At 39.0% G+C, this 60,948-nt stretch overlaps 2 protein-coding genes across 11 annotated transcripts in view; one reads left to right on the plus strand and one right to left on the minus strand.

Moving 5' to 3' along the window:
- fut10 (fucosyltransferase 10) overlaps positions 1 to 618 on the plus strand; it is a 9,675-nt gene extending 9,057 nt beyond the window's left edge. Inside the window, exon 4 of one of the 2 annotated variants that reach the window (XM_058411305.1) lies at positions 1 to 618. This exon is cut by the window's left edge and continues 855 nt beyond it. The gene's annotated coding sequence lies outside the window, so the exon portion shown is untranslated. The other variant, XM_058411304.1, reaches the window with a different exon arrangement.
- A 14,594-nt stretch (positions 619 to 15,212) lies between these two features.
- nrg1 (neuregulin 1) lies at positions 15,213 to 56,231 on the minus strand. 9 transcript variants are annotated; one of them, XM_058411589.1, is made up of 11 exons: positions 56,030 to 56,231; positions 51,653 to 51,818; positions 50,751 to 50,872; positions 25,721 to 25,859; positions 23,294 to 23,352; positions 21,024 to 21,047; positions 19,439 to 19,541; positions 19,180 to 19,312; positions 18,807 to 18,937; positions 18,119 to 18,307; positions 15,213 to 17,998 (listed from the first exon to the last, which is right to left on the minus strand). In XM_058411589.1, exons 1-11 carry the CDS (start codon positions 56,106 to 56,108, stop codon positions 17,335 to 17,337), a joined length of 1,809 nt encoding a protein of 602 aa, XP_058267572.1. In that variant the 5' UTR covers positions 56,109 to 56,231; the 3' UTR covers positions 15,213 to 17,334. The 9 variants fall into 9 exon arrangements, with proteins under 9 accessions (XP_058267572.1, XP_058267573.1, XP_058267566.1 ...); XM_058411590.1 differs by lacking the exon at positions 21,024 to 21,047; XM_058411583.1 differs by lacking the exons at positions 50,751 to 50,872; positions 51,653 to 51,818; positions 56,030 to 56,231 and adding an exon at positions 40,332 to 41,841 and having other exon boundaries at positions 19,439 to 19,538.
- Between the last annotated feature and the right edge of the window lie 4,717 nt (positions 56,232 to 60,948).

The following is a 60,948-nucleotide window of genomic DNA, read 5'->3' on the forward strand; positions in this document are numbered from 1 at the left end:
GTATCAAACAATTACGCTGCTTTAGGAAATATGAGCAGTGCACAGAATAAATTTACAAATTTAGCATGGGCTGAAAGGCCACCTGAGGTGAAACCGATAGAAATCAATAGCATCAGTGTGCTGCAGAAAGCTCACGTCTCCACAAATAGAGCTTGCACAGCGTCTATAGTTAGTGCGCTATATTTGTGCCTTAAAAAGTTTTATCGGCTCTAGTAATTTTAGCCCTTAAGGGGGGGTATTAAGGCCTGTGGTACTCCATAAACTCTTGTACCTATGCATCTTATATATATATATATATATACACACACACACTTTGCATGTCAAAGGGACTACATTTAAATATAGTGCATGTTTTTGACCCCCCAGAAAGGCTGACCGAAATCAACTGCACTGACCTGAACATTGTGTTTATGATCCAGACTTAGGCCAGGAACTAAATCTCCAGCATGTTATAGATATAAAAAGAAATATTTTCATGTACTTGATGCCAAGAGCAGTATTACACTTTGCGATTGTTTGTTGAACAAAGTGCTGAATCTGAGATAAATATTATATCTGTAACCAAAAATGTAAGTGCCTTTCTGTATCGCTAATAAAAAAAAAAAAAAAAACACAGATTAAAACCTGTGCCAATCAAAGACAAATGTTCATATCTCTTTTTTTTTCCCAGTCATATCTCATTGTGTGTTTTGATTGGCATGGACTGGTGTTTCCTTTAAAAAAAAAAAAAAGATAAATCCTGTTAAATGAAGATCAGATGCTTTGCTATAACAGAGCTGTGGAAAATTTGTTGCTCATGCTGATGGCTATTTACTCGGTTAACTATTGTTCATACAACACACCTACAGTGCTGGAAATATCCCAGGAAATATGTGTGTATCGTGCTCCAGACATTATTTTCAGTTTTTTCCCCTCCTTTTTCTTTTAAGAAACTATTGCACAAATTCAGATTTTATTGTGTATTAGTGATGTGGCCACTAGATGGCGACACTGATTTTTTTATTTTATTTTTATTTTTTTTTCTGACATGCCCAGTTCCATAGTATAAACCAGTCAAGCATAACATTATGACCACCTGCCCATGTTGTGTTGGTCCCCCTTTTGCTGCCAAAACAGCCCTGACCCGTCCTGCACTGTGTATTCTGACCCCTTTCTATCAGAACCAGCATTAACTTCTTCACAATTTGAGCAACAGTATCTCGTCTGTTGGATCGGATCACACGGGCCAGCCTTCTCTCCCCACGTGCATCAATGAGCCTTGACCGCCCATGACCTTGTCACTGGTTCACCACTGTTCCTTCCTTGGACCACTTTTGATAGATACTGACCACTGCAGACCGGGAACACCCCACAAGAGCTGCAGTTCTGGAGATGCTCTGATCCAGTGGTCTAGCCATCACAATTTGGTCCTTCATCAAACTCGCTCAAATCCTTACACTTGTCCATTTTTCCTGCTTCTAACATCAACTTTGAGGACAAAATGTTGACTTGCTGCCTAATATATCCCACCCACTAACAGGTGCCATGATGAGGAGATCATCAGTCTTATTCACTTCACCTGTCACAATGTTATACCTGACCAGTCTAAATTCATCTCAGGTTGTTTGGTGTTCTCTTACTGCTGAAACACATGCTATAAATAGTAAGTGTGTGTAAGGTATGGTGCACTGCGATGAACCAGCTTCCCAGTCAGGATGAATTCCCTCCTCACTCCCAGTGTTCCTGTGACCTGGATAAGAATAAACTGACTACAGAAGATGTATTATTTTTCTAATTTATTTTTGTCTTTGAAATTGATTAAGTCAAGAAAATATTTTTTAATCTTGTCAGTACTATAGTTTTCTCAGGGTTTGTTAAATCCACCAGAGCGTGATCTGTGTTGGAGTTTGCGGCAGTAATTTACAGTTTCAACACCTTGCAGTTTTTTATGAATTCAGTTGAGGTAAGCAGGTTTCACCCAGCAGTCACCCACTGCAGCAGTGCTCAAGCTCCATTACACACACACACATACACACACACACACACTGCGGTGCGTCTGAGCCTCCATGATCTCTGAGGTATGGCTGATCATTACAGCCTGTTTTGTTTTTTTGTTGTTGTCAAAAAAGTTTAATAGAAAATAAATAAATAAAACAAACAAAAACCCCACATGCAGTGACACTGTGAGGTTATGGCAGTCGCTGTAAGCTTTGCATCATTTTGACTCATCATAAATGATGCTCTTAACAACAGAATTGTTTCACTTTGACACCAAGCTATCACCTCTAAGCAGTTTTACTGCATGATGACTGTAATAAAGCCGTTTGTTTGGTTTGACTGGAGACAGTTTATTCAGGTACATGTTTCACTTTCTCTTGAGACTAAAAGTGTTGGTTTTGGTTTTCATCATGGTATCACTGGAAAAACCACTGATGAATGAGTTCATTGTGTTTCTTGTATGTTACATTCCTTCTGTGATATGGAAAGTGTCACAATATCTAGTGACAGAGAAATACCACTGTCAGAGTTATCATCCAAACAAATCTGGAACCTGGGCAGCAGTTTGCCTGTCCGGACTGAGTTTATTATTAATAATAGTTAAATATAAAGCAACTTTTACTTTATATGCAAGGTTAAACAATGTTTTATATGTTTTATGGTGAAGTGACACAACAGTAGCACACTCCAGATCTGGCTGCAGTGTGGTCAGCAGTCAAAGATATTTTCCCTATGAAATGAAGACTATAACTAATCTCCCAATTCCCAGGAATTTGAGTATTCACTTTTTTGCATGACTTCATATACATACATTTAACTTGCAAACTAGCATGTCATACTTTATGTGAGCTTGTAGGTTTCCAGGCAACAAAAATCATCTGCACTGGAAGTGATGAATATATTTGTGTCCATATATACACCGATCACTGACCGGTGAAGTGAATAAGACTGAGTATCTCCTCATCATGGCACCTGTTAGTGGGTGGGATATATTAGGCAGCAAGTCAACATTTTGTCCTCAATGTTGATGTTAGAAGCAGGAAAAATGGACAAGTGTAAGGATTTGAGCTTTGAGTTTGATGAAGGACCAAATTGTGATGGCTAGACCACTGGATCAGAGCATCTCCAAAACTGCAGCTCTTGTGGGGTGTTCCTGGTCTGCAGTGGTCAGTACCTATCAAAAGTGGTCCAAGGAAGGAACAGTGGTGAACCAGTGACAGGGTCATGGGCGGTCAAGGCTCATTGATGCACGTGGGGAGAGAAGGCTGACCCGTGTGATCCGATCCAACAGACGAGCTACTGTTGCTCAGATTGCTGAAGAAGTTAATGCTGGTTCTGATAGAAAGGTGTCAGAATACACAGTGCATCACAGTTTGTTGCATACAGGGCTGCACAGAACAGTCCGAGTGACCATGCTGACCCCTGTGCACCGCTAAAAGTAATAATAGGCATGTGAGCATCAGAACTGGACCACGGAGCAATGGAAAAAGAATGGTCTGATGAATCACGTTTTCTTGACGTCCTGTGGCTGGCCGGGTGCATGTGCATCACTTACCTGAGGAACACATGGCACCAGAATGCACTAAGGGAAGTGTGTGTGTGTGTGTGTGTGTGTGTATGTGGCACAGTTAATCATCTGGTCTGAATACTTGATTTGCACAGGTTTTACGCAGGGTGCCCTCCCTGACTCAACCCCCACCAAGAGTTAACTCCCCGCTGGTTGGGTTTCTTCCCTGTCTGGGAATCGAACCCAGTCTGCAGTGATTCAGTGTGGTTGTGATTTCCTCTCAGTGTGTGTGCATATTCAGAGAATTCCTCCGAAACTCACGAAAGACTGAAATCCTGACAGCCCATCCCCAAACACACAAAACCTACGCAATTACTGAGGGTTTCCCCCCTTTCAGAAAATTGTGTCTGACACATAACAATGTTATTATCAACAAAGTGAAGCGTGAATCATCACACAGTTTCAGGCTGATGTCAGAAATGATTATGACAGGTAAGTATCTGGTAAACAACTTGTAACGGATGTAATGTAGCCTACAGCACAAGCACTTAGGTAATGCATCTCAGTAATAAAACAATAAATCAATCTGTTTTCTCACTTGGTGTTTATAATGACAGGAGGTAGTGGTCCCGGGCAGAGAGAACATCAGTAATAGCTCAGAGTGCCAGTAACACCAACACAATGTGCGCTGAAACACTGAAAAAACTGCACGATTAAACCCCAGGGATGAGATAAGACATGTTTTACAGCTTAATGCTGTGGTATTGTTAGATTTGATCAGTTCTGGGAGATTATACTGTATCATAGCAGCTTTCAGCAGATCTACAGCAACGCGATGACTTTATAACAATCCACATGATCTTTAAAGTTACTATAATGAAAGAGACATGGAAAAAAATTCTTGAAGCAGGAAAAGAACCTAGCTAGCTTAAAAAAAAGAGAGAAATCCCTCCTTATTTAGTTATTGTATTTGTTTTTGTAATGTAATCAGTCAATCACGTGGCAGCAGCACAGTGTATTAAATCATGCCGATAGAGGTCAAGGGCTTCAGTTAATGTTCACTTCAAACATCAGAACGGGGAAAAACGTGACCTGAGTGTCTTTTGAAATGATTTCTGGTGCCATACAGTCTGGTCTGAGTATTTCAGAAACTGCTGATCTCCTAGGATTTTCACTGCACAGATCAGCGTGAAGAACAAAAAACAAACATCCGGGCTGTTCTGATGAGGTCAGAGGAGAAAGGTCAGATTGGTATGAATTATTTGGAAGGCTAAGATAACAAATAATCACTCTTTACAACCGTGACAAGCAGAAAAGCATCTCATGATGTAGAAGAGGACATCAGCTTCCAATCCTGCCAGCAAACATCATGAGGCTACAGTGGACACAGGCTCGCAAAACTGGACAGATGAAGATGATAAATGCCCAAATGGTTTTCAATGTTCAACATGTGAGTGTATTTACTTGAAAATGTATTTGAAAATCTGTTTGGAAGTTACACATAAGACCTGCTTTATGTGAGAGAGAGAGAGAGAGAGAGAGAGAGCATCTATTTTATCCACTAGGCAATTATAACAAGAGACTCTAGTGCCACCACTTTAGGCTAGTGAGGCTTATGAATTTTTCAGGACCCATACTGAAGTCATGAAGTGATTTGAATCATTTCCAAATAACATTTCTATTATTTTTTTTTCCAAATGTGGTGTCAATTTAGTTCTCAAGACTCAGTGTGATTTAAATGACAGAATTCAACATGAACAGTATAGATCAGTATATCAGTATATGTTACAGACTGTAATGCTGTTTAGATCACGTTACTCACTACAGTCTTTATCATCTTTTAGCGTAGAATCCTGAACGGAAACACGTGATCAGTAATTCATGTGCAGGATGTGCGAATATGAAATTATCACAATAAATATCTCCAATAAAATCTCCTAAATTATTATGTGCTCCTTGGAGCAATTTTAATTACAGCTCAGTTCTTTTGTTCATAATTAACCCCTTGTTAAGGCTTCGTTTGAGATGCTCCAAAGAGGGTGGAAGAGTAAAAGAGAGCAATGAAGTGTGAAATAGTGCAATTACCACAATTAGCAGCTGTAACTGGGAAATGTTTTATCGCTTTGCTTGTGATAAGGACAACAAGTGCATATAGGAAATATACACAAAAAACTGTTCTCTAGCTGAAAAGCAGTAATACATCATGATATGTTTTGAACAAATCCCCAGGACTAGATGACAAGATTTAGTGGGTAAAAAATTCTAAATTCCTTTAGACATCAAAACTAGTACTTCTAAAAAAAAATAGGCTTAGGCATTTTTCTGGTATTGAAGACAATTCAGTTGAGAGAACAATATAAATAAACCAGTTATAGTGGATTAATTTAAACATTTTCAATGACAACGACATTATGTCTATATAAAAGAGTCACTGAGGCTGTAATTGCTTTAGCATAAACCTTGTATGGTGTAAGAAGTAAAAATAAGTGAAACTAAACATATGCTTTTTGTCCAATCTTGTAGCAAACAAAGCCATTGAGATATACTGGTTATGTACATACACTATATTGCCAAACGTTTTGGGACGTCTGCCTTTACATGCACATGAATGTAATATGGAGTTGTCCCGCCCTTTGCAGCTATAACAGCTTCAACTCTTCTGGGAAGGCTTTCCACAAGGTTTAGGAGTGTGTTTATGGGAATTTTTGACCGTTCCTCTAGAAGCACATTTGTGAGGTCAGGCACTGATGTTGGACGAGAAGGTCTGGCTCACAGTCTCCACTCTAATTCATCACAAAGGTGTTCTATGGGGTTGAGGTCAGGACTCTGTGCAGGCCAGTCCAGTTCCTCCACACCAAACTCACTCATCCATGTCTTTATGGACCTTGCTTTGGTCACTGGTGTGCAGTCATGTTGGAACAGGAAGGGGTCATCCCCAAACTGTTCTCACAAAGAGCATGAAATTGTCCAAAATGTCTTGGTATGAAGCTGAAGCATTAAGAGTTCCTTTCACTGGAACTAAGGGGCCGAGCCCAACACCTGAAAAACAACACCTGAACTCAATGATCTGGAGGGGTGTCCCAAAACTTTTGGCAATATAGTGTATACTGTACTCACTGAACCACTTTAGTTTAATGTCAATGTACTAAAATTCACCTTTTGTTATATTAACAGTGTTAAATTGTGTCATTCTCAGTAAAATTTTGAGACTGAAATAAATGAATGCAGTTCTGATGATGATGAATATGCTGTAGGCCCAAAACTAATTAACAAACTAGCTTCAGTACATCACTTCTATACATTTACCCTTAATGAAAAGTATTGCATTACATTTATGAATACACATTACATAAAACATTAAGTAATTAATTTGAATACATTTCATCCATTTAATTCTTAATAATGAAAAGTTATCTTTTAACATTTGCCAACAGTGAATCTAAGAAATCATGCATTAAAAATTTCTTTATAATCAGGTTTAGACGAATAGTCACGAAATGTGCTCAACTAGCATCCATGCTAATAGTTTTAGGACATTAAGGATATTCTAATCATTATTAATGATTAATAATTTGTACAATAATCTATATCTTGGGAAACAGGATTAAAATTTATAAGTCGTATTAATCAAATGTCCTAATCTACATTATATCACAAATGACCTTGCTTCTTTCTACAGTATGATCGTCAGGAAATCTGAATGATGCCACATCCTGTGAAAGATGTAAATAAATATGTGGAATATGCCAAATGTTATAGAGGTGTCATGAATAAAATAAAAATAAAATTTGAATTTGAAGGTGAATGTGTTCAGGATTGAGTGAATGCTGTGGGACACAACTAGAATGAATATGTTTTTCATATAATAAACGAATCATAGAGGAATGTTTATGATCGACTAAAGGAGGTTTCAAGCCTGAGCCAGAGATTTTTTTAAAAAATTTTTATTTATTTATTTAAAGGCAATGAAAAAAGTAAAGGCTAACATAAAACACAGGAAAAAACAACATCCGTTTGGCCCTAAATAAGGGAGTAAAGTCAGTCCTGAACTATTCATAGAGAGACGTTAGTTTAAAAGCAGCGCAAAACTTTCTGACGCACAGTGACGTGTTTCACCATCGCCAGCCAATCAGAAGCAAGATAAAATATAAACAGGAAATATTACATCAGTGATCGAGACATAGAGCCACGATAATAATAGTTTATTTCCCTCACTTTAATGTTTATTTGAGGAGAGATGTGTCTCTCGAGTCATTTTTTACAAAATCCAAATAGATTGCGCTCTATAATAATAATAAATGATTCATATCCTGTGTTTATGATTTTGTTCTGTTTGGACTCTCGTGCAGCAGCGTTATCTCAGTCAGATGAAGAAAGATAGCAAAGCGACTAAAAGGTTTTCAGTACATTGTGATGCACCTAGCCAGTTAACTCTATTTTGCTCTTTATCATCATTTTGCTTTGATCACAGTCACATCCAGTAGCATGAAAATAAACACAGTGAAATAAACACAATGTTAACAAACACAATATGTTAACAGGTGTTAACACACATACCAGGACAAATCTCTCCTAGATCTCTGGTCTATCACTAGATGTACACACAGCTCTTACTGATGTATGAGGTCTTGATTAAAATGTTTAAATGAGCTATTCAGAACTTTGCAGGACAAAACACCTTCAGCTCTAGTCACAAACTGATCATAACTCCATACCGTGTGTCCACACGAGAGGAAGTAACGGAATTCCTGGTTACAAGGGTTTATTCAGGTGTTATTCAGCCCCCAGGTGGTGTGGGAGGGTGAACCAGTACCACAACTTGATCCTTAACACTAGCTAAAATCTAGCTGGCTCGGATAAGACCGTGGATTTTTCTGCACGCCATCCTATAAAATTGGTAATATTGTTTTTGGTCTGTTTCAAAAAAGACATTTACTGGAAAAGCATGTTAGTTATTATGTTTTTTGATCCAAATGCCTTACAGAACATGAATTTGAATAAGAATAAGTTTTTCGTCCACAAGATATCCTTAATGTCTCCGAACACATTTATTGCTAAATATAAGTTTATTTTCAAAATATCTTCTACATGATTACTCTTTCTTTGTAATCACAAAGCTTTGGGACACCCTACAGTTTTAAGTTAATAGTGAATAAAGTAGCCTTTGGTTCATATAGAACGTATTCAAAGACTATAATAAATGTTGATGAAACTAATGCTGCCAGTTCGGCTTATCGGACCATAACGTGTTTAGAAATCAAGAGCTGATCTTTTCAAATGAAGCCAAAGATAACATTAACAACAAAAAGGCGATTGGGCAACTAGTGACACATATGACTCAGAATAAGTTTGAGTTTCCATGTGCTGGAGATCGGATTACAATGATTCCACAATTCATAATAGTCAAAAATCAGGCAAGGGGTGAAAACATGATCAATCTACAAACAGTAAATTCACGAGAGTTGGTGAGACAGTAACGGCATAAAAACGTCTTTTACATAGTGTCAGTGTCTGCGAACCCTCAGACTTTCCAGTGGTGACTTATTTGTGCACCACCTTATTCAAACAAATGACACCATATGGTCAAATGTAGTGTGCTACTCCCTCTGCATGTTTAAGGCTTCAAGAGGCCATGCTTGATGTCAGATCATATATCTTCTGGTGCTACCCAGGCTTCCGGTGGAGTTTCCCCTGCAACACTACAACAGCTGGAGCAATAAGAGTGATGAGCAGTTTCATTGGGCTCCTGAGGACTGCTGGCTCACTCCAATTAAGAGGTCAGGACACCAGCAAAGCCTTGGCCACCATCCGAGTGTCCGAGCTTGGTAGTTTTAATAGAGGAGTATTCAGATGGGAATTGTTTCTGTAGAAATAGAGAAGGTTTCTCACTCCTACAAAAACGGCAAAGGATTGCCATAGAGGTTAGCTGGAAATATTAGATCTGAAAAGGACATGTAGAAACAAGCTGTTTCGTGTTCACCGTTTCAACATAGAAATAACTGTAGAAATATTATACACGCCATATTCAGGAGTGTTCTGGATTCTACCAAGGAAATTTTAGCTGAAACAGAGGTGTGGAAAGTACTAAGACAATGTGCACACATTTTAATAAACACTATTTTCTAGTGCTCAATAGACTCTATTAGGGAGGAGTATAAAAGTGCTTCGTAGTTTCCACTGAAAAATACAAGTGCATGTAGAACAGCGTGTCTTTAAGCTACAACCCTTAGGAGAGGAGCTTCTGTGGAAGTTTTACAGTTCTTTGTGCTTGATGATGTGAAGACTTAATGCCAGAACAGATACCAGTCTTCCTTCTTCAAGCATGTCTTTCTTTTGGTTAAGGCAGTGATTTTCAACCACTGTGCAGAGGCGCAAAAATATGCCATGAGAGATCATCTGGTGTGCTGTGGGAAATTATCCAATTATACTTGTTTGGTCCAAAATAAATATTATTTAGTTACTACAAATAATTTTCCATTGTTGAACGCCTGTGCATGCGATGTAGTGATGTCAGTAGGTAGCGCAACAATGACCTTGTTCATTCATGACAATAGAAACAAGAACGCAGACTATTTTGTACGTCTGTGTGAACACCCTGTGAAACGGACAACTTTAATAAAAAGCCACAATGGTGAATGAGAGAGCCCAGGTTTCACACTGAGAGAGTATAAACAAATTGAGAGATTCAATTTTTTACATTATATACACTGTGTTTGGCTACAGGTGGCCATCCCCCCTCCCCCCTTTTAATCTGTGATTTATATGCTTTATTTATGTGCTTCTTATATATCTTGTAGTTTCTGTTCTTACCATTGCACTAGTAACTTTATACTCTATACTTTATACTAGTAAGTGTATACTGACTATTTGTAAGATGTACAGTGTGCAATCTACAACCTGTCTTTGTGTTACTGTCTCTATTGCTGCTGGATATCTGGAATTTTGTTCGGGATCAATAAAGTATCTATCTATCTATCTATCTATCTATCTATCTATCTATCTATCTATCTATCTATCTATCTATCTATCTATCTATCTATCTATCTATCTATCTATCTATCTATCTATCTATCTATCTATCTATCTATCTATCTATCTATCTATCTATCTATCTATCTATCTATCTATCTATCTATCTATCTATCTATCTATCTAATCTATCTATCTATCTATCTATCTAACCCGTACCATTTTTGGTTGGTGGTGTGTAAACAATATGTACCATGCCTCACAAAAGGTTGAAACGCACTGGTTAAGGAATGGTGGGTCAAGACAAGCCAGACTTCTTCAGATTCTACCACCCAAAAAAAAAAAACAACATCGAAAGATTATTTTATTTCTAGCAGACACATTATATTTTTAAAAAAATATTCCAGAGTTTATAAATGATCTCAACTCCAAGTTACACTAAGTAGCATTATATTCTATAATTAACATTAATTGTTAAAACGTCCCTGTATTGTTTTTAATTTTGTCTAGCACTCTAATTAATTAGTGAAGAAAACAAACTGGTTTCTCTCATTTTTTAAGTTTCAGTCAGATCTTTTAGGTCAGATGTTGTCTGGATGTTTTGTAAATGGATTAGAATCTGGGCAGATGAGGAGAGGACTTCACTATCACAGGCAGGACTCACAATCTGAGTGCAGTAAAAATATAACCTGTCAGGTCTTTAACTCAGATACATACTGGTTTTGCACAATACCTGCTTTTTAAAAAAATTGTTTTACCTCTACACTGAACACAACCCAACATTTATATACGACACTTGCAGTTTGTCAGTTTCAGGTTGTTATCTCAATTGTTTGTTTATGTGATTTATGCTTTAGGCTTCAGCTGTCTGCATGTACACTGATCAGCCATAACATTATGACCACTGAGAGGTGCCGTGAATAAGACTGAGTATCTCCTCATCATGGCACCTGTTAGTGGGTGGGATATATTAGGCAGCAAATGAACATTCTGTCCACAAAGTTGATGTTAGAAGCAGGAAAAATGGACAATCGTAAGGATTTGTGCAAGCTCTTGTGGGGTGTTCCGGGTCTGCAGTGGTCAGTATCTATCAAAAGAGCATCACGGAGCAATAGAAGAAGGTGTCCTGGTCTGATGAATCACGTTTTCTTCTACATCACATGGATGGCTGGGTGTGTGTGCGTCTCTTACCTGGGGAACACATGGCACTAGGATGCACTATGGGAAGAAGGCAAGTCGGTGGAGGCAGTGTCCTGCTTTGGTCAATGTTCTGCTGGGAAACCTTGGGTCCTGCCATCCAGGTGGATGTTACTTTGACATGTACCACCTACCTAAGCACTGCTACAGACCATCTACACCCTTTAATAGAAACGGTATTCCCTGATGGCTGTGGCCTCTTTCAGCAGGATAATGTGCCATGACACAAAGCAGAAATGGTCCAGGAATGGTTTAATGACCACAACAACCAGTTTGAGGTGTGGACCTGACCTCCAAATTCCCTCTTTGGGATGTTCTGGACAAACAAGTCCGATCCATGGAGGCCCCACCTCACAACTTACAGGACTTAAAGGATCTGCTGCTAACATCTTGGTGCCAGATCCCACAGCACACCTTGAGGGATCTAGTGGAGTCCATGCCTTGATGGGTCTTGATCATGCCTGTTTTGGCAGCAAAAGGGGGACCAACACAATATTAGGCAGGTGGTCATAATGTTATGGCTGATTGGTGTATGTGCTTTAAGGAACCATTGGCTTTAAACAAGGTTTGGCTGGATTTCTGTGTTTCCTATTCTCACTATATATATATACATACATAAATAACATCCAAATAATTTATAATGAACTTTTTTAGCATGCAAACACTCGTCACAGGGCTTTATTATTGAACATTGCCTACAGTACATGATCTCTCTCAAATGGCAGGCAAACAGCTGCTGGTCCTCAGATCTCAGTTTAGTTCTTCGTTCTTACTTCACTGTTGGTCCATGTCTAATAGAGTGTATCACAGGATCAGGAAAGGTCAGTTACAGAGCAGAGGAAAGGAAAATGTGTGTACCACAGAAGATTGTGCCAACTTGAGCTTTGAACCGGAGCATAGTGAACAAAACAGTAATTTATATTTCCTTTCCCTGGCATTGTACAATTTCATGTTCTGGTTCTTCCACTGTGGAGTATGAAAAATGATTTTCCCCTGGAGAAAGGTTCAAACAGTTTCTCAGGCTCTGAACAGTTTTCAAGAACAGCGAACTTAATGTCCTTTCTGTATTTAGGCTCCGTATTTTGGTTTATTGATCAGTTCCTCCATTTTCCACCAACAGCTTTTCTCCTTTTAATCAGATCCCAAATGCACAAAAATTGCTGACATATCCGGACCACCATCAAAGTGAAGACATTTTTATGGGTGAATCTTTCCAACAAGCTTGCAATGGAAACCTTTCAGCACCAGAGAGACAAAGTAATGGCGTAATACATTATATATGCAGCTTTTTGAGTCTTGAAAGCTCAGATATCAGTAAAAAAATGAATGTAGGCTTGAGTTTTGTATTTCTGCACACTTCAGCTCATCTTCATTTCCCTTTCTTCCCTTTTTCATACTGTGTTTGCTTCATATTTTTTTAGTAATCATATTCTCAGAGTGATTTTTCCATTACCTGCACTGGATGACGTGAACCAGAGTAATTTTATGCATGCCATGAGGTTAAGCATTGTGCAAGACCTTTAACACGGTTGCTATATAAACTGTTGTGTTGTTATGTAATATAACTCACATGAATGTGTTTATAAAATTGTGAACAAATCTCTCAAGGTGGCCAGATGAGGTCCATATATCTGTGGAGAAATTCACAAATCAGACATTAATAAGTGACCCTGTAACTAAAACCAGATACTGTTTGTTCTTACAGAGACAAGCCATAACACAGAACACGACCTTAAGGACAATGTGCAAGACTTCTGTTTCACTAAACTTAAAACCGAAAGCAAGCGTGAAGATTTATAGATATCTTGATTACATTTGTTTCAGGACAGCATGTAATTTCTTCCCTATCTTGATATTGTTTTTCTGAATAATAGCAACCCCCAAGTCACATTTAGTGACCTACTTAGTATCACTACAATTCTTACACAAACAGATGTCAGTCATTTTATTATTATTATTATTATTACCTCTGCTGTTAGTATAAATCAGTATTACATGCAACTGTGGATCTAGGCTGTTATTAAAGAGCAGCCAGTTTAAAATTATACACATTAATCTACCAATAAAGCACCGTCACTGTGAGAGGAAACGCGACATGTGCTTTTTTGTATTTGGTTCAAAAACCGATATATCTGGTTTATCTCTACGCTTGTGAGCAGCGCAGGTGGAATAAACAATGAGCAACGTTTAATCTCATACAGCACTTTCACATAAGGCTGATAGACTGAATGTTAGAGTGTGTTAACAAGCGAGTTACTCATTATTTTTAGTTCAAGTCCATTGAGCTGGAAGTCTACAATGATTCTAGGTAAACTATTTACACTTGCCCACATTTTCGCAATATAAAACGTCCCGGTTTGGACACTGTATTTTTTGGATATTTCAATACCAGGACAAAAACTTAACAACTTACTACATGCCATAAAAGTCAGTGATGCCAGTAACAACACAGCCAGAGGCGTGTTTAGTAGCCACATGCAACTTGGTTCCAGTTCATCTGACAAATTCCATTCCACATGTACTACATGAACACATTAATGTCAGTGAAAGCAGTGCGTGTGAAAAGTGCACCAACTAGCCACTAAAAGTATCTAGCTAACAAAACATCTATCATTAGATAGATATCTAGCAAGCACAGTTCAGTAGCTGTATGGATTGTAAATAATGAGGGAACTACAGCATTTTATGATAAATAATATGTAATGTATCTCATCAACAAAATCAAATTTCTCTTTACATTTCTTCATACCAGACAAGCATTCTGGCCAAGCAACTATTCAGACCAATATGGGGCTTCATATAGCCAATGTTTCTGATCAATATGAGGATTTGCTCAACCAACAATTAAACCCAATATGTGGCTCGACCCAACAAGCGATTCTCCTCATGGGTTAGTGCCTAACCACCGATTCTGATCAACACTCTGCTGGTGTTTCTGCACATGTGGTATTGCCTGAACTAGGAATTCTGTCCAACATGAAACTTTGCAACCTTTCCCACCTGGAGCTATAACAGAAGCACAGTTTAACAGGGCTTGTCTGCAATTTTTTTGTGTGCTTTGTCATGAAGGTAATTTGTGTGTAGCCGTTTGATGCATCTGACAGACGATAACCAAGCGGGTCAAGGTATTCAGTGATTACTTAAGGTGGAGAGAACAGCAGGAATGTTGAAATACCAACAGCACAGGAACCGCAGCAAGGTGCATGCCTGGACGTGTTTATGACACCAGTGAAACTCTTTCAGGGGAACACAGACGTCAATGCACCAAGGATCTCTCTGTACAGAGAACACTGAGAACACTGAGGCATCTGGTGGGTCTGAATTCCTTAAAGTAAAAGTGAAAACGGTGGGAAGTTTCTAAATAAGCACCATGCGTGTTATCCAAGGCATTGTTTATACTATGTATTTTGTAATCTCTATATTGAATTTCAAAAATATCCAAAAAGCAAATCCTAATTAGAGAATTAATTTAACATTACGAGGTCTATTTAAAAGGTGAGCAGCTGCAAACACTTACAGAAACCACACAGGATGTTTATAGTATTCCACACAGTAGTAGATGAACATGGAGAGTTCTTTAATGAAACGTAGAAGAGTAGTGAGACCTGCAAGTCTGTGACTACTGCAATGGCTTCGACTGACATCGGTGATCATGCACATTTAGTGCAATACATGCCTGCAATTGTCTTTTTGTGTGTTCATGCAGTTATCTTGACTATGGTTTATTTTGTGTTTCTCTTGCAGTTGTAATGGTGTTTGCACAGCGCAGTCATAACCGACCACGCTGACACAGAGACCCAGTAAGAATTAACATATCATTTTACATGTCATTTATATGAAAAAGAAAAAAAATTAACATACAGTCTGTCCTTTGCAAATAATAATAATAATAATAATGATGATAAAAAATAAAACAATAAAGATTTTGTGTATAATTAGCTACAGTCAAGTCACAAAATATCAGTGTTGAGATAGAAATTGTTAAGGAAGTGGGTCAAAAACACAAACCTTGCTGTAATTGTCTTGCGTAAACGAAAGAACCCAAGCTGTTGGAGGCGTATTTACAGACAGGCGCATCTGACAGACACTCCTTGGTTTGAAAGCAATGCATCATGGGGTATTTTCAAGAGGCTCTCTGTGGTTTAATGTTTTAAGATGATATAGCCGTACAATGAGAATATAATCAGCTGTAAATTTATTCATATTGCAATTTTACACTAGGCCTCCAACTTTAAAAAAAAAACAAAAAACAAACGTGGGAATATAATGGAATGGTGAAAAAGTGAGTCCAGTCTTACATATACTGATTATTTATATTTATATATATATATATATATATTTAAACGTATATTTTCAGCACTATTAAAATATAGACTATATTTGACTGACTATAGAAGGCCAAAGTAATAAATAAATAAATAAATAAATAACAGACAAAATAAATACCATAAAATGAAGAATGTAAATGGGCCAGATTTTGTGATGGCTTTTCTTTTCTTTTTTTTTTTGATCTCAGGAAGAAAACAAACAAACAAAAAAAATGGTACTGGTATGAAATCCTGCAGAAATGGTTGAGCATTCTTTCAAAAATATATAAATAAATAAAAAATCCTGAAGCAAACAGAAAGGAGTGATTTAGGGTATTTTTGTTAAAATGGGGGGGAAAAAAAAAAAAAAAGCAATAATTTGAAGAAATATTATTTAAGACTTTCTGGCTTCTGACACACTAAACAGGTACAATACAGAGATTTATAAAGTGAAGTAGTATTCAGAGGCATTTTATCCACCATTCAGTATAAGTTAGTGTCTGCGTTTGCCACTCAGATGTGTGGTGTTTTTTGTCTGAGATAATTTTTTTCGGCTGCAAAATACAGTTAAGCGAGTGAACCTGTTACACAAGTGATCACATCTGTAAAAGAAAATACAACAGACACTTTGGAAATAATAGAACATCGTACAAGATTACGGATGGGCGAATGCGTACATTTTTCTGGCATTTACACTGTGTAGACCAGCTGTTATAACTGGTGCTGTACCTTCCCCACAATGCATTACTGTAAAGCCAACGGATGTGTTGAATTATTGACATAGTGAGCCATATATTCATTCAGTAACAGGCAAACTAGACAAATTCAACTGGCTTGACTCGTAGCTTTCACATGCCCAATTACTAACTCAGATTTTTAGTGCTGAGCTTTAATAACCTTGTGACCAGCTGAGAAAGAATATTAATTCAGTTTGAGATTCGTTTTTCTTTCTTTTTTTTTTTACTGCTTTCTTTCTTTCTTTTTTTTTTTTAATGTTACTGTAGACTTCATAATGCCGATTGTGGATTGCAGCAGTGCTGGTTGCTGGCTCAAGGTCATGAATATATAGCTCAGTGTCGTAACGCAGATTCCTTTCGTTCTCCATGCTGAAATTAAAGGCACCATTGATATTGTTTCTGCCTTTGAAATACTGAGACCATATATACATACATACATATATATAACAAATGGCACTTTTTTTCAAGAAGCAAACACATTATATACACATTTAATTTATAAAAGACTTTTTGCACTACATAACTAAAATAAAAGTTATTTTTTAATTTTCCTCAAATACTTAATTTATAGAAAATAAATGTTTAGTGTTTACTCTTAGTATCCTTTTTACTTTTTTTTTTCCCTATGGTATGTTCACTTTTACACAGCAATCGGATCTTGGTTAGCCATTACACTGGCTAGTCTGCTCTGTAGATCGTCTTGTGGGGAGAGGCGCAGTGCGGTGTTAGTCCTGCTGCTATCTACCAGCTCCAGCCCCAGCACAGTGATGCCTGCAACCCCAGCGTTCTGTATGAGGAACGGTGTGTCCTCGGCCATGCGCTCTTCCTCTGCCTCGCTTTCTGAGCTGCTGCTTTCAGAGCTGCTTCTGCTCTGCTCATCCTGACTGTTCTGAGATCCGGCTTTTGTTCTTTTAGAGTTGTGCATGGCCGTGGGGCTATGAGTAGCCGTTGTGGGTTGGGCACAGGGTACAGAGTTGTCCTCCTGCATGCTCTCATGCTGCTCGTCCTCCTGGATGTGCAGCGGGCTGGGTGGAGGGCTCATCTCATCCAGGCCGTGGTTGTAGTGGGCCGAGTTGCGGAGCTGCTGGGCTCGGGTGGACTCTGATTTCTCTCTGAGCCGCGGGGGCGTGAGGAACAGCAAAGGGCGTTCCTCCTCACCCAACGGACTCATCGCCATGGAAGGGATAGAGGTTGCCAGGCTGGGGAGAGGCACTGACATTTCAGAGGGAGGAGAGGAGGGCGTTGCTGGGGAAAGCAACTTCACAGGCGAGAGGCGTGTCGGTGTTGTCACGGTCGAAACAAACCTTACATAAAGAGGATGAATTTCAATTGTAGGTATAACTTAACATATTTCTGCGTGAAGAATACTGTGAAATGTTAAATGTAAAAAGCCATTTGTGTTAGCAGTGTAGTGTCGACGTTACCTCTCACTATACGGAGAGTCTTTGTAGGAATCTGTTGTTTCTCTGGGGTTTTTGACATAGGTGTTGACATCTCGGGCTCCTCCGGTGGCATTTAGACGCCCACGGTGGCTCGGAGTGCCATTCCGGCTGTTTTGTGCTCCAGAGATCGTACGAGTGTCAGACACCACGTTCTCTGGCTTTTTATTACAACTATAACATCACAGAGAAAAACAAACAATCAAAAGGACCGACATTTACGAACAAGCTTCTCTAATCGAGCTTGTAAAAATAAATTTGCATTTATTTGTAGTTAATTATATCGTTTTAAACCTATAGTTAAACTAATGGTACAATACAGAAGGAACGACAAAGAAAGAGAAAATCTACACTAGTGCAATTAAGTTTTAAACTGAAAGACAAAACCCGATGCTGATGAATACATTAGTTCTTATGATACAATTCTATTACACAACCTGCCTTATAAGACATGATGAATGACCTGTAAATTTTATTGATCATAGTTTATCTCCTTACATCAATGTCATTTAATTAAATAAAAACTAATTTCCTTCTTCTGGAATGCAATCAGCATTACTCATATTATTTAATATCTAAACTGTCCAATGCTTTAAAGCTACAGTTTAGTATAAAGCCCTGTTTTTCAGTCTCTGGTCTGTCTACACTCTCAGAAAGGAAGTGGACGCGGTACCATTGGTTGAGGCTAGCCGTGACGGCAGTGGAAGGCTGAGTCGGTGATGTGTACTGGCTCAGGGTAAATGAAGTTTCCGTTTCTTTCTCGATCACATGCTCAGCAGGGACGGTGTTTTTCGATGCATACTGCTGAAATCAGAAGAAATCATGAGAATGTGAGCACATGTGCATTAATATTTGTACAGATCTCTCTAGGACTGTTTAAACGTCAGGGACTTTTAATCTTGTATGTACATTTGACTTAAAAATAATGCACCATAATGTTCACTTGGCCATTTTGATGGTCTTCTGATGGTCATGTGGACCAGACGTAACTGAGGCCTTATTTCACTTTAATTAGAATAAAGGGCCAGGCTGGGGCAACCACTTACATTAACAAGCTGCAGGCTTTGCGGTGGTTGGTGGAGGTTTTGGGGATACTGTGAGCCATTGCCTATGTCAGCCATGGCATTACGCTTTCGTAAACTCTGCCTCAAGCGATCATGCAGCTTTTGCCTCTGTTTCCTGCTCAACGAACAAACACATATCTGTTTAAAGCAACATCTCAGTGCATCACATCATGATATATATGAATCATTCAAGAAACACACACAAAGCCAACATTTAAATCTCAACAGAAAATGGAATTACTTTGTTTTGCAGTATGCCACCACACACATGATGCCAACAACTAGGAGAGCAATGCAGATGCCTGTTATTGTTAATATGCGTTTCTGATACAGCTCCTCAGCTTCTGGAAGAGAGGACAAAGGGTTTTTTTTTTTTTTTTTTTTTAACAACCCCACAATAACATCAAAAATAAGTTTTCTGTATTTAACATGTAGAATTTGTGCAAAATGAATTCATTTGCACAACTCTCACAATAAATATATATATGTATATATAAAAAATTAGTAGAGTTGGGAATGCATCTAGATGCAAACTGATCTCAGGATGCAGTTTTGATATGAATGATACTTAAAAGTGGGTTTGAAAATCATTGCTTCAACACCGCGTCAAACACATCCTCTGAAATGCATCCTATGAATTCCCAACAGATCAGGCAAAGTTGACACATTACTCACATATATACATTTGGGTTAATTATGCTGTTTATGGATCAAGACCTTGAGGGTTGTATTCAATAAGACCTCAAGTCTGTGAAATACTTGGTAGCATCCAGAGAACCGAAGCAGCAGCGATAGAAAATCTGACTGTTTTTCTTGGTCATACACTGCTTTGGCTTGGAAATGCTCCAGTTTTTCACAAAACACAAGGCTTTAGGAAACAGAACTAAAAGAGCAGCAGCACTTGGTCACAGGTTTTTGGCAGGCTTGTAAAATGATATTGTTGTATGCTACACATGATTCAAATCCTACATGGTGTTATAGAGCCATGTACTCTATAATACTAGAAATACTCTCTCTGTAGAGAATGTGTGACGCCCTGTGAGCAATTGCTGTTGCCAAAACTCAAAGTATTCTGGTTAACAATTTATTAGTTCAGTTTATTGGTAGTAAACATCCTCTGAAACAGGCACATGACACAACTGCCAGTACTACGTCTAGAAAAAATGCAGGTATTTTGTTTAAAAGGATAGAAGACTAATTGAAGGAACAAAAAAAAGAGAAAAGAGTAAAAGTTGCAGGATGAGATGGACTGAGGAAAGAATGAGGAGGAGATAAAAAATAAAGATGGGAGGAAGATGTTCAGCGTATCTTGTGCAACATGCAAAGATTGAAGGGATGCAGAGGAACAGAGCAAAGCAAAGACTGAAGGGATCTGCACATACAGCATAACCGCAGAGCAATTCATCGAATACTAGAGGGCTGTGAGAGAGTGTGTGTGTGTGTGTGTGTGTGTGTGTGTCCTGAACAGAACATGTCAGAGGTCTACATGAATAATTGAGAATCCTTTACTGCCATTCAGGCTGCGTGTGCTGATGCGCCCTGCGTATCAAACACTCACGCCCTATGCAGTGATGCAGCATTTAAGCTTTACAGCAATGGAAATGTTCACTATTCTGAAAGATTGAGATTTAAAAACCCTGTTTTTTTTGTTTTTTTTACTGTGGTGCAAAGAATTAACCTAATAATGCAATGTGGAGCGAAATCACATCTGTTATGGCTGTATGATCCCTTCAATAGCAAAAGGAAACTGGCTAAGAGTTGAAGGAAAAAGGCTCAAGCTACTAGTCCTACAAGTCTGCAAACTAGAAGGAAGGAACAATTCATACCCATAAATTCAATCCCATGATGTTCTGCCGAGGCAGAAAAGATGACAAAAAGAAAGAAAGTACAGTTGGTTGGAGATTTGAGTGATAATGTTGTAATGATCACCTAGCTAAGCAAATATTTAAACAACTGCAAAGCACTACATAACTAGAACCCACGCGCCTGAGCATCTTTCATCTTAACAATACATTGTCCAGCAATTCAAAGGCATGTATTCATCACTGTTTCCAATACATTTCATGGCTGCCTGTCATAAGTTAGTTATGAATTCAGTAAAATAGCATGCACATGCAAACATCACTGTGCTTGCATTGTGACACAGATCGGCCCTATTCTTAAAAACAGGCGCGAAACCCATGTTATTCCACCGCTAACACCACCACATGTCTTTCATGCTGTTAGGGACATGCATCTTTCACTCAAGTACAGTATTTAAACCATTGAGTGAGATGAAACCATAAGGCACATCAAAACCAAAAGCTTTCACTGTTTTCACAGCCATGCTATTCATACATGTTAAGATATACATACAGGCCCTACGTGTATGTTGTATCATCATCATGTATGAAAATAAACACTCACTGAACACCTTAGTAGGAACACCTGTACACCTGTTTATTCATGCAATTATCCAATCAGCCAATCACGTAGAGGCACGGACTCATGGAAACCATTCTCATGATCTTTTATTTTTATTTTATTTTTCAGCTGTCTCTGTGCCTGCGCCCAATGAAGCCCGTTAGTGGGAGTGGCACTCGACATGGATTTCTGTTGTTGTAGCTCATACACCTCAGGTTTTGATGTGTTTTGCATTCTCTGAAGCTCTCCTTTTTCACACCATGCTGTGTAAACTCTACAGTTACTAAAACTAGCCTGTCTAGCACCAAAAATGATGCCACAGTCAAAGGCACTGAGAGCACATTTTTCTTCCTTCTGATGATATGAACATTAACTGAAGCTCTTGATTTGTATCTTCATGTTTTTATGCATTGGTCAGCTGCCACCTGACTGGCTGCTTAGATAATTAGGCTACACAAATAAGCAGGTGTACAAAGTTACATAAAGTGCTTGGTGAATGGATTTAATTATTGAATTGAATTGTTTAGTGTCCATTATAGAAAGAGGTCAAAATCTCTTCACTGTTTTTTTAAAATGTCGCATTTGAGTCCCGGGATCATTTACCTTCGCATGAAGTCACTAGTTTAATCAAAATCTGCCTGAAGTTAAATGATAACTGCGCTCATTTCTTTCCCCCACTGAGAGCGACTGCTCAATGATTGAAGATCTGCTTCTGTGCCTAGGATTGTAAGTAAAGGTGCTAAGCTAAACTAGCTGTAGAAACAGCGGCAAATCACTGCTGATGCAGCAGATGCTCTTCCTCCGTGGCCTCCATCACACTTCCAGAGAATGCTTTAAAGTAGAAAAGCAAAGCTTTGGCAATATAAAAGGGAAGCCATATAATAATTGCCAACCCAAATTATAAACTGCTGTAGGTGCTGCACTCAACAAGAAAAGAGGGGCAGTTAATATTGATTTCAGCTTCTTAGCACCCACTAGTCCTAGTGCTCTGCTGGTGCTGGTCCAACACCAAATGTATCTTTGTGGAATATGGACATCATAACAGTCTGTTTCAATCCAGAAAACTCTTGGATTAGCTCAAGCACTAAAGGTGGAGGAACAAGTGTCAGTTCGGTGTTGCGCCCTGCAGTTTTTGCTTCTCATAGGAAAAGAATGTGACATAAAGATTATCTTCTTATCAGTGGTTCAGGTTCAGGCAAGTTTAAGACTCAGTGAAACAATAGTATATCTTATATCACTCAGCAGTAAAACACTGTGAAAAAAACAAAATCCTCTACTGTTCATTTTGGTCTCTGTAGGATCGGTGATAAACCTAGATTGCATAAATTGGCACACAACACTCCTGATTTCTGTTGAAAAGTAGACCCGGCCTTACTCCTTTTACAGCTCTGGGAAGGCTGTGGACATCTCTGATTAAATATAACAAAATCTTTAGTTCATCTCTTTTCAAATTGAATAGATGTTTCTATCCACTGCCTCCATATTCAGGTTAATATTCCAGCATAACAAAACTAGGTTAAAAAATGTTAAACATGCGAGGAGTAGGTATGGTAAAGGACGTACAACAGAACCCCAAAACAGCAGAGAAAACACCCTGATCTGTCTACCAGGAAAAACAAAAAAAGCAATAGGAAATAGCGTTGATTGAGCATGCTTCAATCCAAGCACAGACAGGAAAAGGAAATAGACGTACTGTAGAAGCTGGCCATTACGTAGTTTTGGCAGCGATCACCAGTAAACTCATTTGGGCACCTGAGAGGGAAACAAAAAAGTCATAGAGAGAAGAGAGAAGAGAGAGAGGAAGTGAGTGGATACCCAAAAGTTCTCCCCGTGCCCATGTGCATTTCTGGTGTTCTCTGCAAAATGTGTTACAAACATTGACAATGTTTGTTGAAACACACTCTTCCCAACTATTGGCCAAATCACAGTCCCAAAGTAACGGCTCGATTGGGTGAGTTTAATTTCCAAGCGATTGAGTCGTCCAAAAAACAAACAAACAAAAAAAACCCAAATCAATAAATCACATAACAGAAGGAGGATTCAACAAATCAGAATGCAGTATCATCACCATGCGAACAAAACTGCATCAGCAACTGGTCCAAATGTCCTCCAATGGGAATAGCACTAGCCTGTTTTGATGTTCGCTTCAAATGAGCAAGAGCAGCGATTAGTGGCTTAAAGTGGTTTATGCCACACACATTTCCACACCTGTCCACATCTAACGGAGGGGACAGATGGACAGTTATGAGTTATGGAGACTGTGATTAGGGAAATGGTAGGAGGAGAGACAAAAGCATAAAACACCAGCTATGCAGCATGCGCTTGGGGAGGTTCAGTGGCTGCACATACGTTCTTGGTTCGAGACTCTGACAGGTTCTGTGATTTCACAGCGGATCCCTGTGAATCCTGGAAGGCACCTGAGAAAGGGGGCGGGGTGGTGGGTGAGAGGGGATGAGCACAGCAAAAAACTGACACTAAACAAAGAACATAATGTCTAACAGCAAGCACGACAAATTAGATAGCAATTACATTAAAACATTTAGAAAATGAGGTTTGAGGTATAATTTGATGGACAAGGCTGCTTTTAAGGGAATAACTGCACTTCCTGGCCTGTGGTCATGTTTAAAGTTTAGGTGGGCATTAAAAGTGTAGTTGGATGCCAAGACCGGAGCTTTTTGGTAGGCCATCTGCTCTCTGATGACAGAGTCGGGTTTTCTAAAGCTCTGATAAAGGGAATCTAGTAGCGTGACTGGCACAGCCTCTGAGTCCTTCCAGCTGTGCCTATTACAGGGTCTTAACAGCTGGGACAGCTGAGTATCTTAGCAGAAAGAGAGACCGGGAGGACTAGGAAAGAAATAAGAAAGAAAATACAATGATTGACTGCTGAGAACAAATAAGGCCTGTAATATTATATACATTATAATAAGTCATGGAATTGCAACATGAATATTTAAGAGCAAAAGAGACAAACTTATTCTGATAATATTTTAAGATGGCTGGCTGCAGTGCCAACCACAGCATGTCTTTCTTTATACATCTTCTGATTCAGGGGTGAACTCCTGACGTGTGTGTGAGGCTATTGAGATCTCAGTGCTGTCTGATCCCTGGAGACTCAGGAAGCCAGCCTGCTTCCGCACAGTATAGACACACAGGCAGGGAGAGCGAGAGAGAGATGAAAATGAATGACAGAGACAGGCTTGCTTTTCTCTTTGCCCGCGTTGTCCTGCAGTGTTTGCAGAATCAAAAGACACACGGCATCAGTGATTTTCTGCTTAGTCACTGAAGTATTTAATATTAAATGCAGTCTCTCAGTAGACTAAAAGTCTTTTGTATTGGAAGGCCACAAGCCAAAGTGTCTCTTTGGCAATGCTAAGCCTCCCAGTCCTCGAGTCATCAGAGCTTTTTCTTAATGATGCTGATGGATCCACACTTGTACAGGTCACTGGAATTACAGAGTTTGTGAGAAGCTGAGACGACATTCTCAATACATCATGTCTCCACTGTACGTTTCAATAATATAAGTGCAATAGATCCATCAGAAATCCTATCTAGTGCTGAGATGGCCAATAACCTTTAACTTTTGTACAGTAAATAGATATATAGTGGCCACTGCCGATAACCTGTTACTTTTCTTTTTGTAATTCATTCCATCACCTGCACTTCACTCTACAGCAGGTCTTTCCCGTTCTTCCGGTCTATAGTCTTTACTCTCAGACACAGCATGGAAAGTTTCAATCCCTGGAATCTTCTTTCCTGCTTGGTGGGGCTTTTTTGGGGAAAACATGGGCCATGCCAGCACTTCCATGATTTGCATATGTCTATTTTTTACTACGCACTGAGCTGGATCTAAAAATGACATGTAAAGCATGGAAAGTCCTATCTGGCAATACTTTACATTAAAATCAGTAATTATGTACACATTATATTAATTATAATGATGATAACTATATCACTATAATGATATATTGTCTACAATTACATATCCCTATAATAACTGCATGTGAAAAACCGCATTCCAAATTATGTGACTAAAAATGTAATATGGAGTGGAACATTAGACTAGTTGGGTGTTGGTTAATGGTATGCTAAATGCATACAATTTTCCATTTTTTCACCTTACCTGCAGAGGTGTTTGGTGCTGTTGGGTGTGACGTTCACGGTTAAGCACTCGCCCCCGTTCACGCAGTAGCTCCTGTCTTCTTCTTTGCAACGCATCATATGACTAGACGTCTTGGCTGACGCTGTGGTGCTGATGGGCGCTAAAGTAAGAAAAAGAAAGAACAACTTAGTGCTCAGAGAATATAGACACTGAGTAAGACGCCTTTTTTTTTTTTTTTGCTTAATTCAGTGCTAGGGTCAGGGATGGCCGGTCCAATATGTGCTGGTGTTGGAAATGGAGGCCATGATGTCCTACTGAACACAGCACTCGTTGTGATACCAGATCCTCTACAAGGACGTTGCAGAAAATGACACCCTCATTGTGTTTGGTCCTGGTGTCCTTCATTGTTGCCAAATAGATTGCTGAATATTAGAGAAATATGAGAGGACAAGGACTGCACTGACAAGGCTTTTTGGTTTATTGATGCGGTTCCAATCAATGCACAGTGCTTACCTTCAATTCCAAAGATCCCTGCCTTGAATATTATATTAGCAAAATGTTCCAGGAGGAGAAACTAGACACTCTTAAACAGGCAAGCACTTTTTTTAAACGATTGAATGACTGGACTCATACACTGCAAAAAAAAAAAAAAAAATATCATGCTGGTCTAAAACCAAGTTTAAAAATAGTAAAATTAACCTCTCTTCTCAAAATTCCAAGATTGGAAGTACAAATAACAAACCAAAAGCAAAAATAATGTTGCACAATACATACTGAAGCATGCTGACATCCAAAGCTGCCAGACTGGCTCGGACATGCCAACACAAGAAAATTAAGCGTACCAAGACATTAACTGAGGAAAAACCTCTGTAAGAAGACAAAAGCTGTATAAAACTTTAAAAGAGCAGAGGTTACCTGGAACGCTTTGGTTGGATCTGGACAATTGGAGACGCATTGCTTCTTTTCTGGTCGCTGCTACCCAGTAGAGATAAATAGTCCTGAGCAAAGCCTACCCGATACTGTCCCGTACCAGTGTGGAAGCTCAACGCTCAACATTTTTAAACAAGCCCTTCCTGCTCCTGCTCTCTACCTCCCTCCCACGTCACACCTGGCACAGGCACGCTCACGTGGCTGCAATGCAGCTGTGCGCAAGCAGAGACGTCATGGATCCATGCCCAAATAAAGGAGTTTGTATCTCGGCCAAAAAAAGGACAAATATTTATGCATAGAGCAATGAAGCAGGATGTCTGGCCCACTTCCTGTCACCATATTCATATGAGCTTAAATGATCGAGGTTAGTTACCGTGCCATGGCACGGCCTTGATCAGATGCTGATCTGTCCACTGCCAGCCCCTCGATCATCGACTGTGTGACTTCACATAGCGATCAATTAAGGTTTATGACCGGTTTTATTCCAGCAGGAACTTTGCAAGAGAACATCAATATCCTTTCTAACTGGCATTTACATCAAACAAAGCCATTATTTCAAAATACTAATGTGTGCTTGATTAGAAAAGTCAGCGGACTAAATGTCCAGAACAGATACTGCAACATCATGTCTCCTTCCTGAGAGACAATTGAGTTAGCTTAGAGATTACAAAAGAGATGCCAGAGTGAAATCATAGGTCAGGGACCCTGTCAGGTAACCACCGAGGTGGTGGACATCACCATTGAGTTAAATGCAATTCAGCCTCTATGATCCATACCCCTGTTGTTCTAGACAACCTATACTGGTTAAATAATTGACAGTGCAACAGATCGCTTTTGTCTCACTAATCTGATTATTGTGCTTCTCCCCCATTAAACCTACAAGATCAGAAATCTGAGGCTGCCACAGATCATCAGTCAAGCACCAACAGCTTTCTTTGGCTCCAGAGGGGGAAAAAGGACTCAAAATAGATTAGCATATGTCTAAATCTCAAAAACAACACATAAAAAGAAGAGCAAACAATGAGATGGGTTACCAGCACCAGAGAGGTAAAGGGTGGAGTGACAAGCAATGGAGTTAAAGTAAAAAAGTCTGAAACAAAGACTATTCAGTTAATGCTATGCTTTTGGCAACTTGTCTCTCAACTGATAGACACTTAAACAAAGTAAAACTGCCACCACGCCAGCAGGGGATGTGGGGTCTTTTCAAGGTGAGGGACAGAGCATCCAAACCATTCAGTTCACATCTGAATGTGCTTCAATGTGCTCAAAGCAGGACTGCCTACTTTTAAGATGCCACAGTTTAATATGAATGATGAAAAAACGAAGAAAAAAAAATTCCACTGTTCTGAAAAAACAAAGTTCAGCTTTCTAAGCACCAAAAAACTTACAGCCAATAAAGTAGCAGATGAACATAATTCCTCCTGATTTAGTTGCTGCTTGTAAGGTGCAAGCTTGAGGTCACACCTAAAAGCGGGCATTCAGGTTTTGGGTTTCAGTGCAGCAGGGTTTTTTTTTTCTTCAGATAAAGGCTGCTGGTTTGATCAGTTTGGGGACGTTTGATTTTTTTCACTGGTGGAAAGAAACCTAAGCTGACGAGGCTATACAGACTGCAATGTTGCAACACTAGCTTCCTCCTCCTCCTCCTCCTCTGCTGCATTCACTGGGACAGCAGTTTTACTGCAGTTAATATGAACAGCCCAGTCTGAGAGCTCTAAAGGGCAGAGGCAGTGCTGCGGTATGTTGGTGAAGCCCAAACCTCACTGGAGCTCCATGAGAGAAGCAGTAATGTGTGATACATGTACATCTTTGGATGTCACTCACAAATAACCAGTTATTCTATTCACAGCCATCCACACTGTGCCCAGAGTGATGAATTATACATCACTTGTCTTCTTTAAGAGGCGCTTCTGCTGTCTTCCAGTACATCAAGACATAAGAAAATATCTGTTTCATATTTTTGCACTTTATCGAGCCGACATCTGGTGCTAAGCTGATCTGAGATGTCCCCTAAAGGTGGGTCAGATGTTGGGGCTGATGGAGCAGGTCCTCAGGTGCTACACCACAGACATGCCATCACTGCCACTGCTACAGCCAGACAGGACCATCTGATGATTAATTATACAAAGTCAGCCAGTGCCTGCAGGAGGAGGCACAGCATCTGTTTGTATGTGAAGCCATGGTGACTCTGTATGCACTCAGTTTGTAATCCAATGCAAGAGCCAGATGGGAAAGGTGTGCTTCCCACACCTCTTGAGCAACAGAGAAACCAGCTCCAAGCTGTAGTTTGTGTGGGCACTGTTCAGACAAAAGGTGGATTTGTGTTCAAAGCCTAATAAGGAAATAACTTCCTGTGAAAACTTCCTCTGAATGGTTTTTGATCTACCATTTCATTTGCGCATGTTGTTTCTCTCCTGATCTCAGGCCAATCAAAATATAGTTGCATGAAGTGGTTTGTCAGAAAGGTTTTTTCACAGGATAAAAAATGCTATTTAAATTATTTACATCCAGCAGCTACACTAAACAAGTTTTAATCCTTTCACCTGTTGGGACTGGTTAGGGTCTGGTTAGCTTTAGGAGGACTCATCATAATCTAATCTTTGTCATGAATATGTCATGAAGTGCAAAAAGCACATTTTATTTATTTTAATTATTATTTTATAGTAGAAGGAAACTGACCCCAGTTACATGCTTGTATGATCAGTAACATGACCAGGGAAACTGCAGGCTATAGGCTCTAGCCAGAAAGGGGGCAAGCACAGGAATCTCCAACTTTAATCATTTTAGTCATATATCTGCTCATTAGTTTCTCTATTGCCATGGACACAGAACTCAATCAGCAGCTGAGCTCATCCACATCACAGATGAGAATATGAAAATATAATATCAATATTATGATCAAGTCTGTCACAATACCACTTTCTAAGATATTGTGGATTAAATCTTACATATTTAAAAAATAATTAACATATATAATAATAATAATAATAATAATAGCTTGTTAGCAACCAATACTGTACATCATAGCACATTGTGTACAACTGCACTAAATAATCGTAATAAAATATTTTGTCACATCTCCCACCTACATTACTAAGCCTACTAATCAGCAAATCAGCACAAACTACAGTGCTGTGAAAAGGTTATTAAGCCATTTCTAAGGCTTTGGGACTCCAGCAAACCACGGTCAGAGCCATTATCCACAAATGGAGAAAACTTGAAACAGTGGTGTACCTTCCCAGGAGTGGCCGGCCTACCAAAATTACTCCAAGAGTGCAACGACGACAGCAACATCTAAAGAACTGCAGGCCTCACTTGCCTCAGTTAAGGTCAGTGTTCATGATTCAACAATAAGAAAGAGACTAGGCATCCATGGGAAAGTTCCAAAGCAAAAGCCACTGCTGACCAAAAAGAACACAAAGGCTCGTCTCACACTTGCCAAAAAATATCTTGATTATCCCCAAGACTTTTGGGCAAATATTCTGTGGACTGATGAGACAAAAGTTGAACTTTTTGGAAGGTGTGTGTCCCGTTACATCTGGCGTAAAACCAGCACAGCATTTCATAAAAAGATCATCATACCAACAAGTCAATCATGGTGGTGGTAGTGTGATGGTCTGGGGCTGCTCTGCAGCTTCAGGACCTGGACGACTTGCCATAATTGATGGAACATTGAATTCTGCACTCTATCAGTAAATCCTGAAGAAGAATGTCTGGCTGTCAGTTTATGACCTTAAGCTCAAGCGCACTTGAGTTATGCAGCAGGACAATGATCCTAAACACACCAGCAAGTCCACCTCTGAATGGCTCAAGAAAAACAAAATGAAGGTTTTGGAGTGGTCAAGTCAAAGTCCTTAATTAAATCTAATCATGCACGCTGTGGCATGACCCTAAACAGTCCACCCTCCAATGTGGCTGAATTAAAACAATTCTGCGAAGAAGAGTGGGCCAAAATTCCTCCACAGCGACGTGAAAGACTCATGGCCAGTTATGGCAAACGCTTGATTGCAGTTATTGCTGCAAAGGGTGACAACCAGTTATTAAATGTAGGGGCAATTACTTTTTCACGTAGTGCCAGGCAGGTTTGGACAGCTTTTTTTCCCTTAATAAATGAAATCATCATTTAAAAACTGCATTTTCTATTTACTTGCATTATCTTTGTGTAATATTAAAATTTGTTTGATGATCTGAATCTTTAAAAAAGTGTGACAAATCTGCAAAAAAAATTAATAAAAATAAAAAAAAAAAACAGGAAGGGGGCAAAAACCTTTTCACAGCACTGTACATTTAAAATATATACAGTCTGAGTGTGACTGATGTGCTGGAGCCTACAGGGCCAGCTCTTTCCCAACAATCTGCTGTCAGTGCAGAACCAGGCTGCTCTCTCCATTGCTGCTCTGTGCTGCCTTACTGGCTCTCCTTCCTGATTTGCAGTCATCTATCATAAGGAGGTACAACTGACAGTATGTGCCTGAGGTGTATTTTCTAGTGAAGTCTGTGTCCTTGATTCCTGTGAATGATGTACAAGTGAGAAAGCAGACATGCCAACCTCCTAAGTTTTTCCCACACTGAGGAATTTGCTGTGTAACGGCAGCAGGACAGACCTGCAATGCAGTCAGCTGTATAATTATAGCCTGGTAAGTTACACAGAGGTGTAGCTGTAAGTGTTTTGTCATTTTACAAAGATGTCTCTTTAAAAAAGAACCTTTGAAGGTTTAAATTAAATTGGGCATAGTTAAGAATCTAGCATTTGATGTTTATTGATTAGCTTCCTGGCAACTGATGCAAGCAGACAACTATGCACCACACCAAGAATCAAAGTAGTCTACATAGACAAAAAAGAAGATCCATTAATGGAAAAAAAAATCACTAATGCTTTGGTACAGGGTGATCCATGCTGCCACCGCACCAGTATCTCTGTCTCGATCTCTCTTCCTCTACATGCCACTCGAGTTTCCACTGCAGCTCCTGCACCCCAGATTAAGTACTAGGAGAAATCAATGTGAGGAAGCTAATTTGAGGTGCAGGGAACTGTGCAGTCTCCATGAGGTGAGGCTGAAAGGATTAGGTGAAGGAGAAACCCAAATACCCCGGGTAGCTTCTTCTGCTGATTCACATTCTCATGAGTCAGCTTGTGCAGACATTCTTGTTCACCTATGGGATTGAAAATGAGGTAGCTCCATGCAGGAGGTGTGCAGCACAGGCTCAGATTTCTTATACCTGTTATCACTCCCATTCCATATATATATATATATATATATATCTATCTATCTATCTATCTATCTATCTATCTATCTATATATATATATATATATCTATCTATCTATCTATCTATCTATCTATCTATCTATCTATCTATCTATCTATCTATCTATCTATCTATCTATCTATCTATCTATCTATCTATCTATCTATCTGAATATAACGCAGTAAGGTAATCTCTCTCACACATTATCTAAGAATGCAAGAGATGTTTAACCAAACACACTGAATTCTCAACAATCATTCACATTTACCCAATATAGCAGACACCCTTACCCAGACTTACATTTTATCTCATTTTTTTATACAACTAAGCAAAACGCAAGAAAAGTATGAAATTGAGGAAAGCTTAGTTCAGCCCCAGTGAGAGTAAATGTTTGGGGTGAGCTGCACAGCAGCGCCATGTTAGTGGAGGCCAGTATTCACCAGGGACAGGAGGTCTCTGAAATTTCCTTTACAGCACATAGTACTCACAGACGATATCAGACAGACTGAGAGGTATACTGGGCATATCATGTCATGCAATTTAGGAAGGTGTTAAAGCAAAATTAGTTTAGGGCTGGAATGAATACAGAAGGTCGGTATCATCTCATGATAATACAGAAGAGCATTATTGGATAATACATCCTATACTTAGGATGACACAGCACAAAAATACGGAAACAGACGCAGGGCTTCAAGCTTCATGACCAGAGATACAATCAGCGTATTACACATGCAGTGACCTGAAGCTGAGTCATGCGTCAGTGTTAACCACACTGACCAATTCCTATTAGTCCAAATATTTGTCTAACAAATGAAATATATTTCATATGACTTGACTTTACTTATAAGAGGTCATGACATTTATTTATATTTGCATATGCAAATGCAGTAGGCCAGAAACATAATAAAGGCTTACCTACAGTCTAATGCAGTTATGCCACACTGTTACTGTGAACAGGTAGCTAATTTTAGCGCATTTCTATAGGCTGAAATGATCACACAGATGTGTAGAAATATCCAGGGCAAATATGACTGCTGTGTTTGCTATGTGAACGTTTGTAGTGTGGGTTATATAACACAACGTCATTTCCAGAATATTTCTGAGTGCCTCTGTAATGAGCTGCGGGGTAAGAAACTAGCAATGAATGTGCTACAGAGGAGACGAGCTGCTCTGTGTGTGTGTTTGTGTGTGTGTCCATGAGACCGAGAGATAAGCTCTGTTAAGGACTTGAGGCAAATTACCACACCAGCATTCCTGTAATAACCAATCCCAGGAAAAGCACGAGCTCCTCACTGATAACTGGCATCATTCGTCTCACCTCCGTCTGGCACTTTATCAAGTGCTTTTTCCGGCAAAAACGTTCATACAGACACATCAAATAAATATTTAAAGTGTTATTTCCATCACATTTATACAAATCAAATAATAAAACAATCAATAATGCAATAGCAGGTTGCAAAACTCTGCGTACAGTATGACTAATCACTCTTCCACTCTTTCACTAAAAAGTGAGCAATACGAGTCCCATATTCGTCATCTACCACTACTCATAAGATTAGATCCTTATTAAATAACAATCAGATCTGATCAGATGGATAATGCGCTGTTTGGACTTGGCAAAGACTGAGTTTACTTTCAAATGAGGCAGAGAGTTTCAAAGAATAATGGAAATGTGAATGTAATGCCCACACACTCTTCCAGCAGTTCATGGGCCATAAAGAAGCGACACATCATGGCCATTTCTCATTCTCTTCTAAATCAAAGTCATTTTTCAAATAGTCAGATGCTTCTGTATCATTTTACATTCTACAAGTATTAAAAAGTTCATCAAATTATGTGCAACATTAGAGCTGCGTGAATCAGCAGCATTTATACCACAGCGCTGCTGAACGCTCAAAATTGGCTGGTCAGAATTTGTTCATTTTCTACATCGGCATCTCCGATAGTACGGGTAGCGATGGTCAACATGTTAAAATCTTGGGTAATTGTTAAATAAATAAAACTCATCTTAGAAAATTTCATTGTTGAAAGGAGTCTCCAGTGTCAGTGCAACAATCAGAGGAAGAGCTGTAGCTTTTCTTGATATGGGAAGGGATGGAGGGCTTTACAGGTTTCTCTGTAAGATGACAAGCTGAGGTTTTCTGACTTCACATCAAAAGAGAGGAAAGAAAATGAGGCTGCTTATGGAATGACCAGGAACCAAACAGGACATTAAACATAACTAAAAAAGTATGACATTTCATCTTTTATTAATTCTTTGATTTAATTATTAGCCAACTGTGACAATTAAATAAAATGTTCTGTGGCATGTTATTATTGGAAAAATAATCAACTTCAGGGTGGTAACAGTAATGGCCCTTTGTGTCAGGTGGCACCGCACCCTATCATAATTAATTCATCATCAAGAGCAATTTAGCAATCTAAATTATTAAATCCAATTGTGATACGGAGAACAGAGTTATAGAGCCCCAGATGATGAAGCTAGCTTATATACTCAGGACACAGGCCATCAAAAATCTTTGATTTACCTTCTACCCTACCCAGAGGAGGAAATCAGGCCATAAAGTTAAGGGCTGGAATGAGGTAAGCAGGAAGCAGGTAAGCCACATTTTGGGCTTTTCCATTTTTACATATTGTAACACTTGCATATTGAACAGGTCTGTACAGGGATATTGAAGGAGTCACGTCAGAGCTTCTTATAGAAGATGGCATGTGCATGAATCACAGACAGACAGCGAGAGTGGGTGGACTGTGCTGCACATCCTGAATTAACCTTCACTTTATGTCCTCTTTTACACAATGACCGTAAACATGCTGCTCTGCTGTAGTCGCCCATTACAGAGAAATGTGTTGCGGTGAAACCACGGGATGTACGGATCTGATTTGTAGGACATATCAGAGGAACACTGAGGTGATCAGTGTTATTGTGGCATGTTACTATACCACGGTATGCTGTCGTTAGCACTGCAGGAGAAGGGGAGGTGTGGTGCACAAAAGAGTGACAGACCCCGCAAGGTGTGGCACATGGAGAGGCGTGGGGAGAGAAAGACGAGAGATGGGGGTGTTTAGAAGGACAAAGACTAAAAGGGAAGTGGATGAGGAAACCAGAAAATGTACTAATACTGGGGGGAAAAAAGCAGTGGCCCAGAGAATGAAAAGAAGGACAGAAAGAAGGGTGAAGAGTGAAATTAAGGGAGCGAGCAAGAAAGACTGCATTGAAGCAGTTTCTGTAATCTTCCACTGCAGCACTGCAATCCCTGCTAGTGTTCCTCTGCAGGCTGGCTGTGCCTGTGCATACCTATTGCCATTGAAACAGCCTCCTTTACTGTGAATGATGCAGCACATCCATTCTCATTGATATTTGATCACCTCCTTTCTCAGGACGTACTTTTTTTCTAGCGTCCAGAGGTTTTCCACACTGCAGAGGGAGGATGCTCCGTGATGCGCCAGAAGCCATGACAATGAGGTGGGGAGAAAAACTAAAACACTTTCTTTTTAGTGAGAGATTAAAGCAAAAGACCTGACATCACAGCACTGGCTAGGGTCTAAAATATTTTAATATGGCGTAGCATCAAAAAAAATGGCACATATTGCTGTTCTGCGTCACAATAAAAGAACAGAAAAGCACAATCCTTATAGTTTCGACCTCCACTGAGAAGGGGAACAAAAGGGAGCGTTAAAAGGCGTAGACCTGTTTCAAGGTGGGTCTTAGCCGTTGTGGCACATGCTGCAGCATCCAATACAACCTGTTACAAGTCATTTAACGATCTAGTCTGGAGATGGCAGACAGCCACATGCTTTACACAGCGTCACACCCAATTACACTTACACAGCGCTAGTACACGTCATCTCATTCATTCCTTTTACTAACTCAGACATCGGGATTAGCTTCCAGTCACGAGTACAACACTGAATGAATGAATGCTAGATGTACTGTATACTACAGTGTAAGAAGCTACTAATAATAAAATGCTGGATTAAGCGGTTATTGCAGATGCATCACAATATTAAGAGAGCACTAACAGAGGAAACATGCTGATGCGGTACATCTCGTCTCTGATGACCTTGCACTGTAACACAAGACCGACGTGCATTCAGACAATATTCTTGTGGTGCATAGGCTCCAGGGGGAACTGGTTTTCTGGAATAGTATCATATAATCAATCATATACCAGTGTCCTGTTAAAGTAGTTGGATTCCCCTTTAAACAAGGTTAAAAGGATACATATTTATATAATTTTTGTTATAAATCTACAATAATGTAAATATTCTCAATTGCTGCCAATTTTGAAATTGAATTAAGCTTCAGATTGTCCTAGATTATTATGCGCTGATTGCATCTCTATACCTTTCTGTTGCTTATTTATAGTGAGCAGACACTGCGTTTTTAACGCTTCAAACCCATTTTGCCGTGGAAGGAAAAAGGGATATCTGAATCTTGCTGCTAACAAGGCAAGTGGACCTCCGTGTCTAACGCGAGACAGATGGGAGCACAGCACATCATTAGGTAATGGACTTTATCTGACAAATAGCGTGGATGCTCGTTCATCATCAATTTAAATGTATCCTGCTCACCTCAGCTTCACGGTCAAAGTGGTGGAGTTTTCATTAGGGAAGGATTCAGAGAGACGTGACCGTCTGCACGCTGAGTCACTGGGGCAGAACGGAAGATCAAACGCGAGGAGCCATTAGCGTAATCCTTTCTGAATGGCACAGATCTAACGGCATCTACTTTTAGCCTTTTCCCATAAGTGTGATGAATCCACTGAAGCCTCCTGCCCTTGTCTAGGGCTTCTTCACCAACACACCTGCCTCAGTGACATCCACACATACGGTTCCTAGTTAAAAGTACTAAAAGAGTGGCTCCATGGACACTGTTTGATCGAAGAAACAGAAACTACTCAAGCAGTTCAATATGAAATATATTGCTTCTCTGTTCAAATACATGTGGTGCATGTTTCAGTTGTGACTGAGTGGGGTGAGAGATGGGGGTGGCTAGATGAGATGAGCAGCCATGTCAATGCAAAAGGTGGGTCTATAAGGGCAATAAAGCCAGCTTAAGCACATGCCACAGTAAAAAAGAGCAAGAAAGAGCATGAGAGTGAGAGAGAGACAGAGAGAGAGAGAGACAGTGTGAGCATGCTTTATATCAACAGAGTACATAGCATGTGACTGTTGGTCCTTTGTCTACCAACATCCATCCATCCATCCATCCATATATAAATAAATTCAGACATTGTATTTCTTTGCTACTCAAATATTTCACTAACCACGCAACTGGGTGCTACTGTGCATTTACTCCTCTACACTCTGCACATGCACTTTATTAATTAATTCCAGTCTCTTCCTGCATGACTGATGCAAGAAATCCACCATAACTGGACCAAGTTTGGCAAATTACTGAATAAAAATTAGTAAAGTCAGCTTACTTCACAAATTAAATACCATTTCGCCACAAACGACAAAAAAAAAAATCAAACCATAAAAAGCAAAGAAATCTGTGGACAGTGGCTCTGAACCACCAATACTCATTTGCTAAGTGTGTGACATGACCTCTTTGTGAACCTTATTATCTCAGAACAAGGGCTGACAATAGGGAAAATTAGGAGGTAGGCCCTGGGAAAATATAGCTTTTATATCATGAGGAACATCAGACCAATAAGCTTGTGTTTATTTTATTTTTTTAATGATGCAATAAGCATGCAAGATGCAAAATAATAATTGACGAGAGTAGATGGTGAGACAGACTTGGGTAATCAATAATTCCTTTTGCACAGCAGTCATGTATACATTATTAAATAAGAGCATAGACCTTTACAGTTAAATAACTATCTATGCTGCGAGATAGGAACCTACATGATTGCCATTACAGGCAGTGAAAGTACTTTCAGTTCTGCAATAAATATTTTAAATGTGGTTTTTCATCATCCATTTCCATAGAGGAGATGATAAACCCTTAAATTATATAATACTGAAAAAAATAAAATGATTTCTATTGGCACTATATATGACACTATTCTATAGTTCCAGGAATCATTTTATTTTATTTTTTTCAGTATTATTTATATATATATATATTATATGTATATATATATATATATATATATATATATATATATATATATATATATATGTATATATATATAGACTGTGTTAGATTTACTAAAATTGTACATCCTGACATTACACCACTGACAGAAAATTACTAACATTGAGCTACAAAGAACCGAAGCCACACTTATGACATAACAGTAATCTTACACTCCTTCAACTGCAAATTAAGGCCTCACGCTGTAATTACACTTCTCTATGACGCACAGGAAAAGACAACTATTGTGTTCCTGCTTTGTTTGCTGGGGAAGCCAGATGTAATTCCCTTGGAAAAAATTGGCCAGTGCGAAGAGATAAAACAGTAGTACAAATCTGTTTCCGTGTCACAGTGAAATGAGTGTGATACAGCCTTGTAGAGGACTACAATATGCTCTGTAAGAGACAGATATTTTGAGATAAGTGTTTGGACAGGTGTTGCCTGAAGACAGCTAAAGTACAGGTGCAGTGGAGGCTGAAAAAATATCTGACAAATTAGGTTAAACTGGGCTTGATTCTAATCTACAAGATATTATATCATGCTTGAAACGGACAAATACAAGATCGAATGTTGCACAGACAAGCTTTTATTACATTACTGTGTTTAGATGAATATGGGGTATTAGGAATAGAAATAGATTAATATGCATGATAATGTTGAGTATACTGATGCTAGCTCACCAATATGTACATTTATTTAGTTCTTCTATTTACATGTCACTTACACAAATATAAAGCAAGGTTATTGATAGTATTGATTGTATATCGATATATTTGCTTTTGCATGATGTTTCCGTTCAAGTCTTTCATCTCGTCCAACTAGTCAGCGGGTGTCCGGTAGGGTCACAATCATCACTATCGCTTTCATTGGGCTTCCTGCTGGAGCAGCTGACCTGCTCTCTGCATTTATTGATTTAGAGTGAGATTACCAACAAAAACGCATTTCCATTTCAGTCCTGGACAATTGATCATCCTGCTCAAAAAGGGAAGGGCTTTTAGTGTTCCATCGGCCATGATCTAGGTAATACATGCTATATACTGCTAAATAGACCGATAGATATGTCTAACTAAATGCAGGTTTAAATTTACTGTCATAGACTGGACCACAGTTCAATACAATAGAAACATACATGTTACTAAGGGGTTAGTTACATAATAGAAATTTAAGTGATTTTTTTTGTCCTGCCAGTGGCGTTATATACAAATTTGATAAACCTAAGAGACTTCGTATCTCTCAACAATGACTTCTCACTATGCCTAGTATATGAATAATACTTCCTTTCTAGATCAAAACCTTGCCCTAAGGTCATTTTGTTGTGCAGGTTTTCATCACTACCTTGTCTCACCTCCCTGTCCCTCTGTTTCTATCTATGTCAGGACAGTGGGTCAACCTCATACCACCAAACACTGTTAAATACATATATAGATATGGATAAAAGGTATAGAGTCTGGCTGCCCTCCAACAGTTATAATTCTTACAGCTTTCAAAGTCATGGTGGAGAGTAGTTAGGCAGGAAGATAGCATTACTGGGGATAGTCTTTCTGTGTGGCTGAGCGATGGATGGGAATCGATTAGATCCTCTGCAGACTGACCTTGAAATGGACCAGAGCACCCAAAGGAGGAAGTCTCCTCACACCACAGCATCTGAATTAGAGGAAACGGCATTGCCTCTGCCTGTTAAAGAGCTACAAATGAATCAGCCAAGCTGGAAGCTTTTCACTCTCACTAAAAGGATGTTAGTCGCATGTTTTTTATAGCTGCTGTTACGGAGAAAAGTAATTCATGTGGTAGAACAGCAGGTAATCTTGTTTAGGATAAAGAGTGGTAACTGTCAGCTGTGGATAAAAAGAGGAGTGTATATTACACCCAGTCATGTGTAAAGTTGTCCATTCTTTTGAGGCTTTGTCACAACTGTTTGTAGCATACCTGACAAGACATAACACGCCTACTCTCAGGTAGAGTAAAACAAGCAACAGGCATTTCCTCTCAATTCAGTTTCCCTGACATGACTGGTTTAGTAAGACAATAAAAAAAACAAAAACAAATCCAAATGACTGAAATCACCTGAGAGCGCTTATAAGAGGACAGTCAATGAGCTGTAAAAATACTGTCCATGTCAAATATTGACATTCATAAAAAAATATATGCAGCAATGTTTTAGCATGAAACTAAGCAGTTGAGATTTTTCAGTAATTGCCAATTAAAGCACACCATTTTGTAAAAAATTTAATTAACAAGGCAGAAAATCACTACAGACACTGACATTCACAGGAACAATTTCCATCCTATCCATAACAGCAGAATGAAATGAAAAGTTTTAATCATATGAGTCATCAGTGATGCACTAAGCAGACACCATGAGTACTTACATGTTTTAGTAACTATGTTGTTAGATTCACGTTGACTTGGTGTGTTGTTCCTGCCAGGTTCTGATGTAGTTCTGGGGGTTGGCTGAGAGGCCGGGTTTAAGCGGGTAGTCACTTTCGAGGTGGGCATAGAGCGGGTCACCTTGGGCGAGGCAGGTGCAAGAGGAGCTGCTGTAGAATCATCCTCTACAAACACCTCAGGGTGTGCAGGGATTTTAGTAGTGGCGGCTGGGACAGGGGCTTGAGATGAGGTGGGGCGTGAAAATGACACAGGTAGTCCCATTGTGGGATCTGCATCAATAATGATAGGGTCCTGACCAATAGGTTTGGGATCCAGGTGAGTTGGGGGTTCATACTCAAAGATTTTGTCCACAAAGACCCACTTTAGGCCAGCAGTGCAAAGTGCTAAGCTCAGCAAACATGCCAAGATGGGCAGGATGCAGATCTTCTCTGAACGCACACAGTTACGCACTTGTTCCAGCTCCATACAGACACAGCAGGAAGCAGCTGTCAACCCTAGGCATCCCAGCAGCCCTTGGTTCTCTCTATTCTCATCAACTACTACCTCTTCTTCCTCTTCAAGCTTCTCTTCCTCCAGCTTAACTTCTTCAAGAGCCTCTTCGGGACATGCTTCAGAAAGGTCTTCGGAGGAAGGATCCACAGCAGACGTGGAGTTCTCAGGTGCACCGAGTCTGTCAGAGGAATCCTCCACTCCAGCAGCCTCCATCACTATTAGTTATTCTCTTTTTTCCTTCTTGCCCCGTTGTTCTCCTCGTCTCATTTAAAGGTCACTCCCCAAAAAACCGTCTCCTAGCTTAGAGTCTTACACATGAGGATTAGTGCTGGCGCTTTCAGCATCGCACATCGTGGCTCATAAAGTGTGTTGTCCATTATCGGATCATGCAGGAGGGGGAAGGGAATGAGAGAGCAGAGACAGTCTTCAGTGGCAACAGAATAACCTTGTTAGCATCCGGGAAGTGGCTCCGACTTCCGTTGCAGCAAGGACTCCTTTCTTTCCTGGCTTCACTCTCATGGCATCCTCTCACTTGGTAACTTGTGTTAAAACGCGAACAACACACAGTCTATAAATATTGGTGGTCTCAGGAGGCAGACGCACTGGGCAGCCTGGGGTGGATCCCTCTCTCGGGTCTCTAGTGCAGCGTGGCTTAGTAAGCTCGAACAGGAGGACAGCGAGCACCTGAGGACAGAAAAGGGGTGCAGTGGTTGTGCTGGAGCTCAGCCAACAGGGGAGCCTCCTTATCATGCTCTAGTAGTAGGTACCGAGAGATGTTGAATCATCCAGGAAATGCAGGTGCCCATCTTCTCCATGTGCTGGCACCGGGGATAAGAGAAGGAACTGATTGTTAGAACAGCGCACACCTCGCTACGCAACATAGAAGGATGGACGAGTGAGGACTGCGCACGCCTCTTCTCTCGCTCTTGCCCCTCCTCTTCTTCTTCTCTCACTCATGCACACATGGGCATTCTTTCTCCCTCTTACCTCCTTTCTCTGTCTCTCTCATGCCGTCTCTGCCTCACTCTCTGTGGTACATCCCCTCTCCAGCCGCTCCCACTCTGCACTCTGAATATAACATGTTCAGCCGAGCTAGGCAAGTCTGCACTTGATCCAATTACAGAGAATGCAACGAATCAAAGGCAAGCAAGTCAGATGGTCCCAGCCCAGCTCTCTCTACCTCTCTCTCTCTCACACACACATACACACAGACACACACACTTCTCCTCCTCCTCTATGTAGACCATTGATTATGCTAATTTGAAAGGAGCGTTTTTATGAGCGGAAAAAGCTCTACCAGTGACAGACATGTGATATTACTCACGGGACTGCAGCTATTGTTTTATTAAATACTACCTTTTAGTGGCCACTATTCAAGAGAACAAGAAAATATGAATGAAAACATTTTTCTAACCTACTTGAAAATTAAATACATTGATTTGTACAAATAAACTAACACATCTGCTTGTATTTCCTTTCCTTTCAGAGTTTCCTCCTTTTTCACTCTGTAATCACATTTATCTTACCTACAATGTACTGTTGACTCAGGGGACTGGGGGAGGGTTACAGCGACACTGTATATAAAATAAAGGACAGACTTTCAGTCACTCCTGAGTTCGTTAGCCATGTTAGTGTGTAATCAATAGCTTTTTCTCAGCCACAACTGCCAGTTCAAGCAGCAGACTTTAATTAACAGGCAAAGTCATTTTTTAAATATATTTAATATAATTAATTAGTTAACAGGCAATGAAGAAACAATGGCTTTAGTGCTGTCTCCAGTTTTATCATCATGTTATATGACTGCATAGTGAGACACTTAAGATATTTAATTAATACACAGCACTAAATCACTGATGTTAATTGCATGGCATAGTGTGGTATCAGTATGTACACTTACAAGTTACATATTCTTCATTACTTACTTACATATTCTTCACACACTGGACATCTGCTTATTAGATCAATCTGTCTACTCATGTCCTGGACACAGTCAGTGCTTGTACATTTATTTAGTACGTTATCCAACCTATGAGGTGTGTAATGCAACATCACTGTCTGTATCTGTTTAGTGCTCCAAATACCCCTGTGTGTAGCCACCTGAGGTGGGTTTTTACAAGCCTGTCACAGTATGACAATATGCTACTACATATTGTCTGGGATTGTCAGCCTCATAATCCCTTGCTCACATGCAATGAGTGAGACAGAAAACAGGTGTTAAGCTCTTCCAATTCCTGGGTCTAATAGGCGTGGACACAAAACAAACCAACAATACAAATCAAGATGATTTTATGAAACTCGGTTATTTCTTTTTTAAAGAAATGACTGCAATGAAGCAATTAAGACATAAATCTAGCCATTTAATTAGGACAAAAATAGGACTTTAGAATAGGAGTAAGTATAATGTGCTACAAATTGCCATCACGAACAGATTAGGGCAAACTGTGCATAGCAGATGCTTTTCACCATTTAGTCACCATTTTCTTGTTTTCAGCCCTATGTTAGCCTTTTATGGAGTTTTGTGTGTGTCGCTAAATTCTGCTGTGTTGTGAATGCTCTTGACAATTAATCACTATAATACATCAGCAGTTATCAAAACTATCAAAAGATCTAGTGAGAATTTTTAGCTTAGATTTAATAGGTCCAATCTTTGCATGGGATTTAATATAGTCTGGCAACATAAATAATCTGTCTATTTACAGAAGTGTTTTACTAGAAGTAGCACCAAGGGTTAAAGGGAGTTAGCTGATATAACGAAGGATAAAAAAGTTGCCAAAGCCAGTCAGTTTCTGCCACTCTGCAGGTCAAAGAGCCTTCTTAAAGGCTTTTTATCTATCGTGCTTCAAAACAGCGTCTGTCAACTTAGGAAACAAGAACATTTTTGAAGCAAATGCTCAGAGCACTCGTCTTCACCTCCAGCTCTCTGGAGACACACAGCGTTATATCATGTTCTCATATTCAGGAAGTGGTTCAAGAGCTATTGCAACAGGAAAGACCAAATATGGCTAGTGCAGTAAGAAGGTGTAAGGTACACTGAAAAGAACATGAAGGAAAGACATGTCAGAGGTAATTATTTGACTAACAAAATAAGAAATTCATTTCCTTGTTGTGGCATTTACAGGAAGCCGTGTGAATTATTTATAGTATAGAGAGAAATAGAGAGAGAGAGAGAGAGAGAGAGAGAGAGAGAGAGAGAGAGAGAGAAAGTGGAGGAAAGAGAGGAGAAAGAAAATCTGAGGAACCTGACCTAGAAAAATCCCCATGCACACTGACGAGAGAAGACTATGTACTGGCAGACAAAGCTATTCGTGCATTAAAAGATGAAGGGCCTTTTCTTGCCAAAAGACAGGATGGTAAGTTTTACCAAACAAGGGACGAGGCTGGCTTGAATTCATTAAAGCTGCCATTCTCTGCTGATACACATTCTCTGCTGAGAGGCTTTTAGATAAATAGAAGAGTGCTTGTCATCCATCTTAAGAGGACGATCACTGCCAGGGTGAGACAGCGTTTGTGCGTAAAGTCCACTTTCCCACTGCTAGAAACAAGGAGGGAGTGATGTGGTTGGTGTCTTTCCTCCTGATAGCTATGACTTTACAAAAACTGCAGCTTTTTTTTTAAGTTCAGAGAGGACAAAAATTAAAAGGCCAGACTTGTGTGTGTGTGTGTGTATAAGGGCCCTCACCTCTGCCTGCCCGCCTGGCTGGTGCCTGCACCACAGGCTCATCCGTCTCCCACAGCGACCCTCTCTGCTCTGCCTGACACACACACACACACACACACACACAGAGCGACCAGTGCCCAGATGTGTATGTAATGGAGCCCAGGCAGGAAGTAAGTCATTTGACTAAGGATTGAGTGGGGCTTAGAAAGACAACCCCATTAACATTAAGGCTGGGTGCACGATAGCTCATTCTGTACATGCTCCCTTCAGGGCTGGCTTTAAGCACAAGGGAAGGAGGTGTGTGTGTGTGTTCAGCACTGCACTACTGGACAGCTCCTGGCTCATACACTTTTCTAATACTCCCAAATGAATTCAGATCACACAATGAAACAACATTTTTCAGTGGCTCATTGATCCAGTTACAGCAGAGAGAGGTTATGTTTAAAATGTATTGAAAATGTAACCTAATGTACAATATTTACCAAAGCAACACCTGTATGATTAAAATATATAGCTTTACATCATATTTACAACAAGGAAACGCTGTGCTAGATGGATTAGATCCGATTACTATTCAATAAAATATTCAATTACTGAATTATGATCATTAAAATATTTTGTAAACAGTTTGCAATATATATAATATTTAGGACTGCCCAGCTCAGGTACTCCATGACTAAAGAATAAAAATGGTAAACTATTGGAAGACAGAAGGGAATAAATCACAATTACAGTGATTCAGTCAACAATAAAAGCTACAAAGATTTTTTTTAAATTCTGATTATATTGCTCACTTAAACCCAATTAAATGACATAAAATTAATTTCAGTCTGCATATAGGAAATGTATGTCAACATATGTTAAATGCAAGAAGAAACATTTCAGGCAAATCTCCTGATGAAATGCATCCTACAAGCCTAGATTTTGCTATATGCTGAGTCAGACCTGACAAAAAGTCCAATGACCTGTTTACTTATCGTTAAATTAAATATTTTTTTAAAACAGACACAACACTGTACTGGAACTAGCTTATATTGTCTCAGTGTGCATACATGTGTAGCGGTCAGTTTAAATGTTGGATCACGTGACTACTGGGAATTGCAACTAATTGATCCAGTCCTGTGCAATACTATTATTGTCCCTTCCTCAGCTGGACATACTGGCCACATGAAAGCACTCAGTACTAAAGAAGGAAAAACTGAGCAAATTATGTTCATGTATGTACGGCTATGTACAGCCAAAAATATTCAAAGTCAGACAACGGAGTCTTACATTCATATTCTGTAAGGTATTAAGTGAAACCCAACCAAATCACATCAATCACCCTTATTTAAAATTGTCCGTTTCTTTTATTGTTTTCAGGTTCTGGTTAAAAAGTGATGCTGGAATGAAAATGTAACACACCACATATCCCATGATTGCAAAATTTGCATCTTAATGGTTCAATTAAGAATAAATACAGCATATTAACAAAGATTAATTTATTAACCTCTGAAAGCCGTAGTTTCTGTTTACAGATACATACACATCAGCTAAAGCTACACTTTTATCACTGTAGATTAATAATAATTTAATAATTCACTGAATTTACTGAATACTGCGCTATCAAAAAGGCAGGTTGTAGAAATTATCTATATAATTTGATATGTCAATAAAGGCAATACAGCCTCATACAATGTTCCTGTGATTCATTTCATCAGTTTCCTCTGGGAAGTGATCTTGGCTGAAGATGCAGTAAAAAAGTTTTTCATTCTAAAAAGAAGTCCTTGAAATGTAGTATGTCAGAAAAGTACAGGGATAAAAAAGGGCAGTAATTATTAAATGTTCTGGCAGGAGTACAGTGTGTTCTCCAGCTCGAGTCTTTCCCCAAAAGGCTCAGATATAGAACAGAGTAGCGTGACTAAGAATACGCTGAGCTCACGCACAACTGGTCTACTAAACATTTAATCATAGCCTGCAGCTGTGAAAATCCAAAGGGGAAAAATGTGTATAATGAACATTTCTGAAGAAAGAACATTTTCACCAGAGTCTCAATCATGTCTCTTTTAATTATTTTTAAAGAAATAGCTTAACATTTTTTTTTAGTACCCTACTCTCTCTGGGCAGGTGTGTGAAAATATCCAGTTTTATATTTTTCCATAATCCAGGGTGTATTCCTGCCTCACTCCTAGTGCTCCAGGGATGGGATCCAGATCCATCGTTATGCATCCATGATCAGGATAATGCATTACTGAAACTGGGTCTAAATTTGCCTTTAATAAAGTTCTGCCAGTTGTTTTTTTTTTTTCTTTTCACTTTCTTAATGCATGAGTCTAACACAGGGGTGCCCAGTACGTCGATTGTGATCGACCGGTCAATCGCAAAGGTAGTGTGGGTAGATTACATGGCATTAAAAAAAATAAGATTTTAGCAAATCATCCATCCTCACATGTCATTTGCCAACTGATTGAGGTACAGGGCAGCCAGCCTGTGATTTAATTTTTTCTAACACATGGGTCACTAAATATACACGGTAAACCCTGCGTTTCCTGGTCTAATATAACAAGGGTGGTCTATATAAAAAAGAAACCTAAATCCAAGACATGCCTGTTAGGAAGGCATGTCACATGAAATTAGAGACAAATAGAAATATGATGATGTCTATGCTACTAGTTGGAATTTGGACACTTGGAATTTTTAATAAATACTAGGTTTGGTGGTTTTAACTTCTTACTATCCAGCTAAATAAAATATCTAACTATAGCCATAACATGCAGTCATTATTGCATAACTCAGAATACAAATATTTAGTAAAGATTCAGTCTCCAATCTCCTTCCTAACCAGCCTAACTTTGCCCCTTGAGACCTGATTCACCCTTCCTCATGAACTTAATCTAAAGAAACCTTTTTTACCACCTTCACATCATATTCCCTAAGAGACTTTACACTAGTCTAGACATTTATTCATATTCTCCATTTGAAATATGACCTATTCCGATAACAGCCCACAAAAACATTTTGACATTTGCACACAATTTAATTAATGGTATTAGGTTTAAATACCACACATATTACATCTTGCCTCTGCCTTGCAGACAGCACTGATCACATATTACCCCTGTGTACAGCTGAACATTTTACTGATTTGAGGTACAAGAGCAGCCTACACTCGAGAGTCCAGAGCCATTACCTTCTGTCTGGAGTGCTGACCAGTGGCCCCAGTACTAATCACCTCATCAGACATTTCTGCTCAATGAGCTCATGACTTCAGCTGGTATTCTGTAGGAGACATTACAAACTAATAGACTTGTCAAATTTGGTTATGCTCTACATAAATCACACACCAAAGTTGAGTCGGCAGTAACGGCCAAGTGGGAAAATTGTTTTTTTAATTAAAAACAGTATCAGTCTTCATTTCAGACTTCAAACCAGGTTTCATTCCATCCATACGCTAAACTGAGGTTAATGATGGATATTATGCTGTCAATCTACATAAATAAATGTAGTGTGATAAATAAAATGCTGCACATGGTATTTAAGCAGAGAGTAATAAATAAACATCACCTTCCAGCCATTTATTTTCATAATCTCTCCACCTTTTATGAATGCACACCTTTAAATAAATATAAATCATTGTGTCTGAGATCATATATTTAACCAGTAGCTGGTTATAACCACTGTTATTCTCCCCAATCCCAGAAAATCTGAGAAAACTCAATAATAATAATAATAATAATAATAACAACAACAACAACAACAACAGACCACTAATTTATAATAATTCAATAATTTATCAGTCAACAAAAACACATTACTAACTATTCGAACTAAAGCTGCTTTACCTACTGAGCAGACAGTGGAAAAAAGATTTAAATGAACACCTGACCATGTGATGCGACAGGATAGTGCAGGTCATTACAGCAGTGTAATAGAGAGAAACGACTTCCCTTAAATGAGTCAAATAAGATGCTCTGATGAATATGGGGGAAGTCTTTATAGGGGAGATAATGATGGCTTGTGGGTTCAAGTTGCACGAAAATGCTACTTATATGGTGAACCTTGAGGGGAAACTACTTAGACAAAATACCGCAAATCAATGGGGTGTTGAATTCTAACTTATGTGTTTATTAGAAATCTTGGGAATGGAGATGCATCCGGTCACATGACTAGTACTGTAGAACAACTACACTGTCTATGTAAAAAAAATAAAGAAAAACTAAATCTGAAAAAATCCTGGCCCTCAAAACAATCTCTAACCCTATAAAAACATATCAAGGTTATCCAGAGTCATGATCACTATCCGTGGAAATCTGGCTACTGACCCCCATCGCAGCAGCAGCCATTTCCATTACAGCACCGCACAGCACGGAGATCATTACCGACTGTGCCAAAAGTGTTTTCTTCCCCACAGCAGCCCCAGAAACTAGCACCACTAGAGTGTCCTGTACAATAAGGCCTCTGATCGACACAACATAAAGTAATGACCTTTTTATATAAATAGAAAGGAATAGAGAAAAATAGAAAATAAAAATAGGAAAGTAATCTTTGTTTTTTTAATCCTTCATTTCTCTCGCGATTTAGCCGTTTTCCAGTTCACAACCTTTATTAGTCAGTGCAACATCACAACGCAGCTCAACACACTTGGCTAACTCAGTACAAGTATTGATGATGAACACAGGTGAATGTCACCTGCACTGAGAGCAAAAATAGAAATGCCATCATAAGAGGAAGGAGAGATATATATACATATATATATATATATATATATATATATATATATATATATATATATATATATATATATATATAAAAATAAAAGCAGGATATATACACTATATTGGCAAAAGTTTTGGGACACCCCTCCAGATCATTGAGTTGAATTCAGGTGTTGGACTCGGCCCCTTAGTTCTAGTGAAAGGAACTCTTAATGCTTCAGCTTCATACCAAGACATTTTGGACAATTTCATGCTCCCAACTTTGTGGGAACAGTTTGGGGATGACCCCTTCCTGTTCCAACATGACTGTACACCAGTGACCAAAGCAAGGTCCATAAAGACATGTATGAGTGAGTTTGGTGTGGAGGAACTTGACTGACCTCAACCCCATAGAACACCTTTGGGATGAATTAGAGCAGTTAGCGCCCAACCCTATATGTGTGTGTGTGTGTGTATTTGTTTCCTACTTATATTTTAGGACATATATACATATTTCCTTCATATATTTTAATAATATATTGTAGTATCCAGTCGTTGTGCACTTCTACAGTTTATAGATTAAACATTAAGAGAATTTGACAGATTTAGATAAATACAAATATTTTGTTGATTTCTTGACTATTTTGCAAGGACACCATATACTGTCTACAATAAAAATGATAAGTATCCACTATCCCTTATGATGCCATAAAATTACCCAGTGAGTTCTCATTTCTGGATCAGACATAAAAACCCTTCTCTTCAAATATAATTGATTTCTACACAACAAATCCAATCCTGGCACAAAAACATCGGACAGGAAGACATATAGTTCCAACAATCCTTTACCATCGCGTTACACACAAAAATCTCAACTGAACCAACGACAGGTTAAGAGGAGGTTACAGATCCAGCTTGTCCTTGTTGTTCTAATAATATCTGGCAGACATGTGGATGAAACAGCTTTTTTCTGTCTGGGCAGGCATTCAAGGAGGTACTATTGGCTAATTGAAAAAAGTGATTAAGTGTCAGATTAAAGTATACAGTGCTGCATACTGATTACCCGGTCAATGATGCGCTGAGAGGATAAATACTGGACAATAGGAAACCCATTTACTCTACACTGATAACAATGCTACATAAAGTTTTTAGATCTCAAAGCCAATTTTTATCAGTTCAGGATGACCTTAAAGTATGCTAACGTAGATGATCTAACCTAGATGGTGTGGCTGAGGACAAGTTACATGAGAAGTGAGAAAAGACAGGCTTCATCAAATGTGTTAGACATTCAGGAAGGCTTAACTTACCATAAGGATTGGCATTATTGCAAGCACAACCATTTAAGAAATAAAATAAAATGTATGGTCATTAAACAGAGCATACCTGCTGGCTTCTCAGCTTGAATCAGTTTCTTTTCTTTTATAGGTTCATACAGCAAACACAGCCTACATAGCCTTCTTCAAAAGCTTTAAATGATCAGCTATTCTAACCTCTGCTAGACAATTACACACACACAACAGTAATGTAATCCAGTGGATATTAGGCCATATTGATTTCAAGCAGGTCTCTCTTCTTACCATTGATGATCTGCACAATGGCATTCTGGGAATCTTCACCACGTTCATTCACAGCTGTGCATGTGTACGTTCCAACATCAGAGTCTGTAACCTTTGTTAACTGCAGCTCTGATAATAACCCTCTGTTAGACAAACATAAAACAGTATTATTATTATTATTCATTATAGTCTGAATGGCAGTTCTCAATTATTTCTGGAACATCTGTATGTAATGTTAATACATATCATAATTAGCATGTACTGAAAACAGACATACGGTTTCTGTAAACTGCAGCTGAACGACCAATGAAAATGCATCTTTTCAATATGTGAGACTGAGTCACAGTCCAACTGGCTGTGCAGCCGGGGTGCGATGGGCATTATACTCTCGCTCCCTGTCCATCACACTGACACTAGCCAATCTTAAGCATCTGTGATGGGGGAGCTGGATAACGCTATTTATATTGTGATACATAACTAACCTGCTCACTGCCCAAGGCCACAAATTTTAAGTTTATTAGTCAGACCATAAACTTTTCTGGTTGCATGTCTCTGTGGAATTCTGATATTAAAAGGAAGAGAGGAAACCAAATATAAAAAATCTACAGTACAGTAATTTGCTTCCAATTACTAAACATTAATTACAAACAAAAGTCAAAAGATGTTGCGGGGTTGCAAATTTTGTTTAAAAATCTTCCATGTACCTATAATATGGTCAAATGTTTAGAGTAGCTAGGCATGCCCAGGTATAGGCAAGAGGCAGTGAGCATCATCAGAACAATAGTTTTTCCACTACTTCAGCATGCTGTGTAATGTATTAACTCATGTCCTAATGTTGCAAGTGAGGCCTGCTCCATGAAAACAGGAAGAAAAGAACAGTCTCTTTTTCAGCAGAGATGTGTAACAGAAATACAGGTGCTCACTTTCTCCTCAGCTTGATTTCCCTGGTCTCATTTTTGCCGATCTTGATGCCGTTTAGATACCACTGGATCTTGGTCTGTCTGCCGCCGGCTAAGAGCTCGCACTTCAGTGTCAGCTTCTGACCTTCCTTCGCCTGCATGTTAGTCAGCTCCTTTAACTTGGGCGTGTCTGAAACACAGACAAAAATCAGCTGGTTAATCATTGACATAACCTGAACAAAAGTAGGGGCTGCACAATATGTCTTCTCATGACTGTTATCCTCCATCCAGAACTATTCAACACATTTAACAGTGTTTAGCCTCAGAAAAAAACCCCAACTCATTTTAAGTGCCAAGCCCCTTTTTTAGAAGAAAAACCAGCCATGACCAATTATCTCAGATAGAGGGAGACGTGGACATGTGTTCATTGTGTGCCAACAGACCTGGAGCGTTTTTGCATTACTCCAGTCTGTTAATATTCATTATGCCTGACAATCTTTTCAGCAAATCCTTGCCATTCCACAATCCCATGAGAACCAACAGAGGCTTTTGCTCCTTTCCAAACAGCTCCACGGTGGGTCTGCGCATTTTCGAGACACCCGCTCCTCCAGTTACAGACAAACACAAAAGAATAATCAGCCTCCTTTCACATCTTAAACGACCCACGGGGTTGCCATGAAACTGTAGTTAAATGTGAAGTCCAGGCTTTAAGAGACGTGTTTGGGGGAAAGTTCATTATGCAAATGATGAGCAAACAGCTAACTAAGAGGAGGCCATCAACTCTTCAACCTCTTGAAGCAGAAGACGTTTATAGAGCACCTTTGTGAAGGTTGTTAGAAGATTATCCACTAATAAACTCCTAAGCCTCAAAGGCTTCAGATTCCCCCAAAGGATTTTTGTAGGCTTGGAATCAACAGAATTTCCTGACATTCCACAAATAATATGCAAAGTATTTCAGCCTGCTTACACCATCTGCTGATATATAACCTGTTTGTCAGTCAAAAGAATTTACAACTCAAGGAGAAAAATCTGATCAAGCAACAGTCTGAGCTGGGGTGATGTTTACTCCTCTGAGCTTGTCTGAACACTGTGGACAATCATTGTAAAAGAAAAAAAAAAACTGGACAAATGCAGCATACTTTTTAATCCATTCCCATGATAAGATCTCTGAAGTCTTCAATGTGAAAGTGAAATAAAACTTAGTGAACTGATACCAGGAACATCCTGTTACAAGAATCCCAATAATGACGCTCTCAGAGATTTTTATTTTTTTTTTTAGATGTACAGATACCAATGAATGTAAAGGTAATCATTTTTGCAATACCTTCAACAATGATTTTTATCCTTTACATATTAAAATATATGAACAGATTGGTACATTTAATATAAACAATTTCATAACATAAAAAATGATTAGATTCAATTCAGTTTTATTTGTGTAGCACTTTTAACACTTTGTCTCAAAGCAGATTTACAGAAACAGAAATATAGAATAAATATTAAATATTAGTGTAATATTACATTTATATTCATCTCTATTATATTGTGAACCTGACAACTCATAGTTTGAGAAACAAGAAGCCCGTAATGTTGCTTTTGTTGATGTTAGCCATCCTGAACGGCACTAAAAATCGCTCAAGTTTATTTCTAGAAATTGTTTTTCGCACAATGACCATGTGACTATTAAGAGGACAATGTGTCTCTAGCATCAAGCATTTATTTGCACTTATTACAACCAGAATTGATCTTGTTTTTAGAACTGGATCAAGAAGAACCAGAAAGGTGAACAAATATATTCAAAAAGTCAGCGAACGGTGATTTTCTAAAAGCCAGAGATGTAGTAACTTCAGTAATGTGAAAAATATTGAGATACATCACCCAGCCATGCTCCCAGACATGCAGCCTGTCATCAATTAGTCTATCATCTTTGGGCAGGTCTATAATTACACAAAGCATTGTGCAAGCCAGAACTCACAATACCTGAACAGACAAAGTGAAAGGGAATATTGCACGTTTCCCCCAGATATCATCATACCGGTTTTACGTTTGCTTTAAAAAAACAAACAAAAAAACAAAAACAGGTTTGTGACAGTTGTCACTTTTATTCCCAATTACCTCCCAAAGCTCTGCCCTACCCAAGCACTCACTCTCATTCAGAAAAAAGCCGAAGTGATAAGAGGGTGAGTTCCATATCTAAGTAAGGTGTAAGGTTACTGATATCTGAAAACAATGAGCTTGTAACTATCCTGAAATTCCTTCTGAAGTGCCATTCACTCATTCTGCATGACATCACTGAGAATCCGGTGGTACGGTGTACATATTTTCATGTGTGTATGTGTGAAAGCGATATAGTGAAAGCAGATGTGTTTCCTAGCTGTACTGATCTGTAGAGGAGCATGTAAAAGCTCTAGAAAGTAAACATGCAATATGTAATACCCCAAAAAGATAGTAGGCCCAACATCTGAGCACTGCTTAAATCAACACAACCAATCAATAGCAAGAACTTAATCAAGCTGATGTTTGTAGCTGAACTATTGAGCAATACTGCTTCAATTCTGGCCAGTGTCACAGGCAGTATACAGATGTCTGCCTTAAGACTTGAATTGACTGATTTCTTCCTGCTATAGATGTGAATTGCAGAGTGGGTGGTCCAATCATTTCATCTACATCACTGTAAAACGAGTCATGTGTCACAGCCGTAAAACAGCCCTACATATGACAGATAACTCCATTTACAGCTTGTATTTTTGTTGTTTTTTTGGTGGATACAAGCTGCTTCTCCAGCTGTTTCTTTGTGTCATGGAGGAGTCCCCTTCAGGGAAACTCCTACACTGTTCTTTAGGCCACAAAATTTTCACGGACCAGGGTCTGCATTCCAGCCATCATTTGCTCTGCCGGGCGAGGAATTCCATGATCTAATACTTAGTCCAGATACACACACACACAGGGTCCAGCCATCTTCTGCCTTTAGTCTACGGACTATAGGGACTTGTCTGGAAAATGGTACATATTTCCAACTCTTTTTTCGTCTGCTCAAAGACTTGCCTTAACGCTGTAATTGTTTGGAGGTTGTGGGAGTTTAAAGACATTCCTCTTCCAGAGTAGAAAGCCATCAATCCTCTGACATAGCCATCAATTTATTTACATTTCTTTAAGATGTTTAGCATTAGGAAATGACTAATAACCATGAATTGACTAAGTATTTATCTAAGTGTTTAGGTATTTTTTACTCAACTAACTTTGCGACTGACCAACAAATTTTTTCAGTGTAGTACCATCAACTAGCCATGATTTGTACCTTTAGTACGGATATATTTTCTCCTTGCACCATGGAAAACTAATATAGACTACACTGTAAACCTTACCAACCACATCATGTTATTCTGATGGCACCACCCCAGTGACAAGAGAAAATACAACTAGGTAGCTCTATTTTCTGACTTTATACTAGAAAAAAAATGAGGAAAAGTTCATTAATAACAGAAACTCAATTAAGATGTTAATTGCATAAACAAATCATGTGTAGTAGGCTGAGCATTAACAGAGCATGGACTAAATGGCACACCAAGGTCTGAAATCTTACACAGCTCTCAGGTTTGATATGTTTCATCCCTTTCTTTCAAAAAACGACCATTTAACCCTGCGCCAGTCCTCTGATTAACAGACTGACCGCAACGGGCAGCTGTCAGAGCCTCACAGAGACCCTCAGGAAACGAATGGCGAACAGAGGTGTTAAATAATTAGGCCAGTGCATGCTGCCTCATGAATGAGAATGATGACATTAGAACCTGAGATATATCAACCGCTAGCATTTTCAGAGCACATGTTTTAACATGACAAGATACAGGAGTTTAGAAAGGTAGGTGACGGTGTCAGCAGATAAAAAGTGAAAAAATCCTCAGTGAACATCTTGAGTCATAGCAAAGATGATTGGAGTTTGAGGAAACAGAAGGTTGTAGATCAGTTATGGCTAAAGTTCTGAGTCTGGTATTTCTGTGACTGAACTTCTGAGACTGAAACGTGAGCTCTTTAACATAAAAAAAATAAAAAAGAGCCATGACCACTCATTTACCCCAAAAACTCTCAGAGAGTTTATTTACAGATGTACTCAAAACCCCTGACCTCTATTCTGGTGTATGTCATTTTTCACCATGATGGAAAATAAGCCTTTCTTTCTACAGGTCACACACAAGAGGCAAGAAAAGCTCATGTCATACCTTCACCTGCACCTGTGCTGAGGAACACGGTCGAGAAAACTCAATGTGATGCCAGAACAAAACTTTGAGACCTCAGAGAAGACCTCAGGTAAGTCGTTAAACGTCGCACGCGCTGTATTTTGACTGAGGTGAAGTTACCGCCACCACTCCCACACACTGCGCCGGGGTTGAGTAATTTACGCACCTGTAACGTCGCTCTTTTTCCCCGTTGTCCGCTTCTTTCCCTTCTCTCCTTTTTTGCCCTTGTCACCTTTTCCAGACATGATGTACCGTGTACTAGTTGCTTCGGTGCTGGCCGGCGAATGGACTTCAGGTTTAACAAAGTTGAAGTGTTTGTTCCTCGCGGTCTGTGCGCGCGCTACTCTCCAACCAACTGTTGACTAGCCGCCGCCTCCGCGCGCACGTGTTTTACAGCTCGGGAGGTTGTAAAGGAGGCGGGACCTCAACTTTGGCCAAAGCCCACAGCTCAAATTTCTCTTCAATTAATTAAAGTTCTCCACACTTACAGCTAAGGTGCTAGCACAGCTAACACTAAAACAAACATATTTCTACATTACAGTCACAACACCCTCTGAAGTAATGCTACAGGACATTTCCTTGTCTCTGAAACCAAAGCACACATTTTGTACCTGTATCTGTACAGGCTTAAAAATAAATTTAAGGTACATCATTGAATCTTAAGGACCACTGATGTAGGTCTTTACAGTTGAACGTGCACCACACACACTCCATTCACCTAAAGCTAACAGGATGCCACCCCAGCAACTAGGAAAATATAGTTATAGTTTGGAAAATAAAAATAGATCTTCTCACTAAACCAGTTGTGTTAGATTTCAAAAATCCTAATTTTATTAAACTTGCAGTTGAATTCATGTTGACATTGTTTACACTTGATCCAAAGTTAGCTAGCTTTATAGTTGGATATGTCCAACATGCTATAAGAAATCCATTGGGCAACTGAAATACCTTTATAGTTTAAGTCTCAAGTCAGTTCGGATTGTTAATAAGCCCATTCTCTGGAGCTCATGGGTTCAAATCCCAGAAATGCCACATCCACAAAGAGCCGGCTAGCGGGTAGGAATTGATGAATGGTCAATTTGAGGTGAAAATGTGGGAAACAATAACAATTATAACAGTAGCTCTACGTAGCTCTGTGTGGAGTTTCACATTCCTTCCCCTATGCTTGTGTAGTTTTCCTCTGGATTCCTCTCACATGCCATAGGAAGACCGACTATGCTAAAGTACCTTTAGAATGAGTGTGTGCATATGGGCGTGGTGTCATGTAATGGATTGGCAACCCATCCAGGGTTTATATATACCTGCCTCATGCTTCTTGGGATAGGCTCTGGAACAACTTTCAAGGCTCTGGATTAAACAAACAGGATGACTGAGTGAATTAACTTCAACAAATTATAACTACTGCATATTTTGTTTGGTTTCATACAAATTAAAGTTACATTTAATTCACATAAATAGATGAAATGGATTAAAGTAGCAACACCAAAGCCAGTCCAGACTGCTGTACCATTTTTCAGGTCCACCCTGATTTGCAGCTCTGAAGGCATGTTAATGTTGGTAAGACATGAAACGCAGGTTTTTAAAGTTCCCAGAACAGCTCACTAATGGACATACAGAGCAACAGTAGTGAGTTTCATCCAATTCTAGAAATATTTAAAACCCAATTCTTCGGAACCCATTTCAAAAGGTTTATATTTATAAGCTTCGACAGCTCTTCTTTAAGGTCCAGATCTAAATGCGTGGCAGTGTAGGTGAAATCCACATCTGAATTGACTGGACCATCTGACTCCAATTATTCTTTTTCAAGAGGTTCACTTACCTGCTACAAAAGACAGTCATTGTTTAATCCAGTAATGCAAATGTCAAGGAAAATGCTGTGGTCTTTGATAAATAAGAATATTACGAAACAAAAACACACAAAGTTTATTTTGACAAATGATCAGATCATATAGTATTTTAGGGGCCACGACACCACCGTACAATTTTATTGTAAATCAGTGAACTATATTAAATGCCCTGCATGAAAATAAATGACAAGATGCACGATATCACATCATCCGACTTCACAGATCATTTTTAATATCTAAAGATCTTAACATGAACATGTAATGTCCCTTATGCCCCATGTATTCAACAAAGTATGACCAGTGAATTAGTAAAGTAAAGCATTCTTTTTGTGCTGACATGTTGATGAGTCATATCCTTTTTTCACTTCCCTTGCTGTCTCATGAAAAGACCTTAACACGGTCAGGTGTGTGGTCAGGAAAATGTTTTACTCTATCAACCACTTCAGATCTGATGAAAGATAAGTGTGGGATTACTAATTTTCTTCATTTAAAGTAGGAATAGTTCCTGATATTTCACAAGGGTCAAGTTTAATAAAATGATCATTAAAAAAACAATAAATATAAATAAAATTAAATTAGTATTCAATCTGGGCCATGAGCAGACTACATAATCTATGTTCTCAGTGTACAGGGTTCAGATTTAATCCTCGATATCTCTTCATCTGTGCAAGCTGTGGCATGTTAGTCAAAGTCCTGAAAAAACTTCATAAATGCATGTGATTCCTAACCCTGATTTAATCTCACAGCTCTGTTTCAGTCCGTGGGTGTATAATGAAACTCAGATTGCATGTGAAACATGCTGTCACCAGGTAGACCTAGAAAAAGGACAGGTAGGAGGAGGGGGGTAAATGAAGGGTGGGCCAGGGGAGATTACAAACACGTTTTTTTTTTTTTTGCGAAGAATCTTTTAGCTTCCTTGACTGATGCGTCACAAAGGAACAGGCAAGCCTTTGGAATGTGGCGTCTTCGAAAGGGCGCATGGGACACATGCTGTAGCAGAGATGGGCTCAGCCGTGAAGGGCAACAGAGCATGTGTTAACAAAACCAGAGGTTGGTTTCCTCCCGTAGCTTACAAAGAGACTGCAGGTTATGTGGGAGGAAAGTTTTCTGAAGGACATTAAAGAGATTAATGAAGCAAAACGTTACACTAAAATTTACAGGAATGAATGCTGAAAAATGAACTGGGGCAAAGCGATACTAAAACAAAAATATTTACTGGATGTAGTTGTGTCACACTCAATGATAAAATTGTTATTACAACCAAGTGTTTTTCTTTTTTTTTTAGAGAAATTCTGATTAGCCCAAGCTGGGAAAGGACACTTATCAATGCATGGTCAAAGCAAACAAGTAAAGTACATTGTTAGTTATTTTTTAAAAACAAAAATATAAAAATAGAAATCAGCTAAATGTTAGAATTGTGTAGTTAAAATTTTGTTGTAGTTTTTTTCTGGTTGTGGTGATCATCCTTTAGTGGTACTGTTAATAATAATAATAATAATAATAATAATTGATATAAATACTAAGCAATTATGCATTACTACAATTTAGCGTGACTGTAGTACAGTATATATACAAAGTTACTATAAATGCCAACTTGACTTTTTTACTTCCTTGTCAAGGGAAACTGGACTATTTAACACTGTTTTATTGGGTTTAGAGCTTGTTTTTATTAATACACACTATAGACTTTTAAATAATATAAGATGAAATCAACAAAAATCATTGAACTAGGGAGTGAATCTAAACGCAAACCTTTACACTTTCTCAAATCAGATTCTCAATAAGACAATAAAATGCTATGAAACATTTACATTTAAAATCGGTTCGAGGAATAAAAATTAACACTGTGCAGCTCAAGCTATAACATTATATGGCTTTAGTCCATGGTTGAAGACTCAAAGTAAATTAAACTCCATATCAATTTTTTCTTAACATAAAACCTCATTATACTGAAGCTTGCTTAAAGCAAATAACCTTATGTTAGCCATCCTGTATAAGTCTATGAATATAAAACAGGGAATTTACTAACTCTGTTTACAATATAGTCTTATCTCAGTAACAAACAATTTTTTAGACCTATTTCATATCTGCAGTGTATGGAGTACAAACATTAAATATCCATAGACTTTATATTGACATGTCCTGATCAACACAAACACTTGCTGGACAACTAATAGCTTTCCAACGCTATTTTATATTATGACCTAAATACATGGAATTAACTGATTTTATTTTCTTTCTAACCAGTTTGGGAACGTTATGATAGGGTCAGAATGCCAAAAGAAAACGGTTTATGCAGTGGTTCTGTGCAGAGACGGCTTTTTCATTCATGTGCTTGACTGTTATTTAACAAAGCCCTTCACATAAAGCATAGAGGAAGTAACAATGATCCAGAAAGGGGACAAGGGTAAATATAGGACAAACTTTAGGGACAAGTGCTTGGATGAGCTCTAAAGACAGATCTAGAAAAGTTCCATACATGACTCATGATCCTGACAGAAACAGCTCTGAAATTCCAAAAAAGTTTGTCATCAAAAACAAGAGACCAAAAAACATGTAATGGGAAAGAATACTGCATAATTGCTCTTATAGCTTAATAAGAAATGTAGGTACACAGAAGACGAGTGTGATTTGATGCTTGCCGTCATTTCCTTTGGACAATAACTGAACATGATGCGTAAATGGTGACTCTAGTTCACCTACGCTGAGACTTTTCATACAAACAATTTATAGCAATGAGTTCAGGGCACTTAACAAACCTGAAGTTTCCAGAGGACTTCGGAGAAATTGCAGGCTTTTAAGCAATGCAGATGATCCAAAACAGTCGCCTACATGTGAGGACATCATGTCCTGATCAGCCCTGAATGTGCTTCTTGTTTTTTGTGTCTCTCAAATGTCAAATTTTAAAAGATACATTTTTACACCCCAATGTCTCAAAAACAGAGAAAGACTGAATCACTAGATTTCCAAACATTTCTTTTCAGTCAAATCTCAGTTTTTTACTTTTGTTCGGAAGATGTTTTAACAAGTACGAAGTTATACTGCGTAAATTAGCCGACTGATTAACTGATTCATTTTCTTACTGTAGCTTCTTGAAAGAGTATTTTCAGTTTGTTTTTTTCCCCATCAAGTAGCTAGGAGGGGCAGTTCTCCATTCATACTAATCCATTGACACGTGAAGCCTGTTTGAACTTGAATAGATCAAATGAGCCGTAACTTTCCCTGACTACCTGCACTT

Source organism: Hemibagrus wyckioides, linkage group LG16, assembly GCF_019097595.1.
Source record: "Hemibagrus wyckioides isolate EC202008001 linkage group LG16, SWU_Hwy_1.0, whole genome shotgun sequence".
Taxonomy (NCBI): Eukaryota; Metazoa; Chordata; class Actinopteri; order Siluriformes; family Bagridae; genus Hemibagrus; species Hemibagrus wyckioides.

What these genes read in the sequence shown, in the direction of transcription:
- nrg1 (XM_058411581.1), bottom strand. Translation starts at nt 41,055, where the DNA reads ATGGAGGCTGCTGGAGTGGAGGATTCCTCTGACAGACTCGGTGCACCT. An exon ending in ACGGCTAGCCTCAACCAATG is followed by an intron (nt 18,308 to 18,806) that starts GTACCGCGTCCA and finishes GTGATGTTATAG; the next exon opens with TTGTAATAAAAAGCCAGAGA. An exon ending in GACTCTCCGTATAGTGAGAG is followed by an intron (nt 17,999 to 18,118) that starts GTAACGTCGACA and finishes TCTTTATGTAAG; the next exon opens with GTTTGTTTCGACCGTGACAA.